Source organism: Pseudophryne corroboree, chromosome 8 (genome assembly GCF_028390025.1).
Source record: "Pseudophryne corroboree isolate aPseCor3 chromosome 8, aPseCor3.hap2, whole genome shotgun sequence".
In the NCBI taxonomy this organism is placed as follows: Eukaryota; Metazoa; Chordata; class Amphibia; order Anura; family Myobatrachidae; genus Pseudophryne; species Pseudophryne corroboree.
Window position 1 is genome coordinate 438,249,512 of NC_086451.1, and position 72,089 is coordinate 438,321,600.

The following is a 72,089-nucleotide window of genomic DNA, read 5'->3' on the forward strand; positions in this document are numbered from 1 at the left end:
GCATTAGCAGTGTGGTTTGATAGTAGAAGGATTTGGTCAGACGTCCAATGAGAGTGCACCTATATAGGGGGGGATAATTAGCTGGGTCTTATAGATACAGTGTGGATCTGCTTTTTGTGTTAGGCAGGAGACATCAAGTCCCACACCGGTGGTATTGTGTCCCTGGATCACAAATGAGAGTCCACGAAAAAGGAAGATATATAGATTTATGAAAAAAACGAAGATATATAGATTTATGAAAAAAACCTTAGAAAGGATAATGGAGATCAATTAGGCTGTAGTTATTAGGAACGGGTGATAAAAATTACCCGTCCGTATAGATACAAATGGATAAAGAAACACGGATCAAGAATTTTTTTTTTTTTTTTTTTTTTTTATATATATGTGTACATTGGTACTGGTATAAGGAACAGAAAATATGTCAAAGATAATTGTAGATACAAATAAATAGTACTGGTATATGCAATGAAATAATCACTAGTGACATGGGTGTCATTAGAAACACTTTGTGTGAATTGGAGCTGTTATAATCATTAGGATATAGGGAAATAGACATGAAATTCTCATATAACCCATGCAGCAATATGACAACAGGATCTGCAGGAGGAAAGTCAAAGAAGAATGCAGTATTTCTTTCCTATAAAATGCAGTTTTTAATCCTGATGCAATAAACTAAGATGCATAAGCCTGGAAAAAGGCATAAATGAAGCTGCACGGATATAGATACAATTTCTATGACAGCTGGGCAAAAATTAGCCCAGAATGGCTGGATGGAATGATCTGACCTGAGGCTAGGAGTGAATCACTTGCAGTTGGACAAAACAGGACCCATTGGAATGGAAAACATGTTTCACCCCTGTGGGGCTTGCTCACTTCCTGCAGGAAGTGAGCAAGCCCCACAGGGGTGAAACATGTTTTCCATTCCAATGGGTCCTGTTTTGTCCAACTGCAAGTGATTCACTCCTAGCCTCAGGTCAGATCATTCCATCCTGCCATTCTGGGCTAATTTTTGCCCAGCTGTCATAGAAATTGTATCTATATCCGTGCAGCTTCATTTATGCCTTTTTCCAGGCTTATGCATCTTAGTTTATTGCATCAGGATTAAAAACTGCATTTTATAGGAAAGAAATACTGCATTCTTCTTTGACTTTCCTCCTGCAGATCCTGTTGTCATATTGCTGCATGGGTTATATGAGAATTTCATGTCTATTTCCCTATATCCTAATGATTATAACAGCTCCAATTCACACAAAGTGTTTCTAATGACACCCATGTCACTAGTGATTATTTCATTGCATATACCAGTACTATTTATTTGTATCTACAATTATCTTTGACATATTTTCTGTTCCTTATACCAGTACCAATGTACACATATATATAAAAAAAAAAAAAAAATTTCTTGATCCGTGTTTCTTTATCCATTTGTATCTATACGGACGGGTAATTTTTATCACCCGTTCCTAATAACTACAGCCTAATTGATCTCCATTATCCTTTCTAAGGTTTTTTTCATAAATCTATATATCTTCGTTTTTTTCATAAATCTATATATCTTCCTTTTTCGTGGACTCTCATTTGTGATCCAGGGACACAATACCACCGGTGTGGGACTTGATGTCTCCTGCCTAACACAAAAAGCAGATCCACACTGTATCTATAAGACCCAGCTAATTATCCCCCCCTATATAGGTGCACTCTCATTGGACGTCTGACCAAATCCTTCTACTATCAAACCACACTGCTAATGCCCGATCTCGTCCGATCTTGGAAGCGAAACAGTGTGGGCTGAGTTAGTACCTGAGGTGGAGACTCACAGGGAATACTCAGTGTTGTAGAACATCAATCATTGCATATGATGTGTGGTATGTGACTCCAACAGCAGCATCACCATTTGTTCCTATCCTTTTCTTTCTTTACCCTGGTATATCCTTTGATTTGTTTCTATTATTACTTATTGCCATAATAGCTGTTATTTCTTCATTAGGATTATGACAGAATCTAAAATCAATTGACTTAATTGATCTCATTAATACAGATCATCTGTACTGGCCGGGTGAGAAAGGGTTTATGACTTGCAGTGTCTCTACCCCTCTCCATCTCATTTCCTGAGGCAGGACCAGAACATTTTTATCTGGGATCATTCACATCTCCTCAACCAGGGGCAATTATATTCTTAATATTTCCAAATAAATTTTGTTTTATCTGCTGACTAATCAACCTAGTGTTATTCATTCTAGTTATTTAACTACCACTAATGAGTGCGCCCACACAAGAGCCTTCTTCTTTCTCCCTTTTGTTTATCCACTCCTAGATGGGCCAGGTGTTTGTGTCAGCCACTAGGGTCGCTTAGCTTACTCACACAGCTACCTCATTGCGCCTCTTTTTTTTCTTCTTTGCGTCATGTGCTGTTTGGGGAGTATTTTTTGGAAGGGCCATCCTGCGTGACACTGCAGTGCCACTCCTAGATGGGCCAGGTGTTTGTGTCGGCCACTAGGGTCGCTTAGCTTACTCACACAGCTACCTCATTGCGCCTCTTTTTTTTCTTCTTTGCGTCATGTGCTGTTTGGGGAGTATTTTTTGGAAGGGCCATCCTGCGTGACACTGCAGTGCCACTCCTAGATGGGCCAGGTGTTTGTGTCGGCCACTAGGGTCGCTTAGCTTACTCACACAGCTACCTCATTGCGCCTCTTTTTTTTCTTCTTTGTGTCATGTGCTGTTTGGGGAGTATTTTTTGGAAGAGCCATCCTGCGTGACACTGCAGTGCCACTCCTAGATGGGCCAGGTGTTTGTGTCGGCCACTAGGGTCGCTTAGCTTAGCCATCCAGCGACCTCGGTGCAAATTTTAGGACTAAAAATAATATTGTGAGGTGTGACGTGTTCAGAATAGACTGAAAATGAGTGTAAATTATGGTTATTGAGGTTAATAATACTATGGGATCAAAATGACCCCCAAATTCAATTATTTAAGCTGTTTTTTAGGTTTTTTTGAAAAAAACACCCGAATCCAAAACACACCCGAATCCGACCAAAAAAATTCGGTGAGGTTTTGGCAAAACGCGTTCGAACCCAAAACACGGGGCGGAACCGAACCCAAAACCAAAACACAAAACCCGAAAAATGTCCGGCGCACATCACTATAAACAGTATAATTTTGTTAAAAAAAACATAAATTTAATACACAAATAAACATAAAATGGCCGAATAAAATGCGTACAAGATAGCAAAATATATAAGGCTTATCTGTCCATATATGGAGTATCAGCAGTCAATTCTATCCAATATGCCATAGAAGAGTAGCCGAATAAAATGCGTACAAGATAAAAGATGTATTAGGCTTATCTGTCCTTAATAGGAGATGTCTGTAGGTAGTCCCAACGCGTTTCGTCCGTCAGCATCCAGACTTCATCAAGGGGATGGACACACTGAGCAAGCCTGCTCTATTTATATCAAGAAATGGTAATTGTTCATGGCCATTAGTGATGTCATTTTTTTTTTCCTCATACATTTTACACAGTCGTTACTTTCCATTCTCTGTATTTAATTTGCATGTTAAATTTTGTTTTTATATAATATTTTATTGACTAATTAAAATATTACCGTATATGGCAATATGGGGGATTTTCAAACGTCCGAAAAGTCGGCCGGGTGTCTGCTTCCCTCCCGTCTATTAGAAAAAACAGACACCCAACCGACCCCTCATACAACCAAATACTCCTCTATGTGTTTATTTCTATGTCACACATGGGCCCTATCCAAACAGACCCAAATAATGTCAAACCCTTATTATAGGTTGTGTGTATTTGGATTATTTCAGAGGGAACATCTGGTGTGGGGGATCCACTCGGAACCACCAGCGGGAACGCGTGTGTGGATTCTAGGTAAGAACCCCCATACACCAGAATGTCCCCAATAAGTAAAAAAGAGTAGCGAGGGCAGGTAAGAGATGAAAGCCTATTCCCAAGAGGATATTACATCTAGGTGATGGAATTCAATTCAATGGTTTCGTTAAGGCCATCCAGATAAAGAGAATTGAATTTCAACATCCAGTATAATTTCAACATCCAGTAGTCAGCCGCTGACCGCGAGTAACCTCACAGCTGACCGCAAAGTTCCCACCATTGAAGATAATGGAGCGGCTGTGCGATGTGCCGTCTGACAGCTCAGACGCGCACAGCCAATCAGGAGAGTGCCACGACGTGGCGCTCCCTGATTGGCTGAAGGGACCTTCTGTGACAGGAGTCACAGGGGGTCCCGGCATTCGGGGAAAGGGGTCCCATGTGTAAACATGGGACCCCTTTCAGTGCGTGGTCCGGGTAAATGCGGTTTGTTTTTTTGCCAAGTACGTGGATTACAAGATCAGAAGAGGACCGATCTACACTGGATTTTGGTGAGTATAATTTTATTTTCAGGTACACCGTGGATTCTACTTGGAGAAGTGGACCGAACCTCGTGTCAACATAGGTAAGTATGTGTGTCGGCATGTATGTAATAAAGTTTTACTTTCACGGTGTCTGTGTACTGTTTTTATGTGGGTATTTTTTTTGCAGTAGAACTACAGGTACCAGCGGGCCCGTTTTCCCTCCACATGCTGGTACTTGTGGTTCTCCAAGTACCAGCTTGCGGGGAGGCTTGCTTGGACATGTAGTTCTGCTACAAAAAGCAATACTCTTTATTTTGTCACTTGGCTATCAGCCCCCCATCCGCAGCCCTTGGATGGGGGGGACAGCCTCGGGCTTCACCCCTGGCCCTTGGGTGGCTGTAGGGGGGACCCCTTGATTTAAGGGTTCCCCACTCCTCCAGGGTACCCCGGCCAGGGGTGAGTAGTTAGTGATTTAATGCCACGGCCGCAGGGACCGATATAAAAGTGTCCCCCGGCTGTGGCATTATCTCTCTGACTAGTGGAACCCGGTGCTGGTGTTAAAAATACGGGGGACCCCTACGCTTTTTGTCCCCCGTATTTTTGGCACTGGGACCGGACGCAGAGCCTGGTGCTGGTTGTGAAAATACGGGGGATCCCCTGTCAATTTCCCCCCGTATTATTACAACCAGGACCGGCTCAAAGAGCCCGAGGCTGGTTATGCATAGGAGGGGGACCCCGCGCAATTTTTTTCTGGGTTTTTTAATCATTTTTGTGCTGTCCAAAAAGGCGAATCCAGCACGCACATATCCATCAATTGGTCCGTTTTTCGACAGCGGAACCGTCAAATCCGTTTTTTATTGAATATGTCGAATTCGGGTCCCGGCGGGAGGGTATGTGACTGTCGAATTGTGTTGAATTTAAAAATGGTCGAATTCCAGCCGGAATTCGACCGCAATTGCATATACCCCAAAATACGTATATCCTGTGAAGTACCTATATTATCTAATAACCCTGATTCACCGAGCCCCCTCAGGGTACAGAATATAGGGATAGCCATACAGTATGTGTGAGATACACAAAATAGAGGCCACACAGCAGCCATTGGCACACATAGTCACATGTACAATGCAGAAATTATTACCATCAATAAAACTGCACTGGACTAGCAATACTAAGTAACTATACCACTGAGTAAAGCTATGTAGATATATATATATAAAACAATGCACAGTAAAGACTGGATGTATATTACAGGCAGGAGTGTATCTAGGGGTCCGAGCACCCCTGGCAAAGTAGGGGACTGGTGTCCCCGATATTTGAAATGGGGAAGGCGCGTATGCCAAATAAAGGGAATGGCCACACAACAATACCCCCATTTCAAATTACACCACACAGTAGTATCCCTTAGTCACAATACACCACACAGTAATGCTGATGCCGGAATCCTGATTGCAGACATCCCGGCCATAAGTATGCCGGGGACTTCTAGGGTTAGGCCACGGGGGCAGGGGGTTATTGGGAGGTGGTAGATTTAGGCACCACTGGGGAGGCTAGACTAGGCTGCCGGGCGAAGGGGGGTGGGGAAGGTTGTTAGGGTTAGGATGCGGGGAGATTAGGGTTAGACTGCGGCGAGTTTAGGCTATGGAGATAGGGGTTCGGTTTATACACCACCAGGGAGGGTTAGAGCCGCCTCCTGATGTCCTTCTCTGTATATAATCATAAAGATAGAGCTGGAACTCACAATCCACTTTGCAGTACTATGCCCGGGTACCATCAATAAATCATATACAGTTCATGTGGCGGATGCGGCACTCACATTAGATCATCACTGGCATCTCCTGACGAAATTTATGTAAATAAATGAAATGTTGACAGCCAGGAGATACCTGTGATGATCTGATGTCAGCAAGACCCGTGAGAGCCGTATCCGCCACATGAACTATATATGTGTGTATATATATAATATGTGTGTATGTATATGTACTGTATATTAGAGATGAGCGCCGGAAATTTTTCGGGTTTTGTGTTTTGGTTTTGGGTTCGGTTCCGCGGCCGTGTTTTGGGTTCGACCGCGTTTTGGCAAAACCTCACCGAATTTTTTTTGTCGGATTCGGGTGTGTTTTGGATTCGGGTGTTTTTTTCAAAAAACACTAAAAAACAGCTTAAATCATAGAATTTGGGGGTCATTTTGATCCCAAAGTATTATTAACCTCAAAAACCATAATTTACACTCATTTTCAGTCTATTCTGAATACCTCACACCTCACAATATTATTTTTAGTCCTAAAATTTGCACCTAGGTCGCTGGATGACTAAGCTAAGCGACCCTAGTGGCCGACACAAACACCGGGCCCATCTAGGAGTGTCACTGCAGTGTCACGCAGGATGGCCCTTCCAAAAAACACTCCCCAAACAGCACATGACGCAAAGAAAAAAAGAGGCGCAATGAGGTAGCTGTGTGAGTAAGATAAGCGACCCTAGTGGCCGACACAAACACCGGGCCCATCTAGGAGTGTCACTGCAGTGTCACGCAGGATGGCCCTTCCAAAAAACACTCCCCAAACAGCACATGACGCAAAGAAAAAAAGAGGCGCAATGAGGTAGCTGTGTGAGTAAGATAAGCGACCCTAGTGGCCGACACAAACACCGGGCCCATCTAGGAGTGTCACTGCAGTGTCACGCAGGATGTCCCTTCCAAAAAACCCTCCCCAAACAGCACATGACGCAAAGAAAAAAAGAGGCGCAATGAGGTAGCTGTGTGAGTAAGATAAGCGACCCTAGTGGCCGACACAAACACCGGGCCCATCTAGGAGTGTCACTGCAGTGTCACGCAGGATGTCCCTTCCAAAAAACCCTCCCCAAACAGCACATGACGCAAAGAAAAAAAGAGGCGCAATGAGGTAGCTGTGTGAGTAAGATAAGCGACCCTAGTGGCCGACACAAACACCGGGCCCATCTAGGAGTGGCACTGCAGTGTCACGCAGGATGTCCCTTCCAAAAAACCCTCCCCAAACAGCACATGACGCAAAGAAAAAAAGAGGCGCAATGAGGTAGCTGTGTGAGTAAGATAAGCGACCCTAGTGGCCGACACAAACACCGGGCCCATCTAGGAGTGGCACTGCAGTGTCACGCAGGATGTCCCTTCCAAAAAACCCTCCCCAAACAGCACATGACGCAAAGAAAAAAAGAGGCGCAATGAGGTAGCTGTGTGAGTAAGATAAGCGACCCTAGTGGCCGACACAAACACCGGGCCCATCTAGGAGTGGCACTGCAGTGTCACGCAGGATGTCCCTTCCAAAAAACCCTCCCCAAACAGCACATGACGCAAAGAAAAAAAGAGGCGCAATGAGATAGCTGTGTGAGTAAGATAAGCGACCCTAGTGGCCGACACAAACACCGGGCCCATCTAGGAGTGGCACTGCAGTGTCACGCAGGATGTCCCTTCCAAAAAACCCTCCCCAAACAGCACATGACGCAAAGAAAAATTAAAGAAAAAAGAGGTGCAAGATGGAATTGTCCTTGGGCCCTCCCACCCACCCTTATGTTGTATAAACAGGACATGCACACTTTAACCAACCCATCATTTCAGTGACAGGGTCTGCCACACGACTGTGACTGAAATGACGGGTTGGTTTGGACCCCCACCTAAAAAGAAGCAATTAATCTCTCCTTGCACAAACTGGCTCTACAGAGGCAAGATGTCCACCTCATCATCATCCTCCGATATATCACCGTGTACATCCCCCTCCTCACAGATTATCAATTCGTCTCCACTGGAATCCACCATCTCAGCTCCCTGTGTACTTTGTGGAGGCAATTGCTGCTGGTCAATGTCTCCACGGAGGAATTGATTATAATTCATTTTAATGAACATCATCTTCTCCACATTTTCTGGATGTAACCTCGTACGCCGATTGCTGACAAGGTGAGCGGCGGCACTAAACACTCTTTCGGAGTACACACTTGTGGGAGGGCAACTTAGGTAGAATAAAGCCAGTTTGTGCAAGGGCCTCCAAATTGCCTCTTTTTCCTGCCAGTATAAGTACGGACTGTGTGACGTGCCTACTTGGATGCGGTCACTCATATAATCCTCCACCATTCTTTCAATGTTGAGAGAATCATATGCAGTGACAGTAGACGACATGTCCGTAATCGTTGTCAGGTCCTTCAGTCCGGACCAGATGTCAGCATCAGCAGTCGCTCCAGACTGCCCTGCATCACCGCCAGCGGGTGGGCTCGGAATTCTGAGCCTTTTCCTCGCACCCCCAGTTGCGGGAGAATGTGAAGGAGGAGATGTTGACAGGTCGCGTTCCGCTTGACTTGACTATTTTCTCACCAGCAGGTCTTTCAACCCCAGCAGACTTGTGTCTGCCGGAAAGAGAGATCCAAGGTAGGCTTTAAATCTAGGATCGAGCACGGTGGCCAAAATGTAGTGCTCTGATTTCAACAGATTGACCACCCGTGAATCCTTGTTAAGCGAATTAAGGGCTCCATCCACAAGTCCCACATGCCTAGCGGAATCGCTCCGTGTTAGCTCCTCCTTCAATGTCTCCAGCTTCTTCTGCAAAAGCCTGATGAGGGGAATGACCTGACTCAGGCTGGCAGTGTCTGAACTGACTTCACGTGTGGCAAGTTCAAAGGGCATCAGAACCTTGCACAACGTTGAAATCATTCTCCACTGCACTTGAGACAGGTGCATTCCACCTCCTATATCGTGCTCAATTGTATAGGCTTGAATGGCCTTTTGCTGCTCCTCCAACCTCTGAAGCATATAGAGGGTTGAATTCCACCTCGTTACCACTTCTTGCTTCAGATGATGGCAGGGCAGGTTCAGTAGTTTTTGGTGGTGCTCCAGTCTTCTGTACGTGGTGCCTGTACGCCGAAAGTGTCCCGCAATTCTTCTGGCCACCGACAGCATCTCTTGCACGCCCCTGTCGTTTTTTAAAAAATTCTGCACCACCAAATTCAAGGTATGTGCAAAACATGGGACGTGCTGGAATTTGCCCATATTTAATGCACACACAATATTGCTGGCGTTGTCCGATGCCACAAATCCACAGGAGAGTCCAATTGGGGTAAGCCATTCCGCGATGATCTTCCTCAGTTGCCGTAAGAGGTTTTCAGCTGTGTGCGTATTCTGGAAACCGGTGATACAAAGCGTAGCCTGCCTAGGAAAGAGTTGTCGTTTGCGAGATGCTGCTACTGGTGCCGCCGCTGCTGTTCTTGCGGCGGGAGTCCATACATCTACCCAGTGGGCTGTCACAGTCATATAGTCCTGACCCTGCCCTGCTCCACTTGTCCACATGTCCGTGGTTAAGTGGACATTGGGTACAGCTGCATTTTTTAGGACACTGGTGACTCTTTTTCTGAGGTCTGTGTACATTTTCGGTATCGCTTGCCTAGAGAAATGGAACCTAGATGGTATTTGGTACCGGGGACACAGTACCTCCAACAAGTCTCTAGTTGGCTCTGCAGTAATGATGGATACTGGAACCACGTTTCTCACCACCCAGGATGCCAAGGCCTCAGTTATCCGCTTTGCAGCAGGATGACTGCTGTGATATTTCATCTTCCTCGCAAAGGACTGTTGGACAGTCAATTGCTTACTGGAAGTAGTACAAGTGGTCTTCCGACTTCCCCTCTGGGATGACCATCGACTCCCAGCAGCAACAACAGCAGCGCCAGCAGCAGTAGGCGTTACACGCAAGGATGCATCGGAGGAATCCCAGGCAGGAGAGGACTCGTCAGAATTGCCAGTGACATGGCCTGCAGGACTATTGGCATTCCTGGGGAAGGAGGAAATTGACACTGAGGGAGTTGGTGGTGGGGTGGTTTGCGTGAGCTTGGTTACAAGAGGAAGGGATTTACTGGTCAGTGGACTGCTTCCGCTGTCGCCCAAAGTTTTTGAACTTGTCACTGACTTATTATGAATGCGCTGCAGGTGACGTATAAGGGAGGATGTTCCGAGGTGGTTAACGTCCTTACCCCTACTTATTACAGCTTGACAAAGGCAACACACGGCTTGACACCTGTTGTCCGCTTTTCTGTTGAAATACCTCCACACTGAAGAGCTGATTTTTTTGGTATTTTCACCAGGCATGTCAACGGCCATATTCCTCCCACGGACAACAGGTGTCTCCCCGGGTGCCTGACTTAAACAAACCACCTCACCATCAGAATCCTCCTGGTCAATTTCCTCCCCAGCGCCAGCAACACCCATATCCTCCTCACCCTGGTGTACTTCAACACTGACATCTTCAATCTGACTATCAGGAACTGGACTGCGGGTGCTCCTTCCAGCACTTGCAGGGGGCGTGCAAATGGTGGAAGGCGCATGCTCTTCACGTCCAGTGTTGGGAAGGTCAGGCATCGCAACCGACACAATTGGACTCTCCTTGTGGATTTGGGATTTCGAAGAACGCACAGTTCTTTGCGGTGCTTTTGCCAGCTTGAGTCTTTTCAGTTTTCTAGCGAGAGGCTGAGTGCTTCCATCCTCCTGTGAAGCTGAACCACTAGCCATGAACATAGGCCAGGGCCTCAGCCGTTCCTTGCCACTCCGTGTGGTAAATGGCATATTGGCAAGTTTACGCTTCTCCTCCGACAATTTTATTTTAGGTTTTGGAGTCCTTTTTTTACTGATATTTGGTGTTTTGGATTTGACATGCTCTGTACTATGCGATTGGGCATCGGCCTTGGCAGACGACGTTGCTGGCATTTCATCGTCTCGGCCATGACTAGTGGCAGCAGCTTCAGCACGAGGTGGAAGTGGATCTTGATCTTTCCCTAATTTTGGAACCTCAACATTTTTGTTCTCCATATTTTAATAGGCACAACTAAAAGGCACCTCAGGTAAACAATGGAGATGGATGGATACTAGTATACAATTATGGATGGACTGCCGAGTGCCGACACAGAGGTAGCTACAGCCGTGGACTACCGTACTGTGTCTGCTGCTAATATAGACTGGATGATTGATAATGAGATGAAATCAATATATATATGTATGTATATATAATATCACTAGTACTGCAGCCGGACAGGTAGATAATATATTTATTAGGTATTGGTAATGATGACTGATGACGGACCTGCTGGACACTGTCAGCTCAGCAGCACCGCAGACTGCTACAGTAAGCTACTATACTATAGTAGTATGTACAAAGAAGAAAAAAAAAAAAAAAACCACGGGTAGGTGGTATACAATATTATATATATATATATATATATATATATATATATATATATATTATATACAATTATATATATATTAAACTGGTGGTGATTGATTATTAAACTGGTGGTCAGGTCACGTTGCAACTTGCAACTAGTACTCCGAGTCCTAAGCAGACAATCACAAAATATATTATTATACTGGTGGTCAGTGTGGTCACAACAATGGCAGTGTGGCACTGACTCTGGCAGCAAAAGTGTGCACTGTACGTTATATGTACTCCTGAGTCCTGCTCTCAGACTCTAACTGCTCCCCACTGTCAGTGTCTCCCCCACAAGTCAGATAATACACTTACAGTCACACTATCTAATCTATAAATATCACTTCAGCAAGTAGTATAGTAGTATACAGTATAGTAGTACTCCTCCTAATAATGCTCCCCAAAATACTGTGTCTCTCTCTTCTCTAAACGGAGAGGACGCCAGCCACGTCCTCTCCCTATGACTCTATAAATATCACTTCAGCAAGTAGTAGAGTAGTGTACAGTATAGTAGTACTCCTCCTAATAATGCTCCCCAAAATACTGTGTCTCTCTCTTCTCTAAACGGAGAGGACGCCAGCCACGTCCTCTCCCTATGACTCTATAAATATCACTTCAGCAAGTAGTAGAGTAGTATACAGTATAGTAGTACTCCTCCTAATAATGCTCCCCAAAATAGTATACTGTGTCTCTCTCTTCTCTAAACGGAGAGGACGCCAGCCACGTCCTCTCCCTATGACTCTATAAATATCACTTCAGCAAGTAGTAGAGTAGTATACAGTATAGTAGTACTCCTCCTAATAATGCTCCCCAAAATACTGTGTCTCTCTCTTCTCTAAACGGAGAGGACGCCAGCCACGTCCTCTCCCTATGACTCTATAAATATCACTTCAGCAAGTAGTAGAGTAGTATACAGTATAGTAGTACTCCTCCTAATAATGCTCCCCAAAATACTGTGTCTCTTTCTTCTCTAAACGGAGAGGACGCCAGCCACGTCCTCTCCCTATGACTCTATAAATATCACTTCAGCAAGTAGTAGAGTAGTATACAGTATAGTAGTACTCCTCCTAATAATGCTCCCCAAAATACTGTGTCTGAGTAGTATACAGTATAGTAGTACTCCTCCTAATAATGCTCCCCAAAATACTGTGTCTCTCTCTTCTCTAAACGGAGAGGACGCCAGCAACGTCCTCTCCCCCTATGACTCTATAATATCACTTCAGCAAGTAGTATAGTAGTATACAGTATAGTAGTACTCCTCCTAATAATGCTCCCCAAAATACTGTGTCTCTCTCTTCTCTAAATGGAGAGGACGCCAGCCACGTCCTCTCCCTATGACTCTATAAATATCACTTCAGCAAGTAGTAGAGTAGTATACAGTATAGTAGTACTCCTACTAATAATGCTCCCCAAAATAGTATACTGTGTCTCTCTCTTCTCTAAACGGAGAGGACGCCAGCCACGTCCTCTCCCTATGACTCTATAAATATCACTTCAGCAAGTAGTATAGTAGTATACAGTATAGTAGTACTCCTCCTAATAATGCTCCCCAAAATACTGTGTCTCTCTCTTCTCTAAACGGAGAGGACGCCAGCCACGTCCTCTCCCTATGACTCTATAAATATCACTTCAGCAAGTAGTATAGTAGTATACAGTATAGTAGTACTCCTCCTAATAATGCTCCCCAAAATACTGTGTCTCTCTCTTCTCTAAACGGAGAGGACGCCAGCCACGTCCTCTCCCTATGACTCTATAAATATCACTTCAGCAAGTAGTAGAGTAGTATACAGTATAGTAGTACTCCTCCTAATAATGCTCCCCAAAATACTGTGTCTCTCTCTTCTCTAAACGGAGAGGACGCCAGCCACGTCCTCTCCCTATGACTCTATAAATATCACTTCAGCAAGTAGTAGAGTAGTATACAGTATAGTAGTACTCCTCCTAATAATGCTCCCCAAAATACTGTGTCTCTCTCTTCTCTAAACGGAGAGGACGCCAGCCACGTCCTCTCCCTATGACTCTATAAATATCACTTCAGCAAGTAGTAGAGTAGTATACAGTATAGTAGTACTCCTCCTAATAATGCTCCCCAAAATACTGTGTCTGAGTAGTATACAGTATAGTAGTACTCCTCCTAATAATGCTCCCCAAAATACTGTGTCTCTCTCTTCTCTAAACGGAGAGGACGCCAGCCACGTCCTCTCCCTATGACTCTATAAATATCACTTCAGCAAGTAGTAGAGTAGTATACAGTATAGTAGTACTCCTCCTAATAATGCTCCCCAAAATACTGTGTCTGAGTAGTATACAGTATAGTAGTACTCCTCCTAATAATGCTCCCCAAAATACTGTGTCTCTCTCTTCTCTAAACGGAGAGGACGCCAGCCACGTCCTCTCCCTATGACTCTATAAATATCACTTCAGCAAGTAGTATAGTAGTATACAGTATAGTAGTACTCCTCCTAATAATGCTCCCCAAAATAGTATACTGTGTCTCTCTCTTCTCTAAACGGAGAGGACGCCAGCCACGTCCTCTCCCTATGACTCTATAAATATCACTTCAGCAAGTAGTATAGTAGTATACAGTATAGTAGTACTCCTCCTAATAATGCTCCCCAAAATACTGTGTCTCTCTCTTCTCTAAACGGAGAGGACGCCAGCCACGTCCTCTCCCTATGACTCTCAATGCACGTGTGAAAATGGCGGCGACGCGCGGCTCCTTATATAGAATCCGAGTCTCGCGAGAATCCGACAGCGGGATGATGACGTTCGGGCGTGCTCGGGTTAACCGAGCAAGGCGGGAAGATCCGAGCCTGCTCGGACCCGTGGAAAAAAGCTGAAGTTCGGGCGGGTTCGGATTCAGAGGAACCGAACCCGCTCATCCCTACTGTATATACAGGTTGAGTATCCTTTATCCAAAATGCTTGGGACTAGAAGTGTTTTGGATATCGGATTATTCCGTATTTTGGAATAAGTGCATACCATAATGAGATATCATGGCGATGGGACCCAAGTCTAAGCACAGAATGCATTTATGTTTCATATACACCTTATACACACACAGCCTGAGGGTCATTTAATACAATATTTTTAATAAGTTTGTGTATTGAACAAAGTTTGTTTACATTGTGCCATCAGAAAACAAAGGTGTCACTATCTCACTCTGAAGGTGGCCATCCACTACTCAGACTTGTCTGAACTGCAGATAGCATCAGATTTCTCTTGAACTCTCCCGGGAGCGTCCCGGGAATCGGATCAGACCCTGGCTTTCATTTTCATTACATTCACTTCAGATGTATCTGATGCAATATATCATGTGCCAGATCGCATCAGATATATCTGATGCACACATGCTACATGCGATTGATCTGATGATGATGCTGCTGCCGCTGTTCCCCCTCTTGGTGGGTGGGAGTGGTCAGGGAGATGCCAGTCAAGTGACGATTCAGATGAATCTGATCAGATACATCTGAAGTAAAAAAACAATCCGATGTGCACCTGATTTCTTCAGATTCAGATAAATAGTTGGGGCAGCCTCAGAGATCTGTAGTTCAGATATATCTGACACGGGAGTGCGCATCGGATCTGAAGAGCCATCCAATGTGACACTTTTCTTCAGATATGATGGTCAGATATGTCGAAATCTGAAGAAAACTGCCCAAATCTGACTAGTGGATGGGGGCCTTTACTTAAAAAATTCCATATTTCTGAATATTTGGATATGGGATACTCAACCTGTATATACACACACACACACACACACACACACACACACACACACACACACACACACACATACTTTTATATATATATATATATATATATATATATATATAATGTGTGTGTGTGTGTGTATTAGGGTGCATCAAACGCCCCGACATTCGGAATGCTTGCTGTCCCTATTCTTAAAATGTACCTTTTTAGCATAGAAACAACTGTGCAAATTGTTTTTTTTGATGTACGATTTGACTTAGGTGGTCCACCTCCACACCCAAAAATTGTCATAACAAAGAAAGGGAACAGCATGAAGCCTCATGGGCCTATCGTGGCTGTTCCCATCCCAAACACAAGTCATTAATCAAATCATTATTTCTTTTTCAGATAAAATAAATAGAAATGTATAGAAATAAATAGAACAAAAATAGAAATTTATAGAAATCTTTAATCTTCAGGGGCATGGTGGGCCACATAAATATCCCAGATTCTTCAAAATTTGTATGCAATATATCCTTAACCATTCTAAAAAATGTAGCATGGGGACAAATCATTTTTCTTACTTTTAAAAATTCATGGGGCGTTTGATGCACCCTAGTGTGTGTGTGTGTGTATGTATATGTATGTATGTATGTATGTATGTATGTATGTATGTATGTATGTGTGTGTTTATATATATATATATATATATGTAAATAAAAATCACACTGTAGAGGCAGCACCAGTCTTCCCCACTCCCTATGCAGTTCCTCACCCGCAGTGAAGCACGACATCAACTACAGCAGGCAGTAGCGCATACTTGCCTACTCTCCCGGAATGGCCGGGAGGCTCCCGAAAATCGGGTGTCCCTCCCGGCCCCACGGAAGAGCAGGCAAGTCTCCCGGAATCGGGGGTCCCCCTGCCCGTCCGCCCATTTTGTGTGTAAAGTGGGCGGTCCGGGCAGTTGATGACGCGATTCTTGCAGAATCGCGTCATCATAGCCACGCCCCCTGCAGTGTAATGCAGGAGATTGCGGCATTACAGAACGGGGGGCGTGGCTTAAAGTGCCGTCAGTGAGACTCCGCCCTTGCCCCGCCCCACTCCGCCCTTGCTCCGCCCCCGTCCCGCCTCCGGACCACATCCAGCCCTCCCCTGCCCCCTTGCTGTGCCGACCTGGCTGCTCTCTCCCGCAGAGAGCAGCCAGAATGTCGGCAACTATGCAGTAGCGGCAGCCAGTGTTGTTTGCCCTGGTGTCTGGCGCCTCCGCACAACACTACAGTAAAGAAACTCTTAATAAACTACAGCTCCCAGCAGCCCTTGCTGCCGGAGCTCACAGCAGCAAGGGCTGCTGGTAGCTGTAGTTTATGAAGAGTTTCTTTACAGTAGTGCTGTGCAGAGCCACCGGACACCAGGGCAAATAACACTGGCTGTTGTAGTTGTAGCCGGGTGTCACTGCGGGTGAGGAGCTGCACGGGGAAGGGAGGACTGGTTCTGCCTCTACAATGTGAGACTACTCCCTGGCCGTGGGAGGCACTGTCGAGTGGCGCCCCTCATCGCTTGGCGCCCCTGGCGAGTGCCATCCCGGCCAATGGGTAGATACGCCCCTGATTACAGGGTACTTGTACCAAATAACCCTGAATGTATGCATTTGTTCTTAACTAACACTGTCTAGATGACATGTAGAATACTTAAGTGTCCTGTAAATGTACAGCATTACAGAGGAGGCATTGTCCACCAGTCCCAGAGTCGGCATAGCATGTGTAAAAGGTAATGGCGCCCAAACGCTGACAGGGAGTGAGGGAGACAGAGAGATGCAGCTCGAGGGCGGGAACATTTACTCTAAATGGCACCCAGGGGCTGTGGGAGGGGCTACAGGTCAGAGACTTATCCCCTTGCTGGACTTCACCACCGGGTACTGTGGGCCATAATAAAATGGTTATATATATATAACCAACCTGTGCCCCTGCCCTGGTGGTCTAGTGGGGTCCCGGAGGAGAGAGCAGCCAGGAAGTAGGTAAGTATGCTACAGTCCTTAATTTATGCTATAAAATGTGGTCATTAAGGTTGAACCATTTCTCCTTACTTCAGGTCTGCTAAGTCTTTTGGTATTATCTAAGAACAGGGCCATCAGCGAGGATGGAGATGTCGCTTTGTTCGCCAGAGGTTCTATTCCCATTTGGTTGATGGCATGGACCCAACAATCGAGTGGGAATACCCGGCGGTGGTTGGGATTCTGGATGTCGGTATACCACTGCCTGTCAGGATTCTGGCGTTGGTCTCGTGAACGCCGGGATCCCGATAGCAGGTAAATGGACTGCATCCCCACAGCAGATGTGTACTTGACTGTTAGGCCACACAGACAGTCCTTAAATAGTTTTCTGGGTTTATTACTATACAGCAGTAAGGATAATGCAGGAACTCGGTGGTAATGAAGGGGTTAATTGCAGGGTTATCAAACACAGGGTAATAGGTACCCGGGTGTCTCACCTCAGGAGTAAATACTGCACGTGTGTGTGCGGTATTGTGACACTTAACACAGTAAAGATGGCTACAGCCTGCACATATGCAGTAACAGTTTGGAGGTTGCACTTTCCAGCAGACTCTTGGTCCTAGTGCCCACCATGTTCTACTACAAGAACAGAGGCAGGGAGAGTGTCTGTCCTTTAACACATACCACATACTGATATTCTTAAAATTGAATTGGAAGAGATTGGTGACAACGTTAAGGCCCAGCAATGTCTTCAGGAACATTTTCTTCATACTTTAGGAGCACCAAGGATTTATTCCAGAATCTCTCGACCACCACCAAAAGTGAAATGATCAAACATTGCAGAAATATTTCAACCACAGGATAAAGAAATGTCTTTATTTCTTTCACAGGACAACATTATAATACCAACACATTACAAGTGAAGTAGGTACATTAGAACCACTAATTTAGATTATTATTTTTTTTAAATTACAGGAGAATGCAACAGGATACTCTAAATGATAGGAGACAATGATATACTATGCATTAAGAAGTAAATAATGATATACCTCACAGTGGAGGCGGCCATTTTGTGGGCTGAACCAATGTGCAGCCTCTCAGTTCCCTAAGATCTAGGGAAATCACTGAGACAACATTTTCATGACTAATGGTTCAGCAAACACAAGATGGCTGCCTCTAATTGGATTAGATGACAGTGACGCGTCAAATAGAGGTAAAAATTACACAGGTGCAGCATTTTGGGGAAGGATCGTGATAGCAACCTGTTCTCTTTGCAACGTTTGTCATTGGCTCAGAAGAGTCTGGCCACCCACAACGACAGTAGGACGGCAATGCCGGTTACAATAGATACAGAGGGCATGGCAGCTGAATTGCAGAGGTCGGTACTACAGCAGGATGGAGTTTCTGTCACTTTGATACCGACATATGTGGTTTCACTTGACCCGACACATTTATCGGGGGATGAACATGACTTCTGCTTAATGGGAAGCTGGCCTGCAACAAAGACACAAGATATATCAATATATTTTATTTGTTAAACTACAAGTCATTCTATTATTGGGCTGATTCTGATTATGCATCAATGTAAAAAAAAGTCACTTTGTATCGGGACCAACCATGTTGCAATGCAAAAGGTGCGTGTAGGGTAGCCCTCAAATTCTGTTTGGACACCACCCTCTCTCCAAGGCCGTCTTAACAGCTGTGTAGGCTCCTTGGCACAGCAATGCACTGGACCCCCTACCCCCTCCAGCAGTAGAGTGGGGTTGCTATCAGCGGCAGCTTTGATGTCCTGCGGGCGGTAGGGGGGTTCTATCTTCCGCTCAGCATGTAGGACCTGGAGCAGTAATTTCTGCTAATTACTCCTTTACTGCACAGGTGGGGCTAAACTGTAGAAGGGGGCATTGGGCTGAATGAAGAAGCCCTGGTACATGACTTCCAGGGTGGTAGGGGGTGTTTAATACGTAGGGGAGGGATGGAGAGTGGAGAGGGCTTAATATTTTCCGGTGGGAGGGCAGCTTGCTTGACTACATATATCTCATGTTCCTGAAAATATATTTCTCTTACGTCCTAGAGGATGCTGGGGTCCACATTAGTACCATTGGGTATAGACGGGTCCACCGGGAGCCATTGGCACTTTAAGAGTTTGAGAGTGTGGGCTGGCTCCTCCCTCTATGCCCCTCCTACCAGACTCAGTTTAGAAAATGTGCCCGGAGGAGCTGGTCACAGCTAGGGGAGCTCTACAGAGCTTTTCTATAAAAGTTTAATTTTAGAGTTTTTTATTTTTTCAGGGTGGCTGCTGGCAACAGCCTCCCTGCAGCAAAGGAACTAAGGGGGGGGGGGGGGGAGTAGTGTCCACCCTGCGGGGTCTGAGCCACTGTCTCCACTGACTGGACACTGAGCACCAAAGGGGTCCGATCGCTCCCCACCACAGGGGATCGCTCGCCCCAGCAGCATGCCGCCAACTCCTTACAGAGCAGAAAAAGTGGCGAGTGAGACACCGACCCCCCTAGCAAGCGGGGGACCGGTGTGAAGATGGCGGCAGCGGGGAGGGAGCGCAGTATTAACTGCGCTCCTGGGAATTCTCAGTGGTACATGGTGCGGCGCTGTGAGGAGCGCCCTGGGCCAGCGCTTACCCCCTACACTGGTCCAGAAGCCTGTCGGGGTCCTCGGATCTCAGCCAGCACTAATTCATCAGGCCAGTATAATCCATGAAGAGGGAAGACAGTGCCATTAAGGGGGCGGAGTTTCTCAGAGCGGAGCCAGCAGCATTTCAGCGCCATTTTCCTGCCTGCATAGCGCTGAGGAGAACAGGTCCCTCCACAGCAACTCCAGCTATCTGTACACGGTACCAGGGGGTTGTAGAAGGGGGGAGGCTGTAATACGACTGTGTGTCCTATTAAGGTGCACAGTCAGCGATGGTAAGGGGTCTCCCTTTGGTAAAAGCGCTGTGTGTGGGTTGGCTCCAATCTCTGTGTTTCTCTTGCCATTCTTGGGGAGGAACTCTGTCTGCCCCCACCTGTGTGTGTGTGCAGAGCCGGCCTTAGCTATAGGCAGACTAGGCATTTGCCTAGGGCATCCAAGCATGTCTAGGGGCATCCAAGCATGTCTAGGGGCATCCAAGCATGTACCTGCAGTATCTCATGCTGGGAGGAAGAGTCTGCAAATTATCTGTTACTTTCTAAATGTATTCAATCAGTGCTTGTATACACGGCTGTTTACATTTGTCAAATAGAATGCACACAGCGCACTATCCCTTGAACTCCCTCGACATGCTTGAATGCCCCTAACTTGTGTGACCTTAGACAGCAGAAGCCCAGTAACAGCAATTCCTGGACCTGTGACATTTTCACTGACTATATATGATTATTACTGGATGGCTCCTTATGATACCACATGTGTATTGTGGAAGACTTCACCACATAAATCTGACATCTATACTGCTTGTACACATGGGGGAGGGGGACCTGGCTATCCTATGTCCCTTATCTCTATGCAAACCCCAGGTGTCTGCAGGGATATAACATGGGCAGTATTCTCCCCACACTTTATTTCTCAGTCAGGCCATGCGTGGTCAGTAAATTGTGTTGCGCTATTTCTACATGAAACGTCAGTGCAGTGTGACTTTCAGATGCGTCAGACTGGAGGGCAGAGCATAGTGCTCCCACAGTATAAAATAAAGGCCATGGAGTTGCAGGGAGTAACAGACACCAGCAAATAAACTGAACAGTGAAGAGAATGGACAGTTGATACATGTTTGATACTGGTCTTTGTGTATAACCAGCAAGTATGGCAGTATCTGGACATTGCTGCTATCTGTGTTCAAACGGCAAGCTAAAATAAAGGATGAGGCTTGCAAAGGATGGTGAGGTCACATCCCTTTTATGGGTGCCCCTTTAAAGGGTGTGAGCACAAGAACTCACCCATCCAGCCGCCCCCATCTCACAAAATGCAGTCACGGATCTAGGGAGCTGCATGGACGCACACACTGACTGCAAGCACAACAGCAAGCATAAGCAATTTTGATTAAAAAAAGCTAGCATTGCTAATGTGGGGCATATGTGTAAGGTGCATTTCTGTGTGGCATTAAGTGTATTATGGGCATTACTAATGTGGGGCATATGTGTAAAGTGCATTACTGTGTGGCATTATGTATATTATGGGCATTACAAATGTGGGACATACGTGTAAAGTGCATTACTGTGTGGCATTATGTGTATTATGGGCATTACTAATGTGGGGCATATGCGTAAGGTGAATTGCTGTGCGGAATTATGTGTATTATGGGCATTACTAATGTGGGGCATATGTGTAAGGTGCATTACTGTGTGGCATTATGTGTATTATGGGCATTACTAATGTGGTTCATATGTGTCAGGTGCATTACTGTGTGGCATTATGTGTATTATGGGCATTACTAATGTGGTTCATATGTGTCAGGTGCATTACTGTGTGGCATTATGTGTATTATGGGCATTACTAATGTGGGGCATATGTGTAAGGTGAATTGCTGTGTGGCATTATGGGTATTACTAATGTGACGCATATGTGTAAGGTACATTATTGTGTGGAATTATGTGTATTATGGGCATTACTGTGGGGCATTATGCAGGGTTGAATTAGCCCACAGGGCAACCCCCCCGGTGGGCCCCACTGCCTGAGTGTTGCTGGGTCAGATGCAGAACTAGCGGCGGTGCTATGGCGCACCAGACAAAATTTTGCCTTGGGCATCAAATTGGCAAGGGCCGGCTCTGTGTGTGTGTGTGTCCCACCTGTGTGTGTGCGTGTATAGAGTGTTTGGTGGTCTCCTTTAGTGATGTCCAGGGACACTGTGTCATATGCTGCAGAGGATTTATCCTCCCAGGATGATCCCATTCCATGTAATCAGGATAACACTGGTTTAGCACAGATACCAGCAAATCTTGGATCAAATCTTGGATTTCTCAGATTTCTGACAGGGTTGCAAGTAATGTATCTGCAACCCAGGTATTACAGAGCTCTATGGCAGTATGGCCGGTTTCTGGTACCTCTGGACGCTCCGCTATATACCCCCATAAGCGTACGCTTGTGCAGGTCACACAAGACGACACGGATACCGATTCTGACACCACAGACGGTGATGGGGCTGTGTTGCGGGGGTCTGCAACTCTTGCAAAGGGAGTGCAATTGTTGATAGAGGCTATCAGGGATGTCAATAATAATTGTTGATGTTGGAATGTTAATAATAATAATAATAATTTTATTTATATAGCGCTCTTTCTCCAATAGGACTCAAGGCGCTTAACAGATACATAGCATAATATAGTACAGAAAATAATGAAGTACATTTTCATAAAATACAGAAGCATGAAGATACTAAAAGGGACACTATGGAAATGCTTGAGTAAACAGGAAAGTCCTGAGTCTACTTTTGAAGGATTCTATAGTTGGGGCCTCTCGCACTGTGTAATAATACCACACCTGAGCAGGTTGAGGAGGCCTTTTTCACTGAAAATAAAAAAGCCTTGCTAACCTTCCCTGCGTCAAAGGAATTAAATGCTATATTTGAGAAAGCATGGGAAAATCCTCAGAAAAAAATTCCAGGTACTTAAAAAGGGTACTGGTGGCGTTTCCTTTCCCTGAGGAGGGTTGGAAAAAATGGGAAAACCCGCCGATTGTTGACGCATCTGTGTCCAGATTCTCAAAGAAGGTGGTTTTGCCTGTTCCAGGATCTACCGTCTTAAAGGAGCCGGCTGATAGAAAAATGATAACACCATTAATTCAATGTACACTGCTTCAGGGGCCATATTGCGTCCCACTATTGCTAGTGCATGGATTGCAAAGGCAATAGTAAAGTGGTTGGCTACCTTACTTGAGGATTTGGATACGATGGATAGGGATGATGTGGCATTATATTTACGCAACATATATGATTGAGCAGGTTTTATGGTAGAATCCATGAAAGACCTGGGTTCCATGGCTGCGGGAATCTCTTCCATTTCTGTTTCAGCTCGTCGGGGACTGTGGCTGCGCCAGTGGTCGGCTGATACCGAATACAGAAAAAGTGTGGAGTCCCTACCCTATACAGGGGAAGCTCTAGACGAGTGGAGTCCCTACCCTCTTTGGGGAAGCTCTAGGCGAGTGGATATCCACGGCTACAGCGGGTAAGTCTCTGTTTCTTCCCTCAGCAGCACCTGCTCTGAAGAAATCCTTGTCTTCATCTGCAACGCAGTCCTTTCGGCCCGACAAGCCTAGAAAGGCCAGACCGTCCAATACCTTCTTTAGGGGAGGTCGAGTTAAGTCCAAGAAACCTGCCGCTGCAGGTTCCCAGGAACAAAAGCCTGCATCAGGTACGGCAATGTCCTCCGCATGCCAGTGGACTGTGCGACCTGAAGGTGGGGCTGGTAGGAGTGAGACTCAGACACTTCAGTCACGTCTGGGTATCGTCCGGCCTGGACCCTTGGGTGATAGATATTGTATCCCAGGGATACAGGCTGGAATTTCAAAGTCTCCCCCCTCATTGTTTTTTCAAATCAGGCTTACCAACTCTGTTGGCAGACAGCACTGTACTACAAGAAGCTGTACAGAAGTTGGTGGAGGCACCTTCGGAAGAAACTGCTGATGTGTCCAAAGCTCATCTCTATCTTCGCAAGTAAGAGCTTTTACAGGATAAAGCCCCCAATTCGGACACAGCAGAAGCTAAGGCCAACAACGTGACCGCCTTCCATGTAAGAAATTTGACCTCAACCTCCTGTAGAGGCTTAAATCAATCCAACTGGAGGAACTGCAACACCACATTCAGGTCCCAAGGCGCCGTAGGCGGTACAAAGGGAGGTTGGATGTGCCGAAGTCCCTTCAAAAAAGTCTGAACCTCAGGGAGGACAGCCAATTGTTTCTGAAAGAAAATGGATAGGGCCTAAATCTGGACCTTCACAGATCCTAACCTCAGGCCCATATCCACACCTGCTTGCAGGAAGAGGAGAAACCGTCTGAGTTGAAACTCCACCGTAGGAAACTTCTTGGATTCACACCAAGAGACATATTTCTTCCAAATACAATGGTAATGTTTAGACGTTACCCCTTTCCTAGCCTGTATGAGGGTAAGAATGACCTTCGGAATGCCCTTCCGAGCAAGTATCAGGTGCTCAACTTCCATGCCGTCAAACGTAGCCACGGTAAGTCTTGATAGGTGAACGGCCCCTGCTGCAGCAGGTCCTCCTGAAGAGGAAGAGGCCTCAGCTCTTCTTGCAGTAGATTCAGAAGGTCCGCGTACCAAGCCCTTATTGGCCAGTCTGGGGCAATGAGGATTGCTTGAACCCTTGTTCTCCTTATGAGCTTTAGGATTCTTGGGATGAGTGGGAGTGGTGGAAACTGTGGACTCCTTCACATTCCTTCTTTTGTAACACCTCACACTACCTTTGCTCCAGCACCTACACCAACCATCTTCACATCCTCTCTCCTGTAGCATCTAACGCTACCTTTCTTCTTGCACCTACACCAACCATCTCCTTCAAAATTCCTTTCCTGTAACACCTCACACTACCTTTCCTCCATCACCTACAACAAACTTCTCCTTCATATCCCCTCTTCTGTAGCATCTCACACTACCTCCAGCACCTACACCAACCATCTCCTTCCCATCCCCTCTTCTGTAACATTTCACACTACCTCCTGCACCAGCTGTTTCCTTCACATCCCCTCTCCTGTAGCATCTCACACTACCTCCAGCACCTGCACCAACTGTCTCCTTCACATACCCTCCTGCAGCATCTCACACTACCTCCAGCACCTACACCAACTACCTCCTTCATATCCCCTCTTTAACATCTCACACTACTTTTCCTCATGCACCTACACCAACTGTGTCAGGATCTCGTTCCTTGTTGTAGGGCCGTGTGGTGCTGGGTTTGAGGATGGCGTGAAGTTAAGAGGCTTTATATAGTTCCTTTGCATCAGAGTCTGAAGTGCTATCTACTATGGAGAAGTTGTAGACAAAGTACACAAACTAACACCAGGTAGTTGACTAAGACCCAAGACAGGGGTGCAGAGTCTTACCCCACTGGTGGTATTTACCAGGGATCCCCACAAGGGAATTTGGGCTTGGCTGCACCCAACATCCGGTCGCAACCCCTAGAAAGTAATAATTTAGGATTCACCGATGGTAGCAGATATTGGGCTTGCACCAATGGTAGAGAATATCGCACTTGCACTGATGGTAGAGAATATCGTATTTGCAATGATGGTAGATGATATTGGACTTGCACTGTTCATAGAGAATATCGGACTTGCACTGATGGTAGAGAAAATCGGGCTTGCACCAATGGTAGAGGATACTGGAAGTTATTAGAGAGAAACTATACTGGGATGAGGATCCCCAGAAACCAGAGAGGATTACTGGAAAGCATAGAGACAATGCTCACAGGCACAGCTGTGTGACTTATGGCACTGACAAAGTTGGCTTTGCAAACCAGGAAGCTTTTTACCCAGTTTCTGGACTGGCTGGAAGTGTGAGCTGAGCTCCAGACTGGACAGGATTGGTCAGAAAAATATCACCTGATACAGTACAAGATAGTGACATCCATGCTGCTGGTCTGGTGGGAACTGCACCATGTGAACCGCCAACAGCGCACCCTGAACCCCACTCTGCCCATACATGTGTGTAGGCAATCCTGGAATCCTGCTCTTTGCACCCCAGTGTGGCATCCACAGAACCTCTGGACCTGGCTGCAGAAGCAATTACCACCACACAAATAATGCACCTTCTGGCTGTTACAGCGTGCCGGCGTCTGACCATAGACTAACCAGGTAAGAAAGTAGGCTGGGTTTTGGGAGCATTACTCTGAGCCGTGACAAACTGTCACCTTCACATCCCCTCTTCTGTAACACCTCGCACTACCTCCTGCACCTTCACCAACTGTCTCCTTCACATCCCCTCTTCTGTAACACCTCACACTACCTCCTGCACCTACACCAACTGTCTCCTTCACATCCCCTCTTCTGTAACACCTCACACTACCTCCTGCACCTACACCAACTGTCTCCTTCACATCCCCTCTTCTGTAACACCTCACATTGCCTCCTGCACCTACAACAACTGTCTCCTTCACATCCCCTCTTCTGTAACACCTCACACTGCCTCCTTCACCTACACCAACTGTCTCCTTCACAACCCCTCTTCTGTAACAACGCACACTGCCTCCTGCACCTACACCAACTGTCTCCTTCACACCCTCTTCTGTAACAATGCACACTACCTCCTGCACCTACACCAACTGTCTCCTTCACATCCCCTCTTCTGTAACACCTCACACTACCTCCTGCACCAACTGTCTCCTTCACACGCTCTTCTGTAACACCTCACACTACCTCCTGCACCTACAGCAACTGTCTCCTTCACACCCTCTTCTGTAACACCTCACAGTACCTCCTGCCCCTACACCAACTGTCTCCTTCACACCCTCTTCTGTAACACCTCACAGTACCTCCTGCCCCTACACCAACTGTCTCCTTCACATCCCCTCTTCTGTAACACCTCACACTACCTCCTGCACCTACACCAACTGTCTCCTTCACATCCCCTCTTCTGTAACACCTCACACTACCTCCTGCACCTACACCAACTGTCTCCTTCACATCCCCTCTTCTGTAACACCTCACATTGCCTCCTGCACCTACATCAACTGTCTCCTTCACATCATCTCTTCTGTGACACCTCACACTGCCTCCTTCACCTACACCAACTGTCTCCTTCACAACCCCTCTTCTGTAACAACGCACACTGCCTCCTGCACCTACACCAACTGTCTCCTTCACACCCTCTTCTGTAACAATGCACACTACCTCCTGCACCTACACCAACTGTCTCCTTCACATCCCCTCTTCTGTAACACCTCACACTACCTCCTGCACCAACTGTCTCCTTCACACGCTCTTCTGTAACACCTCACACTACCTCCTGCACCTACACCAACTGTCTCCTTCACACCCTCTTCTGTAACACCTCACAGTACCTCCTGCCCCTACACCAACTGTCTCCTTCACACCCTCTTCTGTAACACCTCACAGTACCTCCTGCCCCTACACCAACTGTCTCCTTCACATCACCTCTTCTGTAACACCTCACACTATCTCCTGCACCTACACCAACTGTCTCCTTCACATCCCCTTTTCTGTAACACCTCACACTATCTCCTGCACCTACACCAACTGTCTCCTTCACATCACCTCTTCTGTAACACCTCACACTACCTCCTGCACGTACACCAACTGTCTCCTTCACATCACCTCTTCTGTAACACCTCACACTATCTCCTGCACCTACACCAACTGTCTCCTTCACACCGCTCTTCTGTAACACCTCACACTACCTCCTGCACCTACACCAACTGTCTCCTTCACATCCTCTTCTGTAACACTGCACACTACCTCCAGCACCTACACCAACTGTCTCCTTAACACCGCTCTTCTGTAACACCTCACACTACCCTCTGCACCTACATCAACTGTCTCCTTCACATCCCCTCTTCTGTAAGACCTCACACTACCTCCTGCACCTACACCAACTGTCTCACCGCTCTTCTGTAACACCTCACACTACCTCCTGCACCTACACCAACTGTCTCCTTCACATCCCCTCTTCTGTAACCCTCACACTACCTCCTGCACCTACACCAACAGTCTCCTTCACACCCTCTTCTGTAACACCTCACAGTACCTCCTGCCCCTAAACCAACTGTCTCCTTCACATACCCTCTTCTGTAACACCTCACACTACCTCTTGCACCTACACCAACTGTCCCCTTCACATCACCTCTTCTGTAACACCTCACACTACCTGCACCTACACCAACTGTCTCCTTCACACCGCTCTTCTGTAACACCTTACACTACCTCCTGCACCTACACCAACTGTCTCCTTCACATCCCCTCTTCTGTAACACCTCACACTACCTCCTGCACCTACACCAACTGTTTCCTTCACACCCTCTTCTGTAACACTGCACACTATCTCCAGCACCTACACCAACTGTCTCCTTCACACCGCTCTTCTGTAACACCTCACACTACCTCCTGCACCTACACCAACTGTCTCACCGCTCTTCTGTAACACCTCACACTACCCTCTGCACCTACATCAACTGTCTCCTTCACATCCCCTCTTCTGTAACACCTCACACTACCTCCTGCACCTACACCAACTGTCTCACCGCTCTTCTGTAACACCTCACACTATCTCCTGCACCTACACCAACTGTCTCCTTAACATCCCCTCTTCTGTAACACCTCACACTAACTCCTGCACCTACACCAACTGTCTCCTTCACATCCCCTCTTCTGTAACACCTCACACTACCTCCTGCACCTACACCAACTGTCTCCTTCACACCCTCTTCTGTAACACTTCACAGTACCTCCTGCCCCTAAACCAACTGTCTCCTTCACATCCCCTCTTCTGTAACACCTCACACTACCTCTTGCACCTACACCAACTGTCTCCTTCACATCACCTCTTCTGTAACACCTCACACTACCTTCTGCACCTACACCAATTGTCTCCTTCACATCACCTCTTCTGTAACACCTCACACTACCTCCTGCACCTACACCAACTGTCTCCTTCACATCCCCTCTTCTGTAACACCTCACACTACCTCCTGCACCTAAACCAACTGTCTCCTTCACACTGCTCTTCTGTAACACCTCACACTACCTCCTGCACCTACACCAACTGTCTCCTTCACATACCCTCTTCTGTAACACCTCACACTGCCTCCTGCACCTACACCAACTGTTTCCTTCACACCCTCTTCTGTAACACTGAACACTACCTCCAGCACCTACACCAACTGTCTCCTTCACACCGCTCTTCTGTAACACCTCACACTACCCTCTGCACCTACATCAACTGTCTCCTTCACATCCCCTCTTCTGTAACACCTCACACTACCTCCTGCACTTACACCAACTGCCTCACCGCTCTTCTGTAACACCTCACACTACCTCCTGCACCTACACCAACTGTCTCCTTCACATCCCCTCTTCTGTAACACCTCACACTACCTCCTGCACCTACACCAACTGTCTCCTTCACACCCTCTTCTGTAACACCTCACAGTACCTCCTGCCCCTAAACCAACTGTCTCCTTCACATCCCCTCTTCTGTAACACCTCACACTACCTCTTGCACCTACACCAACTGTCTCCTTCACATCACCTCTTCTGTAACACCTCACACTACCTCCTGCACCTACACCAACTGTCTCCTTCACATCACCTCTTCTGTAACACCTCACACTACCTCTTGCACCTACACCAACTGTCTCCTTCACATCCCCTCTTCTGTAACACCTCACACTACCTCCTGCACCTACACCAACTGTCTCCTTCACACTGCTCTTCTGTAACACCTCACACTACCTCCTGCACCTACACCAACTGTCTCCTTCACATACCCTCTTCTGTAACACCTCACACTGCCTCCTGCACCTACACCAACTGTTTCCTTCACACCCTCTTCTGTAACACCTCACACTACCTCCAGCACCTACACCAACTGTCTCCTTCACACCGCTCTTCTGTAACACCTCACACTACCCTCTGCACCTACATCAACTGTCTCCTTCACATCCCCTCTTCTGTAACACCTCACACTACCTCCTGCACCTACACCAACTGTCTCACCGCTCTTCTATAACACCTCACACTACCTCCTGCACCTACACCAACTGTCTCGTTCACATCCCCTCTTCTGTAACACCTCACACTACCTCCTGCACCTACACCAACTGTCTCCTTCACACCCTCTTCTGTAACACCTCACAGTACTTCCTGCCCCTAAACCAACTGTCTCCTTCACATCCCCTCTTCTGTAACACCTCACACTACCTCTTGCACCTACACCAACTGTCTCCTTCACATCACCTCTTCTGTAACACCTCACACTACCTCCTGCACCTACACCAACTGTCTCCTTCACACCCTCTTCTGTAACACCTCACAGTACCTCCTGCCCCTACACCAACTGTCTCCTTCACATCCCCTCTTCTGTAACACCTCACACTATCCTCTGCACCTACATCAACTGTCTCCTTCACATACCCTCTTCTGTAACACCTCACACTGCCTCCTGCACCTACACCAACTGTTTCCTTCACACCCTCTTCTGTAACACTGAACACTACCTCCAGCACCTACACCAACTGTCTCCTTCACACCGCTCTTCTGTAACACCTCACACTACCCTCTGCACCTACATCAACTGTCTCCTTCACATCCCCTCTTCTGTAACACCTCACACTACCTCCTGCACCTACACTAACTGCCTCACCGCTCTTCTGTAACACCTCACACTACCTCCTGCACCTACACCAACTGTATCCTTCACATCCCCTCTTCTGTAACACCTCACACTGCCTCCTGCACCTACACCAACTGTCTCCTTCACATCCCCTCTTCTGTAACACTGCACACTACCTCCTGCACCTACACCAACTGTCTCCTTCACATCCCCTCTTCTGTAACACCTCACACTGCCTCCTGCACCTACACCAACTGTCTCCTTCACATCCCCTCTTCTGTAACACTGCACACTACCTCCTGCACCTACACCAACTGTCTCCTTCACATCCCCTCTTCTGTAACACCTCACACTACCTCCTGCACCTACACCAACTGTCTCCTTCACGACCCCTCTTCTGTAACACCTCACACTGCCTCCTGCACCTACACCAACTGTCTCCTTCATATCCCCTCTTCTGTAACACCTCAACTACCTCCTACACCAACTGTCTCCTTCACATCCCCTCTTCTGTAACACCTCACACTACCTCCAGCACCTACACCAACTGTCTCCGTCACACCCTCTTCTGTAACACCTCACACTACCTCCTGCAGCTACACCAACTGTCTCCTTCACACCCTTTTCTGTAACACTGCACACTACCTCCTGCACCTACACCAACTGTCTCCTTCACACCCTCTTCTGTAACACCTCACACTACCTCCAGCACCTACACTAACTGTCTCCTTCACATCCCCTCTTCTGTAACACCTCACACTACCTCCTGCACCTACACCAACTGTCTCCTTCACATCCCCTCTTCTGTAACACCTCACACTACCTCCTGCACATACACCAACTGTCTCCTTCACACGGCTATTCTGTAACACCTCACACTACCTCCAGGACCTACACCAACTGTCTCCTTCACATCCCCTCTTCTGTAACACCGCACACTGCCTCCTGCACCTACACCAACTGTCTCTTTCACACCTCTCTTCTGTAACACCTCACACTACCTCCAGCACCTACACCAACTGTCTCCTTCACACGGCTCTTCTGTAACACCGCATATTACTTTTCCTTCAGCACCTACACCAGCAATTTCCTTTACACCCCTGCTCCTGTAGCACCTCACACTACCTTTCCTCCAGCAGCTGCACAAACTGCGCCCTACATTTCATCAAGCACCCCCACTGAATGGGATGTAGTTATGATCTTGGCGGTCAGCGTACCGAGAGGGGGCCAAGGACTATTCCCACTCATGGATGTCCATGACACCCATAGAGTGGGAAGAGAACCGTCACCAAGCCTATAGTGTGAATGTTGACTGCCGGGATCCCGGATCATATACCCAATGCCAATGAATATATTATATGTTGCATCCATCTTACAGATCAACTTCACAGTCTTAGTTTCTAAATGGCCAACCGATGACGACACAATGCAAACTATGTTGGACGTACATGTACAAAAGGCTCTGACACTACGGATTCTAAACCTGGCAGTCTGTCACTATTCCTCAATGCTAGGGATACTGTTATTATAAACCTCAGGCTGTTTTACCATTAGGTAGAAAATTCATCAAGACATGTGATTACGATGAGAACTAGTGATACTTACCTACAACTATTGTCTTTGTCAGGCATACTTCCATTGCACCACAGTTTGTTGTGGAGGGAGTAAGACAGGTAGTATAAGGGCATGTGTAGCATTTCACAGCATCACCTGTAGAAAGTGATTCAAAATACAAAGAGTGAGAGACAGCTAAAATATAAATACAGTACTGACATCAGCAGTGCCGATTTCCCCTCACACTACTACACCATGACACGTATACACAACACAGGTACAGTACAGACAGTAGCAGTGCCAGTCTCCCCTCACACACTACTACACCATGACATGTATACACAGCACAGGTACAGTACAGACAGCAGCAGTGCCAGTCTCCCCTCACACACTACTACACCATGTCATGTATACACAGCACAGGTACAGTACAGACAGCAGCAGTGCCAGTCTCCCCTCACACACTACTACACCATGACATGTACACACAGCACAGACAGCAGCAGTGCCAGTCTCCTCACACACTACTACACCATGACATGTATACACAGCACAGGTACAGTACACACAGCAGCATTGCCAGTCTCCCCCTCACACACTACTACTACACCATGACATGTACACAGCACAGGTACAGTACAGACAGCAGCAGTGCCAGTCTCCTCCTCACACACTACTACACCATGACATGTATACACAGCACAGGTACAGTACAGACAGCAGCAGTGCCAGTCTCCTCCTCACACACTACTACACCATGACATGTACACACAGTACAGGTACAGTACAGACAGCAGCAGCGCCAGTCTCCCCTCACACACTACTACACCATGACATGTATACACAGCACAGGTACAGTACAGACAGCAGCAGTGCCAGTCTCCTCACACACTACTACACCATGACATGTATACACAGCACAGGTACAGTACACACAGCAGCATTGCCAGTCTCCCCCTCACACACTACTACTACTACACCATGACATGTACACAGCACAGGTACAGTACAGACAGCAGCAGTGCCAGTCTCCTCCTCACACACTACTACACCATGACATGTATACACAGCACAGGTACAGTACAGACAGCAGCAGTGCCAATCTCCTCCTCACACACTACTACACCATGTATACACAGCACAGTTACAGTACAGACAGCAGCAGTGCCAGTCTCCCCTCACACACTACTACACCATGACATGTATACACAGCACATGTACAGTACAGACAGCAGTAGCGCCAGTCTCCCCTCACACACTACTACACCATGTCATGTATACACAGCACAGGTACAGTACAGACAGCAGTAGCGCCAGTCTCCCTTCACACACTACTACACCATGACATGTACACACAGCACAGGTACAGTGCAGAGAGCAGCAGTGCCAGTCTCCTCCTCACACACTACTACACCATGACATGTACACACAGCTCAGGTACAGTACAGACAGCAGCAGTGCCAGTCTCCCCTCACACATTACTACACCATGACATGTACACACAGCAAAGGTACAGTACAGACAGCAGCAGTGCCAGTCTCCTTACACACTACTACACCATGACATGTACACACAGCACAGGTAGAGTACAGACAGCAGCAGTGCCAGTCTCCCCTCACACACTACTACACCATGTCATGTATACACAGCACAGGTACAGTACAGACAGCAGCAGTGCCAGTCTCCCCTCACACTACTACACCATGACATGTATACACAGCAAAGGTACAGTACAGACAGCAGCAGTGCCAGTCTCCTCTCACACACAACTACACCATGACATGTATACACAGCACAGGTACAGTACAGACAGCAGCAGCACCAGTCTCCCCTCACACACTACTACACCATGACATGTATACACAGCACAGGTACAGTACAGACAGCAGCAGTGCCAGTCTCCCCTCACACACTACTACACCATGACATGTATACACAGCACAGGTACAGTACACACAGCAGCAGTGCCAGTCTCCTCCTCTCACACTACTACACCATGACATGTATACACAGCACAGGTACAGTACAGACAGCAGCAGTGCCGATTTCCCCTCACACTACTACACCATTACATGTATACACAGCACAGGTACAGTACAGACAGCAGCAGTGCCAGTCTCCCCTCACACACTACTACACCATGACATGTATACACAGCACAGGTACAGTACAGACAGCAGCAGTACCTGTCTCCTCCTCACACACTACTACACCATGACATGTATACACAGCACAGGTACAGTACAGACAGCAGCAGTGTCAGTCTCCTCTCACACACTACTACACCATGACATGTATACACAGCACAGGTACAGTACAGACAGCAGCAGTGCCAGTCTCCTCTCACACACTACTACACCATGACATGTATACACAGCACAGGTACAGTACAGACAGCAGCAGCGCCAGTCACCTCACACACTACTACACCATGACATGTATACACAGCACAGGTACAGTACAGACAGCAGCAGTGCCAGTCTCCTCTCACACACTACTACACCATGACATGTATACACAGCACAGGTACAGTACACACAGCAGCAGTGCCAGTCTCCTCCTCACACACTACCACACCATGACATGTATACACAGCACAGGTAGAGTACAGACAGCAGCAGCGCCAGTCTCCCCTCACACACTACTACACCATGACATGTATACACAGCACAGGTACAGTACAGACAGCAGCAGCACCAGTCTCCCCTCACACACACTACTACACCATGACATGTATACACAGCACAGGTACAGTACAGACAGCAGCAGTACCAGTCTCCTCCTCACACACACTACTACACCATGACATGTATACACAGCACAGGTACAGTACAGACAGCAGCAGTGCCAGTCTCCCCTCACACACTACTACACCATGACATGTATACACAGCACAGGTACATTACAGACAGCAGCAGTGCCAGTCTCTCCTCACACACTACTACACCATGACATGTACACACAGCACAGGTACAGTACAGACAGCAGCAGTGCCAGTCTCCCCTCACACACTACTACACCATGACATGTATACACAGCACAGGTACAGTACAGACAGCAGCAGTGCCAGTCTCCTCCTAACACACTACTACACCATGACATGTATACACAGCACAGGTACAGTACACACAGCAGCAGTGCCAGTCTCCTCACACACTACTACACCATGACATGTATACACAGCACAGGTACAGTACAGACAGCAGCAGTGCCAGTCTCCCCTCACACACTACTACACCATGACATGTATACACAGCACAGGTACAGTACAGACAGCAGCAGTGCCAGTCTCCTCCTCACACACTACTACACCATGACATGTATACACAGCACAGGTACAGTACAGACAGCAGCAGTGCCAGTCTCCCCTCATACACTACTACACCATGACATGTATACACAGCACAGGTACAGTACACACAGCAGCAGTGCCAGTCTCCCCTCACACACTACTACACCATGACATGTATACACAGCACAGGTACAGTACAGACAGCAGCAGTGCCAGTCTCCCCTCACACACTACTACACCATGACATGTATACACAGCACAGGTACAGTACACACAGCAGTAGTGCCAGTCTCCCCTCAAACACTACTACACCATGACATGTATACACAGCACAGGTACAGTACAGACAGCAGCAGTGCCAGTCTCCCCTCACACACTACTACACCATGACATGTATACACAGCACAGGTACAGTACAGACAGCAGCAGTGCCAGTCTCCTCCTCACACACTACTACACCATGACATGTATACACAGCACAGGTACAGTACAGACAGCAGCAGTGCCAGTCTCCCCTCATACACTACTACACCATGACATGTATACACAGCACAGGTACAGTACACACAGCAGCAGTGCCAGTCTCCCCTCACACACTACTACACCATGACATGTACACACAGCACAGGTACAGTACAGACAGCAGCAGCAGCAGTGCCAGTCTCCCCTCACACACTACTACACCATGACATGTATGCACAGCACAGGTACAGTACAGACAGCAGCAGTGCCAGTCTCCCCTCACACACTACTACACCATGACATGTATACACAGCACAGGTACAGTACACACAGCAGCAGTACCAGTCTCCTCCTCACACACACTACTACACCATGACATGTATACACAGCACAGGTACAGTACAGACAGCAGCAGTACCAGTCTCCTCCTCACACACACTACTACACCATGTATACACAGCACAGGTACAGTACAGACAGCAGCAGTGCCAGTCTCCTCCTCACACACTACTACACCATGACATGTATACACAGCACAGGTACAGTACAGACAGCAGCAGTGCCAGTCTCCCCTCACACACTACTACACCATGACATGTATACACAGCACAGGTACAGTACACACAGCAGCAGTACCAGTCTCCTCCTCACACACACTACTACACCATGACATGTATACACAGCACAGGTACAGTACAGACTGCAGCAGTACCAGTCTCCTCCTCACACACACTACTACACCATGACATGTATACACAGCACAGGTACAGTACAGACAGCAGCAGTGCCAGTCTCCTCACACACTACTACACCATGACATGTATACACAGCACAGGTACAGTACAGACAGCAGCAGTACCAGTCTCCTCCTCACACACACTACTACACCATGACATGTATACACAGCACAGGTACAGTACAGACAGCAGCAGTGCCAGTCTCCCCTCACACACTACTACACCATGACATGTATACACAGCACAGGTACAGTACACACAGCAGCAGTACCAGTCTCCTCCTCACACACACTACTACACCATGACATGTATACACAGCACAGGTACAGTACAGACAGCAGCAGTACCAGTCTCCTCCTCACACACACTACTACACCATGACATGTATACACAGCACAGGTACAGTACAGACAGCAGCAGTGCCAGTCTCCCCTCACACACTACTACACCATGACATGTATACACAGCACAGGTACATTACAGACAGCAGCAGTGCCAGTCTCTCCTCACACACTACTACACCATGACATGTACACACAGCACAGGTACAGTACAGACAGCAGCAGTGCCAGTCTCCCCTCACACACTACTACACCATGACATGTATACACAGCACAGGTACAGTACAGACAGCAGCAGCAGTGCCAGTCTCCCCTCACACACTACTACACCATGACATGTATACACAGCACAGGTACAGTACAGACAGCAGCAGTGCCAGTCTCCTCTCACACACTACTACACCATGACATGTATACACAGCACAGGTACAGTACAGACAGCAGCAGTGCCAGTCTCCCCTCACACACTACTACACCATGACATGTATACACAGCACAGGTACAGTACAGACATCAGCAGTGCCAGTCTCCCCTCACACACTACTACACCATGACATGTATACACAGCACAGGTACAGTACAGACAGCAGCAGTGCCAGTCTCCTCTCACACACTACTACACCATGACATGTATACACAGCACAGTTACAGTACAGACAGCAGCAGTGCCAGTCTCCTCTCACACACTACTACACCATGACATGTATACACAGCACAGGTACAGTACAGACAGCAGCAGTGCCAGTCTCCTCCTCACACACTACTACACCATGACATGTATACACAGCACAGGTACAGTACAGACAGCAGCAGTGCCAGTCTCCTCTCACACACTACTACACCATGACATGTATACACAGCACAGGTACAGTACAGACTGCAGCAGTACCAGTCTCCTCCTCACACACACTACTACACCATGACATGTATACACAGCACAGGTACAGTACAGACAGCAGCAGTGCCAGTCTCCTCCTCACACATTACTACACCATGACATGTATACACAGCATAGGTACAGTATGGACAGCAGCAGTGCCAGTCTCCCCTCACAAATTACTATACTGTGCAATATATACACAGCACAGGTACAGTACATGTAGTAACTGTTATAAAAAGTAACAGGTTCAAATAAGAATAAAATGATTTTGTTGTCAGTTACAAGCCTGCATGACACCCACCCTGACATTCCTCCTGCATGTACACACAATTACCTTTTTCACAAAGAACATGGCACCTCTCAGTTACTAGACGGTGTAAACTTTTATCACATTGCTGGAATTACAATGCTTTAAATAATTTTAAATGAAAGATTTCTTACTGTATTTTCCTCTATTTCCAGACTTCTAACTGATAAAATAATATATCCATATATTGTTGTTTTTATTATTTTGTCACTCATGCTAATTTTGGTTTTCTCACAAATGAAGTAATAACAATCAGATATTAAAGTTGTGTCCTCATACACATACAGCGGGATGTAATGCCTCCGAGTTTGCCGGTGCTGCGGGATTCATCGTGATTTTAAAGTGGCAGATATTTATAGGGCAACACCCTGTGTTGTAAATGACTGTCACTTCATAGAAACTTGCGAGTTTGTCCGTAGTCCCGCACCTCCAGTAAACTCGGCCGGTATTACATTCTGCCCATAACGTCCATGTGGCACAAGGCACTCATTGCAACTGAGCTGCTCTGAGAGAAGTAGTGTACTATCTATTTCTTTACATTTTTATTGGCATCACAAATGGAGCAAAACACCACCCTCAGTGTGTCAGATATGTTGGACTGTGACTTTAACCGCACAGGAGTTAGGTTTGCACACGTACAAGTCACAGATGAAGCACCACAGAACTTGGTGTGAGAATAATAAACTATGGCCGGTGCACCGTAGCACTGCGTATACACATTCACACTCAGTTGAAGAACCTGGACCAGATCTCCATTACACTGCCAGCCATTAAAGGTATAATCTCAGCTCTACTGCTCCGTCTGGATAATTTCCAGTTTGTCCATACCGCTCCAAGGCATTCAACAACCAAGTGCATCTGCCAGTTTGCCACTCCAAGGAACCCTCAGACCGTGAGGCAGTATATTGCAATTTTACTGGACTTTCCACAATACATGAACTCCATACATACTGTATGTCTGGAGGGAGTTATAGGAACAGGATAATGTGAATGTAGTCATTTCATCCAGTTAAAAAACAAGAGTAGAGGGCAGAACTATAACTTGTTTTTATATTGTTCTTTGTTTTGAGAATCATTAAATATTTTTTTCATTTCGGTTACATCTGGTAATATCTATTATATATAATTCATCCTCAATAAGTGCTTTTTCTATTCCTAATATACTGTACATTAATTCTTGTGGGTTTGACTAACACCCTATTATCTACATCTGCTAGGAGAGAATAACCCACTGTAGCGCCTGTTCCAGAGAAAATAATGATTTATTATTTTATCTATATTTTGCCACAATACGTTCCAGTCTAACTTACCTAATTGGCACGCCAGAAGGGCTATCAGGGCAATTGCAATCCACTTGTTCATCCTGAGAGAGTTCCTGTATCACTGTGAGTCTCCTATATGCTGTGTTCTCCTGTGTCACTGTGAGTCTCCTGTGTGCTGTGTTCTCTCTCCCTCTCTTCTGTGGTGGAAATTAAATGTTCCAAAGAAAGGAGGTAATTGTGGGCATGTACTGAGACGCTTCTTTATACCACCAGCTGAATCATCTTATAAACTAAACACTGGGAAAGACTCCACCCTGATAGTTCTCACCCAAAGCAGCATATATTTCCATCATTCCACCTACTATTCGTGATGAATCCAGTTTCTTCCTTGTAGAGGGGGGGAATTAATTTGTACAATGAGAGTGTAAGATAAGGCTTGATATACTGTATAACATATAATAGACGGACAATTTAGCTGTTGTAATAGTGCGCACTGGTTGCCGGTGACCGACCCCAAAATCCCGACACCTCGTGGAATCCCAACACAGGAAACCCCAACCAATGCTGTCTCGATGGTATGTATAGGGGTTTGGGTTATGGTGTGTGTGTGTGTGGGGGGGGGGGGGGGGAGGGGGGTAGCTCTAGACTCCACCCTCCGAGTCTAATGGTACATAGTGTTTCCCCTCCAGTGCCGGGCGACTGGCGGCCGCCCATACACACTGAGCGATATGGCCGTTCATATCTCTCAGTTACGTCACGCATCGTCCGGCCCGTGCTGGCAGCTCCTGGACGACAGGCCAGATTGAGCATGCATGCACCGCCGACACTGGGGGTCGTTAATGACGGCATGTATGCCAGCGACGATTGGTTGTCGTCGCTGGCATATACACTTGACACGAAAGTGAACGACGTCGCTCAGGAAGGGTGAGCGGTGTTGTTCATTTTATCAGCAAGTGTGTATGGGTTTTTAGCTCTAGTAACCAACCCTAGTCTTTAGCCATAGCCGACCCATTCCCCCCCCCCGCACACACACACACACACACTATCTAAGCCCTAGGCACCACCTCAGGCTGGTTCGCAGGTTAGGGTATGGGGCAGCGCTGGCGAAAATTAATTACCCTGTCCCCTGTTGGCATTCTTAAAGTCGGGATTCTGCGGTCAGTCATGTGACCGCCGGCATCCTATCGACATAACATATCACACCCGTAATAGTAACAACAGGTTGCAATGCAAGCAGATGGGGGAGAGAAAGCATGAAGCTCAATTTGTAAAAAGAAGAACAGCGCTTTTTATGTATGTTCACCAGAGCAAGTTCTTCTCCCTATTTATGAAGCTGTGCTGCCGCTGATGGTAGTTACCCCTGGTAGACGGCAATGGGCTACCCCATGTAAAAAGGGTCACAGCAGTCCCGTACAATTATTGCCACAATCCTACTCTAGCTATCGCCACCTCAGGAGGATGATAACGGGGAATAATCAACAAAAAGAGTTTAATTTTAAGAAAGCATTTTTTTTTTTTTTTTTGCATCCAGAATTACTGCATTTAGTTGTTACAAGGGAAACATGAAACCGGAGTCTGGGTTTATCCTACTTGAAGACCTGTTCACACCTCACACCTCGCAACATATGGGATTTCAAATTAGGGCCTCCTCTTTTACGTGTGCTGAAGGTGTAAGCCTGAAATTGGGGTGTTACTTTGTGGGAAGGGGGTGGGGCCATGTGGCACACGCACATGTTTATCACTCTGGGGGCGTGGCCCAGCACTCCTGAAGACGCTGTGCTGTCCCTGGGTGCTCCCCCAGATTGTATACACATGCTCTCCCAACAACCCCCCTTCTTCCCACCCACGTGGAACACTAGGTAGGGCAGTAGGACAATCCCAGAAAAGTTGGACTGTCCTGGCCAGGGCAGGAAAATTGAGAGTTATGCATTTTTCACAGACCCTGTGACAGACCAGGAGGGAACATCGATTTTTAATGGGTGGGGTGAGAAATCCTTGCAGTTTTGCCTTTTTGTTTTTGTTTTGTTTTTTTACACTAACATGGAACACACAGTGCCAGCAGAACTTGTGTCAAAAGCATGTCTAATGGTTGGTGGGTGTGCAATGCACATGCCTTGGACTGATCTGAGTCCTCTGACTGCATCTTGATAGTGTGCTGTAAATATGTCACTGGCTTCTGTGCAGAAACCAGTAATGGCGCAAGCAACACATTTCCGGTAAATGGGGTGGTAGGGAACAAAAAGCTGGGACACCAGCCTATAGGGCTATGTGCAATTGCGGTCGAATTGCTGCAAATGTCGAAAAACGGGGCATTTTCGACAAAAAAAATGATTTAACAATGCAATACAGTAATTTTCGACAAAAAAAACGTCCGTTTCAAATTTGACTTTTTGCAATTAGACAGTTGTCAAATTCGACATGTCTGCAATGGTAAAAATTCAGCTTTTCGACAAAAGTATATTCAATTGAAGAATGTCGATTCGACAACAGTGCTTTTCGACAGTCATTTCGTCAATTTCAGCCCGCCTCATTTTGCTGGCGGAATCTAATAATTTTTTTAAAAAACATGTTTTTTTTGGTGTTTTTTTTATTGCTAATAGCATGTCTATTTATATTAGAAGGGATTATGTACTTCTTGGTTTGTCTATTAGGAGCCACAAGTATTATTTATATATTTTTTTTAAAGAATATTATTATTTTTTTACTGACTAAAATAATATGGAGAGATCAGAGCATGTTTTTCAGTGGGAAGGGGTGGGAAATGGGAATGGGTTAAAAATCGTGAAAACAAAAATGCGTGAGGTCCCCCCTCCTAAGCATAACCAGCCTCGGGCTCTTTGAGCTGGTCCTGGTTGTAAAAATACGGGGGGAAAAATGACAAGGGATCCCCCGTATTTTCACAGCCAGCACCGGGCTCTGTGTCCGGTCCTGGTGCCAAATATACGGGGGACAAAAAACGTAGGGATCCCCCGTATTTTTAACACCAGCACCGGGCTCCACTAGTCAGAGAGATAGGGGGACACTTTTGTAACGGTCCATGCGGCCATGGCATTAAATCACTAACTAGTAACCCCTGGCTGGGGTACCCTGGAGGAGTGGGGACCCCTTAAATCGAGGGGTCCCCCCTCCAGCCACCCAAGGGCCAAGGGTGAAGCCCGAGGCTGTCCCCCCCCCATCCATGGGCTGCGGATGGGAGGCTGATAGCCAAGTGTAAAAATAAGATTATTGTTTTTTGTAGCAGAACTACAAGTCCCTGCAAGCCTCCCCCGCAAGCTGGTACATGGAGAACCACAAGTACCAGTTTGCAGGGGGGGGGGGGCGGGCCCGCTGGTACCTGTAGTTCTACTGCAAAAAAAATACCCAAATAAAAACTGAACACGCACACTGTGAAAGTAAAACTTTATTACATACATGCATGCCGACACACACATACTTACCTATATTCACACGCCGACAAGGTCCACTTCTCCAAGTAGAATCCACGGTGTACCTGAAAATAAAATTATACTCACCAAAATCCTGTGTAGCATCTGTCCTCTTCTTTTTTGTAATCCACGTACTTGGCAAAAAAAACAAACTGGAAAACCAGGACCACGCACTGAAACGGGTCCCATGTTTACACATTTCCCCGTCTGCTGAGACCCCCCCGTGACTCCTGTCACATAGGGTCCCTTGAGCCAATCAGGGAGCGCCACGTCGTGGCACTCTCCTGATTGGCGGTGCGCGTCTGAGCTGTCAGGCAGCACATAGCACTATGCCGCTCCATTATCTTCAATGGTGGGAACTTTGCGGTCAGCGGTGAGGCTACTCGCGGTCAGCCGCTGACCGCGTGTAACCTCACCGCTGACCACAAAGTTCCCACCATTAAATATAATGGAGCGGCATAGTGCTATGCGCCGTCTCGTCACTAGAGATGTCTGTGGACCTCCGTGTTTTGGTTCTAATACACCATCGTTTTTGTTTTTGGCAAAACCACCCTGAAGTGTTGTGGTTCGGATTCAGTATTTGGTTTTGTTAAAAATCGATAAATTAATTGATAATCATTGATAACAAACAATAAAAACATGTAATTTTTATAATCCAAAACCCAAAATTCCAAACCACGAGAAGATCCGAACTGGGTCTTGAATAGTCAAAATGAGGTAGATACTGTCGTTTTGGGAATGTTTAAATGACAAATAAAATAAAAGGTGATAATTGTACTTTTTAGCTCCTCCATTAGTTGCCTTTATAATGTCTTTTACTACAGTACCTGAATGTGTTGCAGTTGTTGCGTCTAAAGATCTTAATCTACTTATACACTTGAAACAAGAATTTTATTTCATGCAAAACACGTAACAAATCCTTTTCTTATATGAATCATGGTTTAACTTTTATATTTCAGAGTTCAGTGCAATTTAACATACAGTATATTTTATAGATACATAGTAAGATTGTTAATGCAGATTTTCTTCCACTTCGGTATTGTGCCTTAATATTTGGGTGTGGTGGGGTGTGGTGTTTCTGTAGCAATAATAATAATAATTAGGGGTAGATATTATTTCATTATTCACCCCGCGGGGTTTCTGAATCAGTACATTTTATCACACGTTAAGATAATGTCAGAAGCAACTGCGCTTCTGGGGAAGGTACATCTTGAGTCATATGTTCCTTCACTACAGGTAACTACAGACATCTGATGAAAGACATGTTCTTACATGAAGCTATTAAGTCTGTTCATGTGTGTGTGTGACTGTATGTGTATATATATAATATATATATAATATACTGTATATATATATATATATATATATATAAGTTCCAAATAAGAAGGCACTCTGGAGACATCAATTGTAGCAAAAATAGCAAAAGTGTATTAGGGTCGGGTCGAGTACTTTCGGGGTCAGCACCCCGTCCTCAGGACCACACCACAGCAGTACAATCAAAAAACATAAGTGAACACTTACCCCCTTATACCCCACAGCCTGCAGTGATCTCCTCCCCGAGACGCCATTCCGCTCTCCCGGGCCGCCAGTCAGAGACGCATCGGATGACTCATTCCCGGAAGTCGCTCTGCCGTTACCATAGGAACGTCCTATTTGCGTTCCAAAAAGCCGGACATGATGCGTTCCACAAACGGTTCCTGCAATGCACTCATATACAGGCGCCCTGTGGACATAACGGGGGACTCAGGTTATAAAGAACACAAACAGAAATACATACCAAAACATTACAAATAATACTAAATACGTAAATAAAAATACAACAAAAGATACAAATAAAGATACACAAAAGAAATAATAAAACCAAATACAGTATGAGAATCATCATGTCACAGTACCTTATAATGATACATATAAATATTACATAGCCAAAAAGCCAATCAGAAAAATAAGGGAGCAATTTTAACCCCTAAGGAACTAAATAAATTATACAAAAGAATTCCAATTTATTTTGTCATTAAGCCCACCAGGTTTTGTAGTACCCAACCTCAGAATCCAACGGGATTCTTTAATTAGCAGTGTCTTAGCTCTGTTACCACCTCTTAAGGATTCCGGAACATGGTCGATAATAAAATATCGTACAGATTCCAGCGGATGTTTGTGTTCCCTAAAATGTCTGGGGACAGGTTGATCAACATCTTTGCCACTGAGGGAGAGTCTAATGGCTGACCTATGAGCGTTCATTCTTTCCTTGAATTTACGTGTGGTCTGCCCAACATAGAATAAACCACATGGGCAGACCACAACGTAAACAACATAACTGGTGTTACAAGTAAGCACGTATATATGTATATATATATTAGAGATGAGCGGGTTCGGTTCCTCGGAAACCGAACCCCCCCGAACTTCACCCTTTTTACACGGGTCCGAGGCAGACTCGGATTCTCCCGTATGGCTCGGTTAACCCGAGCGCGCCTGAACGTCATCATCCCGCTGTCGGATTCTCGCGAGATTCGGATTCTATATAAGGAGCCGCGCGTCGCCGCCATTTTTCAATCGTGCATTGGAAATGATAGTGAGAGGACGTGGCTGGCATCCTCTCACTTTGTTTCAGGGGGCTGCATATCTTTATTCTGGGGACCAGCAGTATTATGGGAGGAGTACAGTGCAGAGTTTTGCTGACCAGTGACCACCAGTATTATACGTTCTCTGCCTGAAAAACGCTCCATATCTGTGCTCAGTGTGCTGCATATATCTGTGCTCACACTGCTTTATTATGGGGACTGGGGACCAGCAGTATTATATAGGAGGAGTACAGTGCAGAGTTTTGCTGACCAGTGACCACCAGTATTATACGTTGTCTGCCTGAAAAACACTCCATATCTATGCTCAGTGTACTGCATATATCTGTGCTCACACTGCTTTATTGTGGGGACTGGGGACCACCAGTATATTATATAGGAGGAGTACAGTGCAGAGTTTTGCTGACCAGTGACCACCAGTATTATACGTTATCTGCACGAAAAACACTCTATCTGTGCTCAGTGTGCTGCATATATCTGTGCTCACACTGCTTTATTGTGGGGACTGGGGAGCAGCTGTATTATATAGGAGGAGTACAGTGCAGAGTTTTGCTGACCAGTGACCACCAGTATTATACGTTGTCTGCCTGAAAAACGCTCCATATCTGTTGCTTAGTGTTCTGCATATATCTGTGCGGTATCCGGACTCCAGGTCGACAACAAAAAGGTTGACACACCTTAGGTCGACGCCAATTGGTCAACACACCTTAGGGTGACATGAACAAAATGTCGACAGGAACAAGGTCGCCATGGAAAAAGGTCGACATTAGTTTTTTATGTTTTTTTTCTTTATTCGAACCTTTTCATACTTAACGATCCACGTGGACTACGATTGGAACGGTAAAGTGTGCCGAGCGAAGCGAGCCATGCGAGGGGACGCGGTGCACTAATTGGGGTTCCTGGTCACTCTACGAAGAAAACGACACCAAAAAACATAAAAAACTCATGTCGACCTTTTCCATGTCGACCTTGTTCCTGTCGACATTTTGGCCATGTCGAAATTTTGTCTATGTCGACCTAAGGTGTCGACCAATTGGCGTCAACCTAAGGTGTGTCGACCTTTTTGTTGTCGACCCTGAGTCCCAGACCCATCTGTGCTCACACTGCTTTATTGTGGGGACTGGGGCCCAGCAGTATTATATAGGAGGAGTACAGCGCAGAGTTTTGCTGACCAGTAACCACCAGTATTATACGTTCTCTGCCTTAAAAACGCTCCATATCTGTGCTGCATTGTAGTATATAGTAGGAGTACAGTGCATAATTTTGCTGACCACCAGTATATAATATATAGGAGTACGGTACAGAAGGCCACTGCTCTACCTACCTCTGTGTCGTCAAGTATACTATCCATCCATACCTGTGGTGCATTTAAGTTTTGCACAGTTTGCTGACCACCAGTATATAATATATAGCAGTACGGTACAGTAGGCCACTGCTCTACCTACCTCTGTGTCGTCAAGTATACTATCCATCCATACCTGTGGTGCATTTAAGTTTTGCACAGTTTGCTGACCACCAGTATATAATATATAGCAGTACGGTACAGTAGGCCACTGCTCTACCTACCTCTCTGTCGTCAAGTATACTATCCATCCATACCTGTGGTGTATTTAAGTTTTGCACAGTTTGCTGACCACCAGTATATAATATATAGCATTACGGTACAGTAGGCCACTGCTCTACCTACCTCTGTGTCGTCAAGTATGCTATCCATCCATACCTGTGGTGCATTTAAGTTTTGCACAGTTTGCTGGCCACCAGTATATAATATATAGCATTACGGTACAGTAGGCTTCTGCTCAACCTACCTCTGTGTCGTCAAGTATACTATAAATCCATACCTGTGGTGCATTTCAGTTTTGCACAGTTTGCTGACCACCAGTATATAATATATAGCAGTACGGTACAGTAGGCTTCTGCTCTACCTACCTCTGTGTTGTCAAGTATACTATCCATCCATACCTGTGGTGCATTTCAGTTGTGCGCAGTATATATAGTAGTAGGCTATTGCTGTTGATACTGGCTATAATTCCACACATTAAAAAATGGAGAACAAAAATATGGAGGGTAAAATAGGGAAAGATCAAGATCCACTTCCACCTAGTGCTGAAGCTGCTGCCACTAGTCATGGCCGAGACGATGAAATGCCATCAACGTCGTCTGCCAAGGCCGATGCCCAATGTCATAGTAGAGAGCATGTAAAATCCAAAACACAAAAGTTCAGTATAATGACCCAAAAATCTAAATTAAAAGCGTCTGAGGAGAAGCGTAAAGTTGCCAATATGCCATTTACGACATGGAGTGGCAAGGAACGGCTGAGGCCCTGGCCTATGTTCATGGCTAGTGGTTCAGCTTCACATGAGGATGGAAGCACTCATCCTCTCGCTAGAAAAAGAAAAGACTTGCGGCAAAAGCACAGCAAAGAACTATGCGTTCTTCTAAATCACAAATCCCCAAGGAGAGTCCAAATGTGTCGGCTGCGATGCCTGACCTTCCCAACACTGGACGGGAAGAGGTGGCGCCTTGCACCATTTACACGCCCCCTGCAAGTGCTGGAAGGAGCACCCGCAGTCCAGTTCCTGATAGTCAAATTGAAGATGTCACTGTTTAAGTACACCAGGATGAGGATATGGGTGTTGCTGGCGCTGAGGAGGAAATTGACAAGGAGGATTCTGATGGTGAGGTGGTTTGTTTAAGTCAGGCACCCGGGGAGACACCTGGTGTCCGTGGGACGAATATGGCCATTGACATGCCTGGTCAAATTACAAAAAAAATCACCTCTTCGGTGTGGAATTATTTTAACAGAAATGCGGACAACAGGTGTCAAGCCGTGTGTTGCCTTTGTCAAGCTGTAATAAGTAGGGGTAAGGACGTAAACTCGGAACATCCTCCCTTATACGTCACCTGCAGCGCATTCATCATAAGTCAGTGACAAGTTCAAAAACTTTGTATGACAGCGGAAGCAGTCCACTGACCACTAAATCCCTTCCTCTTGTAACCAAGCTCCTGCAAACCACACCACCAACTCCCTCAGTGTTAATTTCCTCCTTACACAGGAAAGCCAATAGTCCTGCAGACCATGTCACTGTCAAGTCTGACGAGTCCTCTCCTGCCTGGGATTCCTCCGATGCATCCTTGAATGTAACGCCTCCTGCTGCTGGCGCTGCTGTTGGTGCTGCTGGGAGTCGATCGTCATCCCAGAGGGGAAGTCGGAAGACCACTTGTACTACTTCCAGTAAGCAATTGACTGTCCAACAGTCCTTTCCGAGGAAGATGAAAAATCACAGCAGTCATCCTGCTGCAAAGCAGATAAATGTGTTTCCGTTATCCACCATTAATTCACAGGCAACTACAGACTTGATTGAGATACTGTGTCCCCGGTACCAAATACCATCTAGGTTCCATTTCTCTAGGCAGGCGATACCGAAAATGTACACAGACCTCAGAAAAAGAGTCACCAGTGGCCTAAAAAATGCAGTTGTACCCAATGTTCACTTAACCACGGACATGTGGACAAGTGGAGCAGGGCAGACTCGGGACTATATGACTGTGACAGCCCACTGGGTAGATGTATTGCGTCCCGCAGCAAGAACAGCAGCGGTGGCACCAGTAGCAGCATCTCGCAAATGCCAACTTGTTCCTAGGCAGGCTACGCTTTGTATCACCGCTTTCCAGAAGAGGCACACAGCTGACAACCTCTTACGGAAACTGAGGAACATCATCACAGAATGGCTTACCCCAATTGGACTCTCCTGGGGATTTGTGACATCGGACAATGCCAGCAATATTGTGCGTGCATTAAATCTGGGCAAATTCCAGCACGTCCCATGTTTTGCACATACATTGAATTTGGTGGTGCAGAATTATTTAAAAAACGATAGGGGCGTGTAAGAGATGCTGTCGGTGGCCCGAAGAATTGCGGGCCACTTTCGGCATTCAGCCACCGCGTGCCAAAGACTGGAGCACCAGCAAACAGTCCTGAACCTGCCCTGCCATCATTTGAAGCAAGAGGTGGTAACGAGGTGGAATTCAACCCTCTATATGCTTCAGAGGATGGAGGAGCAGCAAAAAGGCCATTCAAGCCTATACATCTGCCTACGATATAGGCAAAGGAGGGGGAATGCACCTGACTCAAGCGCAGTGGAGAATGATTTCAACGTTGTGCAAGGTTCTGCAACCCTTTGAACTTGCCACACGTGAAGTCAGTTCAGACACTGCCAGCCTGAGTCAGGCCATTCCCCTCATCAGGCTTTTGCAGAAGAAGCTGGAGAGATTGAAGGAGGAGCTAAAACAGAGCGATTCTGCTAGGCATGTGGGACTTGTGGATGGAGCCCTTAATTCGCTTAACCAGGATTCACGGGTGGTCAATCTGTTGAAATCAGAGCACTACATTTTGGCCACCGTGCTCGATCCTAGATTTAAAACCTACGTTGGATCTCTCTTTCCGGCAGACACAAGTCTGCAGAGGTTCAAAGACCTGCTGGTGAGAAAATTGTTAAGTCAAGCGGAACGTGACCCATTAACAGCTCCTCCTTCACATTCTCCCGCAACTGGGGGAGCGAGGAAAAGGCTAAGAATTCCGAGCCCACCCGCTGGCAGTGATGCAGGGCAGTCTGGAGCGAGTGCTGACATCTGGTCCGGACTAAAGGACCTGCCAACGATTACTGACATGTCATCTACTGTCACTGCATATGATTCTGTTACCATTGAAAGAATGGTGGAGGATTATATGAGTGACCGCATCCAAGTAGGCACGTCAGACAGTCCGTACATATACTGGCAGGAAAAAGAGGCAATTTGGAGGCCCTTGCAGAAACTAGCTTTATTTTACCTAAGTTGACCACCCTCCAGTGTGTACTCCGAAAGAGTGTTTAGTGCAGCCGCTCACCTTGTCAGCAATCGGCGTACGAGGTTAATTCCAGAAAATGTGGAGAAGATGATGTTCATCAAAATGAATTATAATCAATTCCTCCGTGGAGACATTCATCAGCAATTGCCTCCAGAAAGTACAAAGGGACCTGAGATGGTGGATTCCAGTGGGGACGAATTAATAGTCTGTGAGGAGGGGGATGTACACAGTGAAAGGGGTGAGGAATCGGACGATGAGGAGGAGGTGGACATCTTGCCTCTGTAGAGCCAGTTTGTGCAAGGAGAGACTGATTGCTTCTTTTTTGGTGGAGGCCCAAACCAACCAGTCATTTCAGTCACAGTTGTGTGGCAGACCCTGTCGCTGAAATGATGGGTTTGTTAAAGTGTGCATGTCCTGTTTATACAATATAAGTGTGGGTGGGAGGGCCCAAGGACAATTCCATCTTGCACCTCTTTTTTTCTTTCATTTTTCTTTGCATCATGTGCTGTTTGGGAAGTATTTTTTTTAAGTGCCATCATGCCTGACACTGCAGTGCCACTCCTAGATGGGCCAGGTGTTTGTGTCGGCCACTTGTGTCGCTTAGCTTAGCCATCCAGCGACCTTGGTGCACCTCTTTTTTTCTTTGCATCATGTGCTGTTTGGGGACAATTTTTTTGAAGTGCCATCCTGTCTGACACTGCAGTGCCACTCCTATATGTGCCAGGTGTTTGTGTCGCCCACTTGGGTCGCTTAGCTTAGTCATCCAGCGACCTCGGTGCAAATTTTAGGACTAAAAATAATATTGTGAGGTGTTCAGTGTTCAGAATAGACTGAAAATGAGTTGAAATGATGGTTATTGAGGTTAATAATACTATGGGATAAAAATGACCCCAAAATTCTATGATTTAAGCGGGGTTTTTGTAAAAAAAACACCCGAATCCAAAACACACCCGAATCCGCCAAAAAAATTTCAGGGAGGTTTTGCCAAAACGCGTCCGAATCCAAAACATGGCCGCGGAACCGAATCCAAAACTAAAAACCCGAAAAATATCCGGTGCACATCACTAATATATATATATATATATATAAATATATATATATACTCTGTGATACTATGTGTGTGTGTGTGTATGTGTGTGTATATATATATATATATATATATATATATATAGAAAGTGGGAGTGGTCAATGCGCTTCTTCCCTCCACCTACAATAAAGTATATGGTAGTGAGTCTTCCTTTTAATCTGTCGATTTATGCACACGGACTCCGCAAGCTCCTCAGTCCTTCAAAGGGCCACTAGGTTTAGTGGAATTGAAATCTGGAAAAAAGGGAAAAAGGACAAGCGCCTAATGGTGCAGTAATTTCACACTTGATTTTGTGGCGCAACAACACTCATGTAGGTATTCTGCATATCGGATGAGGGGAGCTCTCAGCAGAACCAACAGAATTTCCCTAGGGTTTTAAAACACAGATTCCGCTGTTTTATGAACATTGGAGGATAAAGACCCCTTGTGATTTGCTGTTATATCTCAGCCTTCTGGTACGCATATTGGCCCTCATTCCGAGTTGTTCGCTCGGAGTTTTTCATCGCATCGCAGTGAGAATTCTCTTAGTGCGCATGCGCAATGTTCGCACTGCGACTGCGCCAAGTAATTTTACTATGAAGAAAGTAAGTTTACTCACGGCTTTTTCATCGCTCCGACGATCGCATTGTGATTGACAGGAAATGGGTGTTACTGGGCGGATGCACAGCGTTTTAGGGGCGTGTGGCTGGAAACGCTACCGTTTCCGGAAAAAACGCAGGAGTGGCTGGAGAAACGGTGGGAGTGCCTGGGCGAACGCTGGGTGTGTTTATGACGTCAGCCGGGAACGAAAAGCACTGAACTGATCGCACAGGCAGAGTAAGTCTGAAGCTACTCAGAAACTGCTAACTCGTTTGTGATCGCAATATTGCGCATACATCGGTTGCACATTTAAGAAGCTAAGATACACTCCCAGTAGGCGGCGGCTTAGCGTGTGTAACTCTGCTAAAATCGCCTTGCGAGCGATCAACTCGGAATGAGGGCCATTACCTATAGAGGTGAATAATGTTCTTGTCCTGAAACAACAATATTGCTCCATGAGAGGTGTTCTTTATGTTTATTGCCTATAGACCCTCTATGCTGTGAGCAACAGACTGAAGACCGAAACCACAGTATTTGATGTGCATAATAGAAAACCCCTCATCTGGTATGCAGAATACCTACATGAGTGATGTCGCGTCACAAAATCAAGTGTGAAATTACTGCACCATTAGGCGCTTGTCCTTTTTTCTCTCTCTCTATATATATATATATATATATATATATATATATATATATAAACACATATATATATATATATATATATATATACTGTGTGTGTGTGTGTGTGTGTATATATATATAGAAATGCTACAAAGTAGTAATGCTTTCAAAAATAGAAGTGTTAATAGTTTTTTCTTAGCAATTAACAAAAAGTGAATGAAGAGAAATCTAAATCAAGTCAATATTTGGTGTGACCAACTTTTGCCTTCAAAACAGCATAAATTGTTCTAGGTATACTTGCACACACAGTTTTTGAAGGAACTCGGCAGGGAAGTTGTACCAAACATCTTGGAGAACTAACCACAGATCTTAATCCTTCTGTCTCTTCATTTAATCCCAGATAGACTCGATGATGTTGAGATCTGGACTCTGTATGGGCCATATCATCACTCCCAGTACTCCTTGTTCTTCTTTACGCTGAATATCATTCTTAATGACATTGGCAGTATGTTTAGGGTCGTTGTCCTGCTGCAAAATAACTTTAGAGCCAATCAAATGCCTCCCTCATGGTACAATTCAATTTGAAACGTCAAGTTACTGGAATCACTTGTTAATTTTGCAGTGTGTGGACTGCGTGAAATTCGTGAAAAAAAATCATCCTGAACCCCCGAAAAGTATTAAAATATCAATTGGCCATAATGATAGTAAGATGCTGTCAGTGGCCATAAGGATAGTGCAGGAGGATGTCACTGTCCATAAATACAGTGTAGGAGGATGTCAGTAGCCATAAGTGTAGGATGCTGTTAGGGACTATAAGGACAGTGTAGGAGGCTTTTAGTGACTATAAGGACAGTGTAAGAGGCTGTTAGGGACTATAACAACAGTGTAGGATGCTGTTAGTGACTGTAAGGACAGTGTAGGATGCTGTTAGTGACTGTAAGGACAGCGTAGGAGGCTGTTAGTGACTGTAAGGACAGTGTAGGAGGCTGTCGGTAGCCTTAAGTCAGCGTAGGAGGCTGTTAGTGACTATAAGGACAGTGTAAGATGCGGTTTGTGACTATAAGGACAGAGTAAGAGGCTGTTAGGGACTGTAAGGACAGTGTAGGAGGCTGTTAATGACTATAAGGACAGTGTAGGAGGCTGTTAGGGACTATAAGGACAGTGTAGGGGCTGTTAGTGACTATAAGGACATCGTTGGAGGCTGTCAGTAGCCATAAGTCAGCGTAGGAGGCTGTTAGTGACTATAAGGACAGTGTAGGAGGCTCTTAGTGACTATAAGGACAGTGTAGGATGCTGTTAGTGACTATAAGGACAGTGTAGGATGCGGTTTGTGACTATAAGGACAGCGTAGGAGTCTGTTAGGGACTGTAAGGACAGTGTAGGAGGCTGTTAATGACTATAAGGACAGTGTAGGAGGCTGTTAGGGACTATAAGGACAGTGTAGGAGGCTGTTAGTGACTATAAGGACATCGTTGGAGGCTGTCAGTAGCCATAAATCAGCGTAGGAGGCTGTTAGTGACTATAAGGACAGTGTGGGAGGCTGTTAGTGACTATAAGGACAGTGTAGGATGCTGTTAGTGACTATAAGGACAGTGTAGGAGGCTGTTAGTGACTATAAGGACAGTGTAGGATGCTATAAGTGACTATAAGGACAGTGTAGGAGGCTGCTAGTGACTAAGGACTGTAGGATGCTGTTAGTGACTATTAGGACAGTGTAGGATGCTGTTAGTGACTATAAGGACATTGTAGTAGGCTGTGTGTGTATATATATATATATATATATATATATATACATACACACACACAAATATAAAACCACAGCACTCGCCACCCCAGAAGCGGGGTACATGACTGCACTTACCACTCATAGGGTGGGGTGCATGTAGCCCATGACCACATTACTTAAATAAATACAAACAGAAAATTCAGCACTCACCGTGGCAAGCTCACTTATACTAACCACATTAATAAATAAATGATGGGGGTTTAGTTAGTGAATTGGCCAATGCACATAAGCCTGCAAACCGATCGTCAAGGTACCCCACCTTCTTGCTGGTCCTACACTATCACAGAGTCTTAAAACCTGGCAACTGTTTCACACATAATATAACTCCAATATGACTACTTGGTTTAATGTGAACCTGCCAAATACCTTATGGCTTTTATAGGTACACTTGTCACCTGACACTGACTGATAAATTACTAAGGAACAGCTAACACAGGTTATATATACACTACCGTTCAAAAGTTTGGGGTCACTTAGAATTTTCCTTTTTTTTTATTTAAGAAAAGCACTGTCTTTTTCAACGAAGATAACATAAAATTAATCAGAAATACACTCTATACATTGTTCATGTGGTGAATGACTATACTAGCTGCAAACATGTTTTTTAATGGAATATTTACATAGGTGTACAGTATAGAGGTCCATTTCCAGCAAACATCACTCCAGTGTTCTAATGGTACATTGTGTTTGCTAATTGCGGTTGAAGACTAATGGATGCTTGTTAGAGAAGGTATAAAACCGGCCTTCCTTTGAGCTAGTTGAGTATCTGGAGCATCACATTTGTGGGTTCAAATATACTCTCAAAATGGCAAGAAAAAGAGAACTTTCATGTGAAACTCGACAGTCTATTCTTGTTCTTAGAAATGAAGGCTATTCCATGCGAGAAATTGCCAAGAAACTGAACATTTCCTACAACGGTGTGTACCACTCCCTTCAGAGAACAGCACAAACAGGCTCTAACCAGAGTAGAAAGAGAAGTGGGAGGCCCCGATGCACAACTGAGCAAGAAGACAAGTACATTATAGAGTCTCTAGTTTGATAAATAGACACCTCACAGGTCCTCAACTGGCAGCTTCATTAACTGGTACCCGCAAAACGCCAGTGTCAACGTCTACAGTGAAGAGGTGACTCTGGGATGCTGGCCTTCTAGGCAGAGTGGCAAAGAAAAAGCCATATCTGAGACTGGCCAATAAAAGGAAAAGATTAATATAGGCAAAAGAACACTGACATTAGACAGAGGAAGATTGGAAAAAAGTGTTATGGACAGACAAATTGAAGTTTGAGGTGTTTGGATCACACAGAAGAACATCTGTGAGACGCAGACCAAGTGAAAAGATGCTGGAAGAGTGCCTGACGCCATCTGTCAAGCATGGTGGAGGTAATGTAATGGTCTGGGACTGCTTTGGTGCTGGTAAAGTGGGAAATTTGTACAAGGTAAAAGGGATTTTGAATAAGGAAGGCAATCACTCAATTTTGCAACGCCATGCCATACCCTGTGGACAGCGCTTGATTGGAGCCAATTTCCTCCTACAACAGGACAAAGACCCAAAGCGCACCTCCAAATTATGCAAGAATTATTTAGGGAGGAAGCAGGCAGCCGGTATTCTGTCTGTAATGGAGTGGCCAGCGCTGTCATCAGATCTCAACCCCATTGAGCTGTTGTAAGAGCAACTTGACCATATGGTACGCAAGAAGTGCCCCTCAAGCCAATCCAACTTGTGGGAGGTTCTTCAGGAAGCGTGGGGTGAAATTTCTTCAGATAACCTCAACAAATTAACAGCTAGAATGCCAAAGGTCTGCAATGCTGTAATTGCTGCAAAGGGAGCATTCTTTGCCGAAAGCTAAGTTTGAAGGACAAAATTATTATTTCAAATAAAAATCAATATATCTAACTTTGGCAATGTCTTGACTATATGTTCTGTTCATTTCGCAACTCATTTGATAAATAAAAGTGAGTTTCAGTGGAAAACACAAAATTGTCTGGGTGAACCCAGACTTTTGAACGGTAGTGTATAAATATATATATATGTGTGTGTGTGTGTTTGTGTGTGTGTATATATATATATATAAAATGTAAGTACAATCATAGGTGTGCGCAGGGGGGGTGCCTGGTGCGCACAGGCACCCCCTAATGTCCGGCACCCTGATCTCACATGCCTGATGTAGAGATCGCCGAGCATGCTGATCACTGTCCCGTCTGCGCTGCACCATGTCAGGACTGCATTACTGAATGGACACCTGGGTTAATCAAGGGTGCCACTTCCACTGGGTTTTAAACTCCCGGCTTCACCTCCATGTACAAAAACAGCGTGATGTGATTATGTCATGCTGGTCACATGACCACCCGTCACACCTGCCACACGCCCACCTCTCTCCTTCTATGCTATGCCAACGCAAGCCATTGATGAGGAGCAGCATGCAGCCAGCATTCCTCTTAAGAAGACAAATTCAATACTGGCAGGCAGTCGGCAGCAGCATTGACACATCACTCATTTTTCCAGCAGCAGCAGTACTAGTCTGCGACTGTCAGTGTTAGTGAGTGACTGACTTGCAAGTAAGCTGCTGCAGCTTGCAGGGGAAAGAGAGCAATATTTTATGGCACTTCTATGTAGTTTTGTCTACTTCAAATGTCGTCAATTTCGGTTTTAATTTAGATTGGATGTGTGATAATTATAATTTATAACACTATTTTTTCTTGTTTCCTGGGCTTATTTGCAAATGCCATACAAGATATGTAAAAAAAAACAAAAGAAAACACCTTAAAATTTTGTGTGTAGCATTAAAATCCGCCAAATGAAAGTGGGGCAGTGCAAAACTGGAAGAGTGGCATGCGCCAGTGTCGAAAACCGGAAGTGCCACCACTGGCACAAAGAGACTGTGAAAGAGGACTTGGAGACAAGAGAAGGAGCAGACATTAGTTTATTATGTTGAGAGTAGAGATGAGCGGCTTCAGGCCCTCATTCCGAGTTGTTCGCTCGGAGATTTTCATCGCATCGCAGTGAAAATTCTCTTAGTGCGCATGCGTAATGTTCGCACTGCGCATGCGCCAAGTAACTTTACTAAGAAGAAAGTAAGTTTACTCACGGCTTTTTCATCGCTCCGGCGATCGCATTGTGATTGACAGGAAATGGGTGTTACTGGGCGGAAACACGGCGTTTTAAGGGCGTGTGACTGAAAACGCTACCGTTTCCGGAAAAAACGCAGGCGTGTCTGGAGAAACGGTGGGAGTGCTTGGCCGAACGCTGGGTGTGTTTATGACGTCAGCCGGGACCGAAAAGCACTGAACTGATCGCACAGGCAGAGTAAGTCTGAAGCTACTCTAAAACTGCTAACTCGTTTGTGATCGCAATAATGCGCATACATCGGTCGCACATTTAAGAAGTTTAGATTCACTCCCAGTAGGCGGCGGCTTAGCGTGTGTAACTCTGCTAAAATCGCCTTGCGAGCGAACAACTCGGAATGAGGGCCTCAGTTCGTTGAGATCCGAACCCCCCCGAACTTCACCTATTTTACACGGGTCCAAGGCAGCCTGGGGTCCACCAGTATATAATTATAGTAGTATAGTACAGTAGGCCATTGCTGTATCTTGCAGCTCTGTGTCAGACTCAGTTCTAGACAGTATCCTGATCATCAGTGCTCAATATCTGCTGCATTGTGTGACCAGTATATACTATATATATTATATATAGTAGTACAGTGCAGCATTTTGGTGACCAACAGTATATAGTTGTACAGTACAGTAGTCCATTGTTGTATCTTGCAGCTCTGTGTCACTGCAAGTATCCATATCTGTGCTGCATTGTTGTGAGCAGTATATATAGTAGTACAGTGCAGCATTTTGGTGACCAACAGTATATAGTTGTACAGTACAGTAGTCCATTGCTGTATCTTGCAGCCCTGTGTCAGTGCAAGTATCCATATCTGTGCTGCATTGTTGTGAGCAGTATATAGTAGTACAGTACAGTAGGCCATTGCTATTGATATAATAATAGTACTGAAATATAATTCCACACATTAAAAAATGGAGAACAAAACTGTGGAGGGTAAAATAGGGAAAGATCAAGATCCACTTCCACCTCGTGCTGAAGCAGCTGCCACTAGTCATGGCAGAGACGATGAAATGCCATCAATGTCGTCTGCGAAGGCCGATGCTCAATGTCATAGTAGAGAGCATGTGAAATCCAAAAAGCAAAAGTTCAGTAAAATTACCCAAAAATCTAAATTAAAAGCGTCTGAGGAGAATCATAAACTTGCCAATATGCCATTTACGACATGGCTAGTGGTTCAGCTTCTCATGAGGAATTGAGGATGGAAGCACTCATCCTCCCGCTAGAAAAATGAACAAAGTTAAGCTGGCAAAAGCACAGCAATGAACTGTGCGTTCTTCTAAATCACAAATCCCCAAGGAGAGTCCAATTGTGTCGGTTGCGATGCCTGACCTTCCCAACACTGGACGGGAAGAGGTGGCGCCTTCCACCATTTGCACGCCCCCTGCAAGTGCTGGAAAGAGCACCCACAGTCCAGTTCCTGAATTCAAATTGAAGATGTCACTGTTGAAGTACACCAGGATGAGGATATGGGTGTTGCTGGCGCTGAGGTGGAAATTGACAAAGAGAATTCTGATGGTGAGGTGGTTTGTTTAAGTCAGGCACCCGGGGAGACACCTGTTGTCCGTGGGATGAATATGGCTATTGACATGCCTGGTCAAAATACAAAAAAATCACCTCTTCGTGTGGAATTATTTTAACAGAAATGCGGACAACAGGTGTCAAGCCATGTGTTGCCTTTGTCAAGCTGTAATATGTAGGGGTAAGGACATTAACCACCTAGGAACATCCTCCCTTATATGTCACCTGGATCGCATTCATCAGAAGTCATTGACAAGTTCAAAAACTTTGGGTGACAGCGGAAGCAGTCCACTGACAACTAAATCCCTTCTTCCTCTTGTACCCAAGCTCCTGCAAACCACACCACCAACTCCCTCAGTGTCAATTTCCTCCTTAGACAGGAACGCCAATAGTCCTGCAGGCCATGTCACTGTCAAGTCTGACGAGTCCTCTCCTAACTGGGATTCCTCCGATGGATCCTTGAGTGTAACGCCTACTGCTGCTGGCGCTGCTGTGGTTGCTGCTGGTAGTCGATCGTCATCCCAGAGGGGAAGTCGGAAGACCACTTGTACTACTTCCAGTAAGCAATTGACTGTCCAACAGTCCTTTGCGACGAAGATGAAATATCACAGCAGTCATCCTGTTGCAAAGCGGATAACTCAGGTCTTGGCAGCTGTGTTGGTGTTAGACGTGTGTCCGGTATCCACTGTTAGTTCACAGGGACTTAAAGAATTTCTTGAGGTAGTGTGTCCCCGGTACCAAATACCATCTAGGTTCCACTTCATTAGGCAGGCGATAGCGAGATTTTACCAATTAATATCAGTGATTTATAATTAATTATTAATTACAGTGATCTTGCCAAATGATTCCACTGATTTTGTAATTTTCTTCCAGTGATTTGGACCAATAATACCATTGATTAGAACAAATAATTCCTGTTATATTGAGGCGTTTGTGTCGCTTAGCTTAGCCATCCAGCGACCACAGTGCACCTCTTTTTCTCTTTTCTTTGCATCATGTGCTGTTTGGGGACTATTTTTTTAAGTGCCATCCTGTCTGACACTTCCGTATATGTCCAGTGGTACTGCCATGCCATTTGATATAATTCCCGACATTACTGCCATTTAATTCCAGTGATTTTGTAATTTTCTTCCAGTGATTTGGACCAATAATACCATTGATTAAAACAAATAATTCCAGTGATTTTGTCATTTTCTTCCAGTGATTAGGACCAATAATACCATTGATTAGAACAAATAATTCCTGTGATTTTGTCATTTTCTTCCAGTGATTTGGACCAATAATACCATTGATTAGAACAAATAATTCCTGTGATTTTGTCATTTTCTTCCAGTGATTTGGACCAATAATACCATTGATTAGAACAAATAATTCCTGTGATTTTGTCATTTTCTTCCAGTGATTTGGACCAATAATACCATTGATTAGAACAAATAATTCCTGTGATATTGAGGTGTTTGTGTCGCTTAGCTTAGCCGTCCTGCGACCACAGTGCACCTCTTTTTCTCTTTTCTTTGCATCATGTGCTGTTTGGGGCCAATTTTTTTAAGTGTCATCCTATCTGACACTGCAGTGCCAGTCCTAGATGGACCAGGTGTTTGTGCTACCCTCTTGGGTCGCTTTGCTTAGTCATCCAGCGACCTTGGTGCAAATTTTAGGACTAAAAATAGTATTGTGAGGTGTGAGGTGTTCAGAATAGACTGGAAATTATGGTTATTGAGGTTAATAAGACTATAGGATCAATATTACCCCCAAATTCTATGATTTAAGCTGTTTTTGAGGGGTTTTTGAAAAAAACACCCGAATCCAAAACACACCCGAATCCGACAAAAATTTTTAAGGGAGGTTTTGCCAAAACGCGTCCGAATCCAAAACACGGCTGCGGAACCGAATCAAAACCAAAAAAATTTCTGGTGCACATCTCTAATATATATATAATAAGATTTTACTCACCGGTAAATCTATTTCTCGTAGTCCGTAGTGGATGCTGGGGACTCCGTAAGGACCATCGGGAATAGACGGGCTCCACAGGAGACTGGGCACTCTAAGAAAGAATTAGGACTACTGGTGTGCACTGGCTCCTCCCTCTATGCCGCTCCTCCAGACCTCAGTTAAGGAAACTGTGCCCAGCTGACATTACAAGGAAAGGATTTTGGAATCCAGGGCAAGACTCATACCAGCCACACCAATCACACCGTATAACTTGTGATAACATACCCAGTTAACAGTATGAACAACAACAGAGCATCAGCCAATCTGATGCCATCATAACATAACTCTTTATTAAGCAATAACCATATACAAGTATTGCACAAGAAGTCCGTACTTGGGACGGGCGCCCAGCATCCACTACGGACTACGAGAAATAGATTTACCGGTGAGTAAAATCTTATTTTCTCTAACGTCCTAGTGGATGCTGGGGACTCCGTAAGGTCCATAGGGATTATACCAAAGCTCCCAAACGGGCGGGAGAGTGCGGATGACTCTGCAGCACCGAATGAGCAAACACAAGGTCCTCCTCAGCCAGGGTATCAAAATTGTAGAACTTTGCAAAAGTGTTTGAACCCGACCAAGTAGCTGCTCGGCAAAGCTGTAATTCCGAGACCCCTCGGGCAGCCGGCCAAGAAGAACCCACCTTCCTTGTGGAATGGTCTTTTACTGATTTTGGATGCGGCAATCCAGCCGCAGAATGAGCCTGCTGAATCGTGTTACAGATCCAGCGAGCATTGGTTTGCTTTGAAGCAGGAGCACCCATCTTGTTGGATGCATACAGAACAAACAGCGAGTCAGTTTCCCTGACTCCAGCCGTTCTGGCTACATAAATCTTCAAAGCCCTGACTACATCTAGTAACTTGGAATCCTCCAAGTCACGAGTAGCCACCACAATAGGTTGGTTCAAATGAAAAGATGACACCACCTTTGGCAGAAATTGCGGACGAGTCCGTAATTCTGCCCTGTCCATATGGAAAACCAGATAGGGGCTTTTACATGACAAAGCCGCCAATTCTGACACACGCCTAGCCGAAGCTAAGGCCAATAGCAAGACCACTTTCCACGTGAGATATTTTAACTCCACGGTCTTAAGTGGCTAAAACCAGTGAGATTTCAGGAAACTCAACACCACGTTAAGATCCCAAGGTGCCACTGGTGGCACAAAAGGGGGGCTGAATATGCAGCACTCCCTTTACAAAGGTCTGAACTTCAGGAAGAGAAGCCAGTTCCCTTTGAAAGAAAATGGATAGGGCCGAAATCTGGACCTTGATGGACCCTAATTGAAGCCCATAGTCACTCCTGACTGTAGGAAGTGAAGGAAACGGCCCAGCTGGAATTCCTCTGTAGGGGCCTTCCTGGCCTCACACCAAGCAACATATTTTCGCCATATACGGTGATAATGTTTTGCTGTCACGTCTTTCCTAGCCTGTCTCAGCATAGGAATAACTTCATCTGGAATGCCTTTCACGGCTAGGATCCGGCGTTCACCGCCATGCCGTCAAACGCAGCCGCGGTAAGTCTTGGAACAGACAGGGCCCCTGTTGCAACAGATCCTGTCTGAGAGGCTGAGGCCATGGATCCTCTGTGAGCATTTCTTGCAGGTCCGGATACCAAGTCCTTCTTGGCCAATCTGGAACAATGAGTATTGTTCTCACTCCTCTTTTTCTTACGATTCTCAGCACCCTGGGTATGAGAGGAAGAGGAGGAAACGGTGTCACTAGAGCATCCACAGCTATCGCCTGAGGGTCTCTTGACCTGGCGCAATACCTTTGTAGCTTTTTGTTTAGGCGGGATGTCATCATGTCCACCTGTGGCAGTTCCCATCAATTTGTAATCTGTGTGAAGACTTCTTGATGAAGTCCCCACTCTCCCGGGTGGAGGTCGTGCCTGCTGAGGAAGTCTGCTTCCCAGTTGTCCACTCCCGGAATGAACACTGAAGCTGAGCACTCTGCAGCCACCACAGAAGAGACACCCTGGCCCTGGGGGATAGGGTGATCCCATTGAAAGGTCCTCTCATGGAACCTGAGGAAGGGAATGGCCTCGTAAGATGCCACCATCTTTTCCCAGGACTCGCGTACAGTGATGCACCTACACCTGTTTTGGTTTAAGAGGTCTCTGACCAGTGTCATGAGTTCCTGAGCCTTCTCCATCGGGAGATAAACCTTCTTCTGGTCTGTGTCCACAATCATCCCCAGAAAGGGCAGATGCGTCATAGGAATCAGCTGCGACTTTGGAATATTCAGAATCCAGCCGTGTTGTTGTAACACTTCCCGAGAGCGTGCTACGCTGATCAGCAACTGCTCTCTGGACCTCGCCTTTATGAGGAGATCGTCCAAGTATGGGATAATTGTGACTCCCTGCTTTCACAGGAGCACCATCATTTCCACCATTACCTTGGTAAATATTCTCGGTGCCGTGGAGAGACCAAACGGCAACGTCTGGAATTGGTAATGACAATCCTGTACCACAAATATGAGGCACTCCTGATGAGGTGGATAAATGGGGACATGCCGGTAAGCATCCTTTATGTCCAGAGACACCATAAAATCCACCTCTTCCAGGCTTGCAATGACCACTCTGAGCGATTCCATCTTGAACTTGAACCTTTTCAGGTAAATGTTCAGGGATTTTAAATTCAAATGGGTCTGACCGAACCGTCCGGTTTCGGTACCACAAACATTGTGAAATAGTAACCCCTTCCCTGTAGAAGGAGGGTAACCTGCACCACCACCTGCTGGAGATATAATTTGTGAATTGCCTGTAACACTAATTCCCTCTCTAAGGGGGAAGCTGGCAGGGCCGCCGGTGAGTAGGCATCTCCTCAAAGTCCAGCTTGCATCCCTGGGACCCAATATCTATTGCCCAGAGATGTAACAGGGAGTGAACCCACTTGTGGCTGAACTTACGCAGGCGTGCCCCCACCAGGCCTAGCTCCGCCTGTGGAGCCCCATCGACATGCAGTGGATTTTTGTAGAGGCCGGGGAGGACTTCTGTTCCTGGGACCTAGCTGTGTTGTGCAGCTTTTTTCCTCTGCCCCGCCTCTGGCAAGAAAGGACGCACCTCAGACTTTCTTGTTTCTTTGTTCGAAAGGCTGCATTTGATAATGTCGTGCTTTCCTAGGCTGTGCAGGAATATACGGCAAAATATCAGAATTACCAGCTATAGCTGTGGAGACCAGGTCCGAGAACCCTTCTCCACACAATCCTCAGCCTTACATATGCCTCTTTAAGTCGGCATCATCTGTCCATTGCATATTCTACAGGACACATCAAGCAGAAATCGACATAGCTTTGTCTCTAGGACCCAGTATACTCATGTCACTTTGGGCATGTTTTATATATATATATCTTAAGACAACATCTTTAATATATATATATATCTCTATATATACATATATGTAATACCCTGCATCAGTACAGTAGTATATATATGTATATTTGTTAAATAGGTATGGTAGCAATGATGCAAAAGTTTATGGGGTTTACCTCATTAAAATTGCCACTTAGTGGTAAATATTGTTAAAAGAATTTTATTAAAAAAAAATATATAATTCTTTATAATGCCCTCATAGAGGGCCAAGGCTTATAAAAATGTATGTCACCCTCACGGAGGGTAAATGGTGTGAGCTGAATAGTTAATAGCCCAGTAAGATTATGGGCTCGTGGCCCCCGGACTTGTGGACTGGCCGGATTACGGGGGTGCTCGGAGCACCACTGGAGAGGAGAGGGGCCAGCGCGTGGGGAGAGCGGGACTGATCCGGGACACTGGTGCGGAGGTTTAAAAAGGAGGAGCGAGGAGGACGGTTGAGGAGTCTGAGGGGAGAGACTGTGAAGATCGGAGCTACGCTGCGGTGGCTGCGTGACACACGGAGAGTGCAATTACCCGGCGGACGGTGAGGAAGGACGAGATTACTTACCTGTTGGAGCCTCGGGTAATCCTGACAGACATAGTCAGACTCCGGCTTCCCAATCCTGCAGACGGAGAGAGCGGTCCGTGACGGCGGGGACGGAGGAGGTTGGCTGGGGGAGACGAGACTGTCCTCAAGCGACGCCTTCCGGGAGGCGGTATAGACGAACCAGCCAACCCGTCTAGAGGAACGAGGATCCTGAGGCAGTGAGTGACAGGAGGACGGGAGGGGTGAGCGACTCCCATAACCCCATATAAGGCTAAGGGGAAGTTCTATATAAAAGGTGTCATAGCAGGGCTTCTCACTGAGGAGAATCTTCAGCTGTACTCCCCTAGAAACTATATAGATGAGCCTTACATTGAAAGGGATTTAAGACAAGATCTCATTTCACTGCACTTCATCAATTCCTGAGAAACATTATTTACTACAATAATTACCAGCATATAGAGGAAGAATACTTTAATCCAGTAATATACAGAAGTTAGTTAACCCTAATCAGAACTATTTAACCTCGTTCAGGTATAGACTTACCTCAGCCACAGCATAGACACGATAATTGGCAGTAATATCAGTTGTTATTCTGTCATTCTGATTTGCGAGCAGCAAGGTTTCTTCTCTAATTTAAACAAGCTACATAAGAAAGAAGAAATTGCCATCAGTGTTCTCTACACATTTCCGAAGCTTTAGCTCAGTACAGATTAACTAAGTTAATACTTAACAATTAGAGACACAGACATATATGCAGTAACTCAGGAAATATTTCAGCTAACAGAGTCTACAATACGTTTGGATTTATTCAACCAGGACTAGTTTGAAAAGAGACAGAATCTGATTATATAACATTCACCAAAGGAATTATACAGAGTGGCTCGTTAAAACTAATCCTTCCGGCTAGAAAGAGAACTCAGTGCTAGAGTTACATCTGTAAGGTAGTAAATGAAGAATAACTTCATGTGCACCAACGTGATGGCCATAAATCCCTGCGCAGGTTATATTATTTATAAAAGTTATTAGAGTCTGAATTAGTACTTTATGTTTAGAGTAACCTATTGGTAAGATAAATTGTTGCGAAATCCAACATTGTGTCAGTAATAGTGGCTAATAGTAGTCTTATGCATGTAATGGTTGTTTCAGATGAGTAACACTGTTACAGTGAATATAAACTTTTCATTTCAACCAGCCCAAGCCAGCTGAGATCGTCGGTTGCAGTATAATAAAACCTTACCTTTACTTACTCAAGTGGACTGCTAATTGATGTTATAATACAGCGTTACTGGTATTGGTATAAACTCTGATGTTACCATTGATAAGTATTATTTAGCTTATTTGTCAGTCTGAACATTACAAAAAGGAGAGTAAATTGTGTCAGTTATAACGAGAAATTTTAAAACATACCTCAAACAGTTTTCCCCTCTCTGTGAAGATCAAGAGGATCAGGAAGAAAGTGTCATCACTATAGAGTCATATTACGGTGAGGATAACGATACGAACATAACCATTACTAAAGGTGTACATATATATATGTATATATATATATATATATATATATATATATCTACATACTAGAGTCTCAATCTCTGTTGATAAGGTAACTGTCCACGCTGCCACAGCGTTATAAACCCATGCCGATGCCATCGCCGGTCTGAGTAGTGTACCAGAATGTGCACGCTATCTGCAGGATCCCTGAAAATAGCTGTTACGACAGGGCTACCTTTTGTGACACCCTAGGGGAAGATTCCCATCATATCCTGGCCCTAGTGGGGAAAGGATACTGCCTGAGAATTCTTTGTGGGAAACTGCAGTCTCTTGTCTGGAGATTCCCGCTCTTTTTCATCATGAGAGGAGGGAAATTTACCTCAGCTTTCTTCCCCATAAACACGTGTACCCTTGTGTCAGGGACAGATGAGTCATTAGTGATATGCAAATCATCTTTTATTACAATAATCATATATTGAATACTTTCCTGCCATTTTGGCTGTAAATTTGCATTATCGTAGTCGACACTGGAGTCAACCTCCGTGTCGATATCAGTGTTTATTATTTTGGATAGTAAGCAATGAGAGACTCTGAAGGTCTCTGTGACACAGGGACAGACATGGCTAGATTTCCTGTCTGTTCTGTAATCTTTTGTGCCATAAATTCACCTTAGCACTTACACATATCCAAACAGGTGTCGGCGTTGTCGACGGAGACACCCTCTCACACACATATTAGCTTCATCTCCTCCTTAGGGGAGCCTTTTACCTCAGACATGTCGACACAAACGTACCGACACACCACACACACAGGGGATGCTCTATTTGAAGACAGTCCCCCCACAAGGCCCTTTGGAGAGACAGAGAGAGTGTATGCCAGCACACACCCCAGTGCTATATGACCCAGGAATCACACAGTAACGTAGTGTTAACCCAGTAGCTGCTGGATATATTGTTTTTACGCCAAATTTATGTGCCCCCCCCCCCCCTCTCTTTTCACCCCCTTCTATTGTGCTTCTGCAGGGGAGAGCCTGGGGAGCTTCCTCTCAGCGGAGCTGTGGAGAGAAAATGGCGCTGGTGAGTGCTGAGGAAGAAGCCCCGCCCCCTCAGTGGCGGGCTTCTGTCCCGCGATTTTGTGTAAAAATAATGGCGGGGGCTCATGCATATTACAGTGCCCAGCTGTATATATGCCCTATTTGCCAGGAGGTACTCAATTGCTGCCCAGAACGCCCCCCCCCCCCGCCCCCCCTGCGCCCTGCACCCTACAGTGACCGGAGTGTGTGGGTTAGTGTGGGAGCAATGGAGCACAGCTGCAGTGCTGTGTGCTACCTCATATGAAGACAGGAATCTTCTGCCGCCGATTTTGACGTCTTCTTGCTTCACCCGCCGGCTTCTGTCTTCTGGCTCTGCGAGGGGGACGGCGGCGTGGCTTCGGGAACGGACGACCAAGGTTAAGTTCCTGTGTTCGATCCCTCTGGAGCTAATGGTGTCCAGTAGCCTAAGAAGCGCAACCTAGCCGCAGTTAGTAGGTTTGCTTCTCTCCCCTCAGTCCCACGTAGCAGACAGTCTGTTGCCAGCAGAAGCTCACTGAAAATAAAAAACCTAATAAAATACTTTCCTATTAGCAAGCTCAGGTGAGCTCACTAAAATGCACCCAGCTCCGTCCGGGCACAGATTCTAACTGAGGTCTGGAGGAGGGGCATAGAGGGAGGAGCCAGTGCACACCAGTAGTCCTAATTCTTTCTTAGAGTGCCCAGTCTCCTGCGGAGCCCGTCTATTCCCCATGGTCCTTACGGAGTCCCCAGCATCCACTAGGACGTTAGAGAAATATATATATACATATATATATATATATATATATATATATATAGTGCTGTGTTTTTTTTTTATTTGTTTGTGTGTGTGTGTGTTTGTGTATATATATATATATATATATATATATATATATATATATAGGAACATGTAAAGGTGCGGCTAATTGCACACGAAGCAGGAAGTTTCCAAAGTCAACATTTCAATATTTGGAGTTATGTTGTCATCAGGATGTGTTCCTGATCATTACACCCATTTCCCATTACTACACTTCCCCATACTTGTCCCACATCATTACACCTAATTTTCATCACTATACCTCACTGTACCTGTCCCACATAATCATCACACCCATTTCCCATCAGGACACCTCTCCATATCTGTCCCTATAATTGCTTTAATTTCCATTTAATTATATAAAGTACATTTTAACTCGGTTCTACCTCTGTAACACCCGTGATTGACGGGTATGTCTAAGTAGTTGAGAGATGTATCTATCACATGTGTTGTGTGGCCATGTGATGGACCGTTCCTGTGAAACGTACCATGTCCTGTAGTACCATGTTCAGAGAGGTAGGATAGATCAATACTTAACAGGAGTGAGTCAGCAATTCCAACATGATGTCTTTTTTCATTGAGCCGCAATGAACTCTGTATTGAAGATGATAGATAATTGGTTATTTGGCATTCAATTTAAACAATCACAAGAAGAGTCAAAGAAGGTTTGGCTACAGTTTACACCACAATGGATCATTAAAAATGCAAAAACAATCAATTGAATAACAGATATTGGCATATTATAATTGGAATCACAGTCTATAATGTGGTCATGAAGAGAGTGATGAAAAACACAGTTAACAATAACAATTGCTATCTAGCTTCTCCTAGCCAAGGTATAATGATCTTCACAAACAATTAACATTGGAGCTTTGGTAGAATTCTGTAGTGCCACATTGTTTCAATGGGGAAATTGGCATATAGATGTATAAAGAATCCTGGGCTGTAATAATCACAATGTGTCTCAGTTCTATCCAAATATGGTATAGCCATCGACGGGATGGTAGTGTCTCTTGACAAATAACTCAATTGGCATTGAGGGTATCTTGGTTAGATAAACTCAATCTCAGTTAAAGGAATTTTTTGTACTTGCATAAATATCTCAGTACTTTCCAGATTAAATGTCTGACTTGCACTTCCACAATAACAGTGTCAACGCAGGAGGAATGGTTGTCTTTACTAGCCCTTTGATGGGTGTTTAGCTTGTGAATATGGTGCTATGCTGTCTGCACCATTTTAACACTGCACAGTGGGAGACATTGGATACTTAAGCTGGGTGTCAGGTCTGCCCGTTGCTTAGCTCAATCAGGTTCAATGTACTCACTCAGACCCGTAGTACAGGTATTAGCTTGCTGGACCAGTTTTCAATGGTTCCTCATGGTTACAAGATGGCCGCAGCATCCACTCCTATCACTAGGCAAGGCGGTGTCCTGTCTCCAGCTGCAACATCTGACACTCACTCACTCGGCACTTGGCTCTCCGGCAGCACCCCACTGCTTCCACTCGGCAGTGCTGCTCTCACCACCCAGCGTGACACCCGTTCCCGCTCTGCTCCTCACTCAGCATGTGTCCAGCACCTCCAGTCACTTCCAGACGACTCATCCTTTTTCCAACAAGGCTCCTTTGTTCATAGGCTGCCCTGCCCAATCAGTTGTCCGCATCCAGACCATGTGACCAGACCAGGGTCCTTGCTTAATTCTTGCTGGGCCAGCTCCTTCCCCTTCTGCTGCGGTGGACCCGTAAGCTACTTTAAAGGGGAACACACACCATTCTCCAGAGTGCCACACTTCTATGTTCTTCCCTTCTTCATCCACACACCGCTCGATTCCTATTTTCAATTGTTCAAAGCTATGATGTAGCGCATTATCTGTCAGCTGTCTCAACAGCTATGTCATTTTCTTTACCTCAATAACTGATGCAAAATGGGTTCACTTTAGTGAAGATTTGAAAAGAAAGAAGTCACATGGTGCTAGGTCTGGCGAGTATGGAGGGTATTCTAGCACTGCAATCTGTTTCTCAGCCAAAAACTACTTCACAGGGAGAGTTTTGTGGGCTGGTGTGTTGTCCTGATGGCCACATTCTGTAGTAATGTTTATTCACTGTTGCGTCTTCTGGTACCCAGGGGGTAATTCTGACCTGATCGCATGCTGCCGTTTTTTACAACGCAGCAGTGGGGTTACTACTGTGCATGCGTATGACCCGTATTGTGCAGGCGCGTCATACGGGTACAAAGCGGATCATTTCTGAGAGATGGATTTAATGAAGAATCCATTTGCACAGCTGATCGCAAGGAGATTGACAGGAAGAGGGCTTTGTGGGTGTCAACTGACCGTTTTCTGGGAGTGTTTGGAAAAACGCAGGCGTGTCCAAGAATTTGCAGGGCGGGTATCTGATGTTAATTCTGGGACAGGCTGAAGTGATCGCAGCAGCTGAGTAAGTTCTGAGCTACTCAGAAACTGCACAAAATGTTTTTGCAGAGCTCCTCTGTACAAGCGTTCGCACACTTGCAAAGCTAAAATACAATCCCCTGTGGGCGGCGACTATGCGTTTGCACGGCTGCTAAAAAACAGCTAGCGAGTGATCAACTCGGAATGACCCCCCCAGCCTACCAAAATAACACTCTTGATATCAAAGAAAACAATTAACATGGCTTTAAATTTGCTTTGACATGTTTTCTTCAGTCTTGGTGATGCTGGTTTCCAGTGCATGGTGGACTGGCGTTTTGTCTCAGGATCGCACTGGAAGATCTACAGTATGTTTCTTCACAGGTAATAACTTTGTCTAAAACAATGTGAACCCACTTGAATTTGTTCCATTTGTCTGTACAAATTGGCATTTGATTTTCTTTCTGTTCAGCAGTGGGAAGCATTGAAACCATCTTAGCACAACCTTTTGTTATGTTAAGATCTTGGGCCCTCATTCCGAGTTGTTCGCTCATTATTTTTCTTTCGCAACGGAGCGATTAGTCGCTAATGCGCATGCGCAATGTCCGCAGTGCGACTGCGCCAAGTAAATTTGCTATGCAGTTAGGTATTTTACTCATGGCATTACAAGGTTTTTTCTTCGTTCTGGTGATCGGAGTGTGATTGACAGGAAGTGGGTGTTTCTGGGCGGAAATAGGCCGTTTTATGGGTGTGTGCGAAAAAACGCAGCCGTTCCTGGGAAAAACGCGGGAGTGGCTGGAGAAACGGGGGAGTGTCTGGGCGAACGCTGGGTGTTTTTGTGACGTCAAACCAGGAACGACAAGCACTGAATTGATCGCAGATGCCGAGTAAGTCTGGAGCTACTCAGAAACTGCTAAGAAGTGTCTATTCGCAATTCTGCTAATCTTTCGTTCGCAATTTTGATAAGCTAAGATTCACTCCCAGTGGGCGGCGGCTTAGCGTTTGCAAAGCTGCTAAAAGCAGCTTGCGAGCGAACAACTCGGAATGACCACCTTGATGTAAAACTTTCCTAACAGTGGGAGTCATTCCGAGTTGATCGCTCGTTATTTTTTTTCGCAACGGAGCGATTAGTCGCTAATGCGCATGCGCAATGTCCGCAGTGCGACTGTGCCAAGTAAATGTGCTAATAAGTTAGGTATGTTACTCACGGCATTACAAGGTTTTTTCTTCGTTCTGGTGATCGGAGTGTGATTGACAGGAAGTGGGTGTTTCTGGGCGGAAACTGGCCGTTTTATGGGTGTGTGCAAAAAACCGCTGCTGTTTCTGGGAAAAATGCGGAAGTGGCTGGAAAAACGGGGGAGTGTCTGGGCGAACGATGGGGGTGTTTGTGACGTCAAACCAGGAACGAAACTGACTGAACTGATCGCAATGGCAGAGTAAGTCTCGAGCTACTCAGAATATGCAAAGAAATTTCTATTTGCAATTCTGCTAATCTTTCGTTCGCAATTTTACTATGCTAAGATTCACTCCCAGTAGGCGGCGG

At 45.8% G+C, this 72,089-nt stretch overlaps 1 protein-coding gene across 1 annotated transcript; it reads right to left on the minus strand.

Moving 5' to 3' along the window:
- Positions 1-18,117: 18,117 nt before the first annotated feature.
- Positions 18,118-39,610, minus strand: LOC134947936 (prostate stem cell antigen-like). The gene is made up of 3 exons (XM_063935740.1): positions 39,414-39,610; positions 32,136-32,240; positions 18,118-18,751 (listed from the first exon to the last, which is right to left on the minus strand). Exons 1-3 carry the CDS (start codon positions 39,463-39,465, stop codon positions 18,549-18,551), a joined length of 360 nt encoding a protein of 119 aa, XP_063791810.1. The 5' UTR covers positions 39,466-39,610; the 3' UTR covers positions 18,118-18,548.
- Positions 39,611-72,089: the final 32,479 nt, after the last annotated feature.

What these genes read in the sequence shown, in the direction of transcription:
- LOC134947936 (XM_063935740.1), bottom strand. Translation starts at nt 39,465, where the DNA reads ATGAACAAGTGGATTGCAATTGCCCTGATAGCCCTTCTGGCGTGCCAA. An exon ending in CCTTCTGGCGTGCCAATTAG is followed by an intron (nt 32,241 to 39,413) that starts GTAAGTTAGACT and finishes CACTTTCTACAG; the next exon opens with GTGATGCTGTGAAATGCTAC. An exon ending in GACAAAGACAATAGTTGTAG is followed by an intron (nt 18,752 to 32,135) that starts GTAAGTATCACT and finishes TCTTTGTTGCAG; the next exon opens with GCCAGCTTCCCATTAAGCAG.